Below are 72,089 nucleotides of genomic sequence, written 5' to 3' on the forward strand. Positions count from 1 at the left end.
CCACTCACTGGAGTATCTCCCTTCTTCGACTTCCCCGCTTGCAGCTTGAAAAGCAAGGGAAGCGTCTGCTTTATTTTGCCAGCGCCAGCCACAGTCTCGTCTGTACCGCGGGAGGTTTGTACGTCTTTTCCCCTGCTAAGGACTTTCCCAGGACTCGCCGACTGCATTAGAACAACGTGGTCTTTAAAATCTTCGGCGGCGCTCTAGGTGCCATTACGCCAGATGCACACCAAGATGACCAAAAGAGACCAGACCGCACAGAAGTGTATACCAGCAGAGGTATTTTATTAAATAATTCTCGCCGTGGGAGAGTCAGACGCCAGAACATAGCCTCAGAGTTGCCTGCCGCTCACTTCCTCACAGATGTAGCCTTACATGGATGGAATTGGCCAGGAGAGCTCGGAACGCCAGCTCACACACCCGAGTGACCGGCCGCCATTTTGCCTCCCGCCAGCTAACACACTGTGGGTATGCATCTCTAATAAATATTTGTATACTTACCAGAGGAATGCAAAAATAAATACATCTATAAAAAAACATAAATAAATAAAAATATTATATACATACATCTATGTAAATTGTTATCATTATATCCGCATATAAGTAGGTCCATACATCAATAATATATAAGATGATGGGTGTTTGCTTATGGGTATATTTTCCTATTATAACACATATCTGCCGCTATGTGAAAATATGATTACAACAAATGTACCTATGAGTGTTTCAATAGTAAAATATTGGGAAACAAATATACATTTAAAAAACATAATAATACATAATAATAGATAAAATACAAAATGTACAGAAAAAACATAAAAGCAGAGTTTGTAAATATTTATCCATTCATGTACATATGGAACTTTATCTTCTACAATTTTACATCTTCTGATTATTTTTCATATGCGTATCATGTTAAAATCTATATGTATGTATTCTCTTATGTGTGGTTATGTAGCTACATATTTATATATTTACCTCCCACTGCAGAGAAGAAAAGGTAACTAATCTCCCCAATTCTCATCAAACCTCGACTCTATGACTCATCCTATTCCTCTTTCAAAATATCCCCTACCTCCACTCTCTGAATTATCCCAAACCTCTTTATTGTTAACTCCCAAATAACTCTTTCCAAACTCGTCCATCCTTTATCCTATTCATCAACTAACGGACTAACGTCTACCACTCCCACCACTCCCAATTACAATATATTTTCCTCTTCGTATGGGGTTGTAAGTGCTGTATAAATAAAATAGCAATTTCAACTAATCAAATAAAGTCAGTGTGTTGAGTTGCAAGTCGCATAGTACTGATTAAATTCCATCGGATTTTATTGTTTTAAAACAGTAAGTGACAGGTCCCTGGTAAAAGCGGATGACTAATCACTGGGTTTGAAATCAAAGATTTAATGTTTGAATGTTTTTAGATATTAATGATAATAATAATAAATACGTACTTGTATAGCGCACAACTACCCGGAGGCATCTCGGCGCTTGTACGAATACCGCTGAGGAACCCTTACTGGCCTTTCCCTTTGAGGTGCCCACTCCTGGGCACCCCCAAGGTGAAGCCAGGCATCCTAGCCTTGTTGGGGCCGTTGTGGGGATTAAGCAAGCTATTGCCCAGAGTTGCAGAGTGGGACTCATGATTAGAATAGGCACCGAGGCGATAATGATCAGGTCTGAGGAAATTGAGCCCAAGACCCACCGAGGCGGGAATTGAACCCTGGTCCCGGGCCAGACTTCTGCATCAGGGTCTGCCGCTCTAACCATTGAGCCACACTTCTCCATCTTGAACCTAGAAATAATGATGGTTCACAGGTCGAAATGTCTAGTTGATCATCTCAAATTATTTTCTAGTGATTCAAGACAATTGTTTATAGCTGCTGATTGTGTCGAATATCTAGAGATATAAATATACTGGTAGAGTCTTTGATCATTAACAATTCCTCTCTCGGAATATCTGCAACACTTTAAGTAGTTTTTCTCTAGTGAATCAGGAAGATATCACTCAACAAACTTGTTAAACCAGGATATTTTTAACCCGCTTGCTAAAAGTATCATGGTAATTTGTGTCCACTGTCCACCAATAGTGGGTAACACTCAATCTAAACTGATATTGCTGAACAATTAGTTTGACTCAGGTAATCAAGTGGTAATAGATTATGGACCTGATTCAGAAAGGTAAACTTACACTTTTGTGTAAGTTTATTATTTTTTGATATTCATAAACTACAAGTTTCATTTTACTTAGAGAGATTTTACGACTGCGGAACTCAGCCCTCGTGGTGGAGACTCCACACATAAACAGATAGGCCTGCCAAACTCTAAATTAGGCCCTTGGTCATGGATACAGGTGTGCAAAATTGTGTAGTATTTCTCATGAACTTTTGTGACATTCCATAACAAATTGGTGGAATTATGCTTCCAGAGTGAAATGTGATTTTCAAGTAATTTGTGTGAATTTTTAATCATCTAAAATAAGTCTTGGGAGTTATCAACAGGAGAATGGTTAAAGAACAAAATGTTCCAGTTAAACAAATTCTAAGCAAACCCTCCTTCGGCTGGTAATGCAAAGACATTTGTACGCAGGGTGTGCACACGCTTAAAAAAATCCAAATACAGTGCATAGTGTGACATTTCACAAAATGTTATGAATTTTGTAAACTACCAATTTTTGAAAATTTAATTTTACAAATATTATCCCTGCGATTAAAATCTTGCCAAGTCCAATTTTTGATTGGCAGCTCCGGCATATCTAATTCTTTCTTTATTGACGACCGGGACTTTTCCTTTTGAATGTGACTGACTTCAGAACGTCCGCCATCACCAAGATTTGCAAAATGTGATAAAATCTACTTGAGATTTCATCCCTTCACAGAGGCCTTGGGCTCGATGTGCCTCCCTGAGGATTAGGGGTGGCTACTTCACATCCAGGTGCCGGAGGGACCGTCTTACATCCATCATAGGCAGATGACTCTACCAAAAATATAGTGGTTCACTAGGCATGTCATCTGTTGCACTTGCTAGTCTAACTGCCATGACGCTTTGTGCACAGGACCTTCTCTTCTCTCTGTAGGGCTGTTACATCCATCATCCGAGGCTCCAAGATGGGAGTAATACTCATGCTGAACCACACTTCAGTCCTTCTAATGAGCCACAGGGCAATTCGTTTCAAGAATATACTTGATCAGAGGTCAAAGTATTGAGAGGACAAAGAAGTATAGCTTAGCCACTGGGTGCCAAGTTTACACTACCAAATACCTGTCACATAGTACTGGATTCAGACTCTTCCCAGTGTCTTGAAACCACAGGCCCTTATATCAGTATTATTGGCAATAACTGCCCATGTGATGGTGATGCCGTATAAGGATCTTAGCGCATCAATAACAGAAATTAAAGAGATACTGAAAGCAGGCACAGCTACTGTGGCAGCAGCATTCACAGTTTACTCTGCGATAGGTTTTTAATCCGCAATGATAAGATGACACTCAATCCCAGAGAGAAAGTAGGCCAATTCAAGATAGTTGGCTCATCGAGCTTTTCTACATTTTGTATCCTGCATGGTGATAAGGTGTTATATGTGTTTACATTTTCTCAGGCTGCACTTTAGCTAGAACAACCCTTTATTACTAGTTTCCCTGGAAGACAGTGCCTCATAGAAACACAATATTCTCACTTCTATGTACAAGATGGCAGAAAATAAGTTATGGATGAGCAACCGGCCCCATGTGAATGAAAGGGTGTTTGCCATTGCACGGCCTTATCAGTGCAAAGCAACAGGCTGGCAAGGGCAAACCCTTAGATGCAACATGCAATGCTGCTTTTTGAGTGACAATTTTCACTATGGCCCACAATGTTGCAGTGTACCCATATCAAACCGATGCTAGTTGCAAGGCAAAAGGGGTGAGAAAGAGGCATTCCCCTTTCTGTGTGTCTTTTAAGGATATGGTCAGTAGGAACCCAGTCTCAAAATTCAAATTGTCTATGAGGAACGGTTGTATCGTGTCAGAGAGAGCTTGGGGCATGGAGAGTAGTTACGTATGCATCAGCCTCATGGACCACCCATGCTCATTCGAAGGTCTCATTCACGATATGCCGTTTTTAAAGGGACATGCAATGCCACCACCAGCGTCCGCCCATCATGAAGTCCCGTCATGAAGTAAGTCCCTATTGAAAGTTAGATGCATGTATGTTTTGTAGGAATGTACGTGTATATGCACATGCGTGATGTAAATGTAAGTGTGCATGTGTATGTGTTAGTGAATGGTGGGTGGGTGTGCGCTTGTGAATGAAAGGGTGCGTGTCAATGTGTATGTGGATGGGTGTGAGTGTGTGCTTTTTATTAAACAGTCCGGGGCATATTCTCAAGGAGCTGTCGCCGAGTTAACTGCACTTTATCGCAGCCAAAGTGGCGATTAAATTATCACCCCATTCACAAGCAGGCGCTAACAGCCGAAATCACCAGTTTACCCGCGATAGCAGCCACAAAGAACATCACCACAGACAACCCCGGCAACTATCGCTAATGAGATGCAGTGTTCCAAAAGCCGCGACAACACCACTCTGCAACATTCTCAACGACCAGCCAGATCGGCAATAAGATCACAAAACATGCGATAATGCGCCTTAGCAGCAGGAAACGAACACCTGCTCTGACCTGGTGCAAAGACGGACGACAGCCTGCACCACAAAAGGGAGGCCAGCCCAGACCCACACCTGAAGAACAACAGATGCCATGGAGCCACTGAACATGCGGGGCAGACACCCAAGAGAGCCACAACACCCACCCTAGGAACCCCCTAACCTCTGGACACCCACCGCCCCCCCCCCCGGACCAACTCTGAGGCAGCACAGACAAAGAGAGCAACCCTCAGAAAATGCACCAACCTCACAGACCCACACCAGAGAATGTCATTGCCCACTTCATGCTCAAAGGGACAACCCTCCTCCGCATCCTGACCACCATTGTCCACAGGCTGATGGTACCAAAACAGCGGACAACCAACATCCCACTTCAGACAAGGCTGCTGGCTGTGCTGCACGTGTCAACCTCTGGTACCCTCCAACCAACAACTGCCTGAGACGTAGGAGTTACACAGCCAGGCAATTCAAGTCCCTCACAATGGTAATGAATGACACCATGAGCTTGGTACACCACTATCTATACTTCCCCCACACTGCGCAGGAACAGCCGGAGAGCAAGCAAGTCAGCTACACCACAGCTGGCATCCCGCATGTGTTAGGGGCAATTGACTGCACATATGTCCTACTAGTGGCCCCTGGCAACACTGCACACAATAAGTGCAACAGAAAGTGCATGTATCCCACTATTGTCCAGGCAAATTAGGACTACTGGGGAATCTCTGCCAACGTCGTCGCCAACCACTCAGGGATTGTGCATGATTCCTACACCTTCTGACTGTCCATCATCAACCTGCGCTACCGGGATGGCACCCACGGAAATGCACTGCTCGTTGGCCAATACCAAATGAACGCACCACACACCTCAACTCCACAATCATGCAACTCACAACACAGGAAATGCACATGTCACAAGCTCACATACAACATGCACACCCACCAGACACGTTAGCACTTCTTACTGTGGGAACCTAGGCCAGCGATGTACATTAGCCATCAATGCCGCATGGCACCTCAGCCACACAATAGTAGAATGTCGGAAGAGGTGGGGACCAGGCATGTGCAAAGGAGGCAAGTGACAAATGAATGAGAATGTACACAATTGCAAGTGTGGCGTGGATGTGCTGGACAGACTGCAGTAAGGAGACCACACACATATCCATGTCAACATACACCGCTGGTGTTTGGAGTGTAGTGGACAGTGGATGCAACCATGTCACCCCAGCTAGTAGGGAAGATCATAGAAATGTTGCTTGCTGCATCCCCCCGGGAAGCGTGAGCAGAGTGGACTGGCCCAGCGTACGCCAGGCCAGCGTTGGGGTGTGAATAAAAGGCACGTAACTCTGGGTGTAGTCCTTTCCGGAATGCCCGTCTCTGCCAGAGCGGCACCTCTCACCCCGCCACAAGGCCGACGCCGTTGCTGAGAGTGGAGTTGCCTGCTATCCTGTAAGCCTGCTGCACCCCGGGACGCTGGTCCCTGAACCCATCTTGCCCGCCCCTGCACACAAAGGCCTCAATGCTCACCTCCTGACACCGGCGTGTGCCGAAGAGAGCCCACCACGTGCCGGTGCAATCTTCAATTACGAGGGCCGCGACCCTTGGCAGCCTCACCAGACCATTATGGCCTTCGTGTCACATGCCCACAGTACTCCTTTCTCGGTGACGTACTCCACCGGCAGACACATCAGACAAGTAGGTCACACATTTGGAACTGAGTCTTGATTAAACCATGACAGAGCACATCAATTATGGCAAAGTTCATGTCATTATACTCCCTTTGATGTGGTGACACCAAGTCTGTGCATAGCATCACAACCACACGTGCATGTGGGCCCACGCGGATTACTGCCCTCGGCCTAAAAGTGCCCTCAAGTTGGTCACACAGTTGGAACTGAGCATCGATTTTTCAAAGGCAGAGTACATATCATTGCATGCAAGGAGAGGCATCAGAGGATGACGCGTTGTATTTGGGAGGAAAAAAGGATAATCGTTACGAAGGGGATCGAACACTACCGACAACTGCTTTGGTGTCACTAACTTTGTGCATCCCGAGCCAATGACATGTGGCTGTGGGCCACTGCTGACCGCTGCCTCCGGCCTACACTGCGGTCCAGTACGTTACAGAGTCTTGATTTAGCAATTGGGGAGTTCATTTCAGTGTACCGGCATCATCGCAGACTGCATCCCCTTTCTGCCCAGTGCCACCAAGTCTGTTCCCTGACATTCATGGACACTCTCTGGTCGAACATTGGTGGCATCTGAGTCTATGGACTAGGGGGTAGTATTCATCGTCATGTAGCTGATACCGAATTGGTGGTGGCAAAGAGGCTGTTGCTTTCCACTCCTACATTTGCTGCTTCTGGATAGCTTCTGCCCTCTGCATCATGCCCCGGAGGACACCTTCTACTGTCCCCCGCAACCCTCAGCCACATTCACCTTCGAAGAGGAACCGCTCCGTCTGCGTGGCCCTACCTCAGTGGACTGCAAGTCACCGTCCCGTGGCAGTGTGCCTGTGCCGGCTGCTATGCATCCGGGGCCACTAACTCTGTGCAGCTCAAATCTGGGACCCTCTCTGAATGAATATTGGATAACTTCTGTGACAGTGGTCATGGGGTCATCGATGCCATGTGTATGTGGCCCTGCGCTGTCCGCTGCTTCCGGCCTCAACTGCGGACCACCAGGGCTCACACATCCAATCGAGTCCTGACCCTGTGGAATCACCTCAGGAGGCACACGTCACCATTGCCAGGGCCAACTCCAACACCATCTGCCAGAGTCGGAACAGTGGTGCTGGCAGACTAACAGGGTTGCTCACACTTGTCGTGGATGCCATCATCTGCCTGATCCCCTGCTCAGCACTCCAGGTGCCACTGACTCAGTGCACTGCAACCCATGGACCGTTACTGATTGAGTTTTGTGCTGTGGAGAGGTTGTGCAGCAATGTCACCTGAGGCAGTGTGGGAGACCTGGGACGTTGATGAGGAAGATGATGCAGGTCTGACACACCCCACTGCATCTGCATCAGGAATATCCTGAATGGACACGATCCTAGTCATTTGCATCACATGAGTGCGCTCAACTGTAGTGCCCCAACCTCAGTGCACTGCAACTCACAAACACTTCTGTTTGCATGTTGGGTGACCTCTGTACTTGCTCCGGCTCTCTCCATGTTGCTCAGCAGTTGACTCTGTTATGCAGGTGTTTTCTGTTTCCGTTGCACTGGTGCCCACTGTTCAGGTTGTTGCCAGCACCAACCACTCCGTGCAAGCTGGCTTACACTCCCCAACATACTTCCAGTACAGGCATCAATGTACATGTGGCCATGCCAATAAAGGGGCCGGGCGCACGTGCTCGTAGCTAGTTCAACATAATATCTGCGTGTGTCCCTATGGTCTTGTATGCATGAGGGCCCTGGGGCCAATGACATTACATTGTGCTGTGTACAGCGGACGCAGACATGTCACCACAGGCAGCGGGTTAGAGCTTGGACATGTAGCTTTGTCGTCACCCACTCAATTTGTAAGGGGAGTGGACTAAGCCATCGTACGCAGAGCCAACGTGGGTGTGTGACTGATATTTGCGTGCCCCTGGGTGTGGTTCAGTACTGGGAATGTGCATCTGCAAGTGTCTCTATGGCAGTGTGGGTCTCCTTTGTGGGGTGTAGGTGGTCCCTGAGGGATAATAGACACCCACGTATGTGGTCTAGTTCACCTTCCATGGGTTCGGACCCCACCCGCACCTGTTCAGCCACCTCCTTTTGGCGTTCTGACACCTGGCATTGCGGTGCCATATGTGGGTCAGTGAAGTGTGAGCCAGCCATGCTTGCCGGTGCTTCCTGCTGAGTGGTCTGTTGCAGGGTCTGTGTTCTCCCCAAGTAGCTTGGATGTCCTGTTCCTGGTGGTGGGTTGCGTGGGATGTCCATGGGCTGTTGTAGGGCGTTGGTATCAAAGGTGTGGTGGTCCTCTCCGGCATCACTGATGTGTGGTCTTTAGTGCTCTGCTGGAGGTATTGTGTCCCCCTCTGCAAGGTGAAGGGGAGATGCATGTTGACATTGTGTTGACATGTATGTTGGTGCATTGTTCTTGTTTACATGCAGACTGTATGACAATGTAGATTGTGACTGTTTGGGAGGTGCAGGATTTAGATGCAGGACCGTGTACATTTGGACTACATGACGGATGTGAGGTTGTACATGTACATTTCCATTTCACAGTTACCAGCTCTGTCAGATGTAGTAGGCCTGTTTCTGCGAGTGTGCGGACCCAGTTGTGTCCTCTGTTGTGCAGTGTTGGGTTTGCGCATTGTACCACATTGACTTCAATGTGCGTGTGCTGGAGTGTGCCACAGGGATCAGGGACATGATCCAGGGTCATTGTGAGTGTGCAGTGTGCTACACATTGTTGTGCATGGGTGCCATTGTGCCCATCTCCCCCGTCCTCCCAGTCCCTGGTTGTTACTCACCCTGTTGATGTTGTGTCAGGTCCTCCCAAGCTGTGTCCACACTCCCAACTCCTTGCACCATCTCCACACTGTTGACATTGACCTCCGTTTTCTCCAGCTCTTCCTGTGGCGCAGGACTCCCACCTCCTGTCGCCGTTGCTGCCTTCTTGCTGTTCGCAGTGGCTTTGTGCCTGGTTTAGATTTTCATATCATGCCAGCTCTTCTTGGCCTCCTCCATCAGCCTCCTCGACGCTTCGACTGCATTGCCGGTAGTCTAATTGGGGGTCAGTTGATAGTAGTGTTCTGTCACCTCCATGGTGCTGATCTGGTTTTGCTGCTGACTGCATCCTGTCTTCCTCTCCCTCTTCTCCCTGGCCTTCCCCGACACCGTTGTTCCTTGCTGGTGGTCTGTGGGGGTTGTGGGGTTTGCGTTGGCCTCTGTGCTCGGTCAGGGTGCATCTATGTTGCTACGCACTTTGAATTGTTTCTGGTGTGTTGTTTTTGTAGCTTTTATAGTGCATTTTCCCACCACACGCGTGGGATTTGCAGGCCTGCCACTGGTTTTCTCTGCTTTTTGTATCACGATTTGCCTCATCGCAGCTTTTTTTGCGTTCGTGTTTCGCATTTTTTTGCCTCGTTGTGTTGATTTTAATGCAGTCATTTGACATGTTATCTGGAGTCTATCGCATGGTACCACTGTGTTGTGAATACTTGGTTAACACTGCGTAATTTTCCTGCGATGGACTGCGATGTTGGGAGTTGCGTTAAGTAACTTTTGCGATGGTTATCACACTTTCTTGAGGATATGCCCCTCTGTGTGGGGTGGGTGTCTGTGTGTGTGAATGTGAGTGTGTATGTGAGTGTGCGCGTGCGCGCTCGCTCACCTTGCCCCTACTGCTCATTATGGGCTACCACTGGCTACCACGTTACAAAGTGGGCCATCTACTGTCCCATGCAGGCTTCTGTCTGTAGATCCGCCAATATTCGCACAATGAATTTGCCGGGGACGGTTTTCGCCCGTTTTTGTTATAGGGCCGATTTTGCAGCTATGCTGCAAAAACGGCCCTGTAACAAAAATGGCCCCCAGGGCCCAAAACCGGCCCCCACCCTTGCGGCGCACCGGGGGATTGCCCGGTGCCCGCAACGGCCAGTCCGGGCCTGCATGGGACACAATTTAACATAAGCTCCAAAAGAAACTGTATGGAAGCCCCATCCTCTCACCTTGATAAAATCTGCCATGAAACGCTATACACAATTACCCACTCACACACTCACTCGCATAAAGGATCGCCGCCATTATAGAGTTCTGGATGAGAAGCCCCTGTGCCTCGTAATGTTTTCACCACATGCTGCCTAAAGAGAGATAAAAAGCTTTCATTTGACTCCCTGCAGCAGCCCAATAGATTCAGGGTAGGCTGCAGCTGGAAGTAAAGATAATACATAATGCATTTAATTACAGTGATATAGTGAAGTAAGGACTCGCACATTCAGTGCCTGCCCCAGCTCGACCATCCGTCTTCACCAACGCAGGCACATTCAAACCTTCAGTGTGAGCGCCTACAATTCAACTTAAGGATCGTTATAGGGACAGCCTCGTGAAAGAAAGTGCATGCAATAAACTAACCTAAGAGGTCAAGAACAGTCACAAACATCATGTATTTTCTAGGAAAATGCATTAGTTGTGGTAAATTCTTTAATGAATTTTCCATTTTTACAAAAGCCTTTAAAAAAAAATATATGCTAACATCAGCAGTGCATTTCAGTAACTCTTTGCCCGCTATGAATGTAATACCACACACCCATAAACGGTTTAAATACATTTGTATGTTTGCACATGTGCACGTTAAAACATAACAGGCCTCATGTAGAAACCTATTTTGCAGTTTGCACAGCAGGCGTGTTTACGACCGCAAAATAGGTGTTTACTATGGTATGGACGAATCCCATTTTAGAAGTGGATACACTTTTACCAACTCTTTAAATGGGATTGCCAATGAATACTGATAATGGTTGCGACGGTATCCCTTCACCATTTGTGAAATATAAAAAAAGCTTGTTTTGGGAACAGGCAGTGTTCAATAGGACCGCTGCCAACTGTCAAAAATTATTAAAAAAAGAAAACTTTTTTTTTTTAAATGCAGCCCTTTTTTTCCTCTTAGGAAAACAGGCTTCTATTAAAAAAATGTTTATCCCATTGGTGGCATTCAATCATAGTAAGTCACAATTTGCGACATGCCTCATTAATATTCATGAGGGAGGTTGGATTGTGACCCATTCCAAATGGGAAATTTGCAAACTGACTTATGTACTTTTCGCAAAATTCAACACTGGTCGCAAAAATACTGGTTGCAATTTGCAACCAGTATTTTGTGCCCAGTGTATACATCAATCCCACGGGTTGTGTGGCTAGTTCACTTTGGACTGGATTGTTGCGCATTTCTGTCACGTTCCACACTCCTGGAATGGGGCTGGTTTTTACAGTAATCTACATGCCCGATTGCGATTCCCCAAAGGTTACTGTGGAAATGGCAGGGGCTTTTCAGCTGTGAGTACCTGGTTTCTATGAACAACTCTTTGACCTGTTTACTATGCATGTTCATTCAAAAACAGAATTCCTTTCCCTGTCACGCACCACACCCTCACTGCCACCTGTTTGAAGAAGGCACCCAGCAAAAGTGGGAATGTGGTGAGTAGCAATGGTGCCACAGGCCCTGGTGAAAGCAAGAAATATGAGCACCTTGTTCCCTGGCTGGGCAGTAAAACACAACCATATTTTGTGTAAAATGCAGCCTTATTTTAAGTGCACTGGGCCTCTAACATCCCTGGGCCCAGGTGCAACTGCACCTTCTGCACTCTTGATAGTTACGCCGTTGGTGGCAGTGGAAGTGGACAGAAATAATAAATGGATGATGATGTTCTGGATTATCATTAACAGGAAACCACGGCCAGGATGAGAGAAATGAACCAGCAGGTGTCTAGGTACTGACAGGATTATTTATGTGAAATCCACAGCAATGGTATGCCTTTTCATGATAATGTTTTGTCCCAGAGCTATTGTAGTTTGTAATTGTTTTCCACTTATACAGCGCTTACTAGCCCTGACGAGGTGTTGAGGCACCATCACGCAGCTCTGGAACCCTTCATTAGTATTTTTTTCAGTCATTACTTTGGTTGTAGGAATTTGTCCTGTGCTCTAAAGAAAACCATTCCATGCATTTGCTCCAGTTTTCTATCCGGTATATTAAATGGGTAGAAATTAGGTGTGATATCATTCTTCTTTAATCCTCAAACAAGCCTCTCGTTGGCTTTCCTCGGAAGTTCTCACTTATCCTCCTATTTGGTTAACTTTGGAGAAATCTTTTATTTCACCGTTTGACTTTCCGGAGACTCTTGCCTTCTCTGCTAATGCTTCTTTCTTGAAATCTCCTGTTATTGCTCATACCCGTCATCTTTTATTCCCCCTTTCACCCTCCTCTTATCCCTCTTTTGCTTCTTTGTCCCACCAACCCATCTGGCATAATAAATTACTTTGCATAAAAAACCTCTCTTTTTTCTGGAAATCTTGGAAGTCCAGGGGTTTATCTTGGATTTCCCAACTCTTGCTCAATATTGTTCCTCTACCTATTGCTGATCTTTAAACTCAATTTCTTCTCCCCACTTACTTTAGGAAACAATATGACCTTTTAATACCTGCTCTCCACCAGTATCTCCGGTCTCTTCCTTCTTTCTCTGAGATGCCCCCCTCTTATTCTACTATTTTCCCGCTCTTGGAAACCTCTCCGTCTGCTTCTCACATTTACAAATGTCTTATAACTCCTTCTAAACGACTCAAGACGAAGGTTGAATTGGCTTGGGAACAGGATTTGTCGATATCTTGGCCTGTCTCTTTATGGGATAAACTGTGGTTAAAAATCCATAAAACGTCCAGAGCTGCTAATACTACCCAAACTCTCTACTTCATATACCAACGTTTATTATTAACCCCGCAAAAACTGGCATCTTTTTCCCATGACCTTTCACCTAAGTGCTGGTCCTGTCCTTGCCAGACTGCAGATTTACCCCATATGTTGTTTCATTGTCCCAATATTGCCGCCTTTTGGCAATCAGTTTGGTCCCGTATGCACGATATATTTGGTTTCACACTGCCTTTCTCCCTCTCCAATATCCTTTTGGGTTCCTTATCGCCTGATCTGTCTCATTCCCCTTCCCATTTTAAGTTGTTTGATTTATTTTTGGCTGTAGCCTTTCACCTGATTTCCTCCAATTGGAAAGATTCCACAAAGCTCAGTTATTCGGCTTGGTGGAATGCTATTTGCTTCCATCATAGACTTGATACCAATTATGTTACCCCCGTTTCCTTGGCTGTTAAAAGGGATTTATTATGGATTCCTCTTACTACTTACCTCTCCAAGCTCTCTTCCCCACCTCCCGCGACTATTGTTTCTCACCAAAATTCATCTGATGATGTTCCTAAACCGCCATGATTTTTCCTGTTTGTCTTTTTCCTTCGATTTACTTAGATTTAAAATTATTTGATGCTTGTTGTCTATTTTATGCTAGTTATTTCTTTTTACTATTTTGCATACAATGTTCCGCTCTACAAATTTGCCAATTTTAGCTTTTTTCTTATTCCATGTTTCGGTTTCAATAAACTTGAACTTAAAAAAAAAAAAAAAATTAGGTGTGATATTTAGTGGCAGGTGTGGCATGTAAATTCATGCAAATTGCTGACAATGAGCTCCAGGAGATTAGGTATTGTTAGGTTGTGATGTTGATGTGGTTATTAGATTCTGAAATGTCTTTAGTTTGTGTGCCTCTGCAAGGGGAGTAATTATACATAAAATATACTTTAGGAACCAGGGCGGGACTGGCAGTAGCTGGCACCGGGCGTTTTCCCGAAGGGCGGGAAAGGTGGGGGCTGGTTTTTGAGCATTGGGGGCCGGTTTTGTTACTGGGGTCCGGTTTTGCAGCCCTGCAATATCGCCCCGGGTAACAAATGCGACAGCAGTGGGAAAGCGGGCTGCAGCAGTCTTCTCACTAGCACACCCACTCCTCCAAGGGCTGGTCCAGCTGTATTTGCCAGGGCTGGTTTGTGTTCCCAGTCTGGGGCCCTGGAGGGATTGGGGTAGGTTAGTTAATAAGTGCTCAACTGATTAAGGGGACCATAAAATGAAAAGGAATTCCAGTTGGTCATTTTGCTAGAAAGGGGGTGTAGTTGAACCAATAGGAAGTTGCTGCCTGCTAAATGCAAATTTGACTGGGAACAGGGTTGCACTGACAGTGCCCAATAGGCTGTACCCGACAGCCTGGTCTGACAAGCCAGTGTGTGGGCTATTTTTTAAAACTGTTTGTGGGCCTGTTTTATGGTCTGCAGGTACGGTTTTCACTGTTGGTTTCCCTGATATTAAAGCAAACATTGTCTGCAGCAAGCTTAAATCAATGCTGTCTTTCATACAGCGCTAAACACTTATGCAGCTTGTCTTTACAAGTGCAAACCTACCCCAATTTTCAAACATGGGCCTCTGTTCGATCCTGACTAGGATTGGGGGAGCTGTTTGACTGAGGAATTTGAGCTGTTTGACTGAGGAATATATGTGGATGTGGTTGTCCCACGTCGTGATTTTAGAAACTGTTGGTACTTGTTCAGTGAGTTTGAAACCACATTAACACATTATGTAAATTTAGATTTCCGGGGGGCGTTACATGAGCCAGGTACGGATGTATTCTTGAATCGCCTTTGATTTCATTTGACTACCTTGACTTAGTCTATATTAAGCCCGCCTCCCTGTAATTCTGCAACCAATGCAATTGAACATCCTATTGTATTTGTATGCCACTGAGTGGACTTACGGCCTAAGTTGATTCCACCTCCTCAATAGGGCACTATTCATTCCCCCCTGATTTTCTCTACAACTATTTTAGGCTCTTCAGGGCTGTTCAGGAGCTGGATGGAGTCTTGTCTTATGTCACTCCAGTGCATCTGATTTGAAAACAAGTGAAGAATTGTGTTATATGTATTTCAAACTTTGCCTTTAGTTGGTCAAATGTTTTAATTTGCCTGGACACCCAGACATCGCCACTCTTGGCGATGCCTGTTATATCCCTGGCAGGGAAGCTAGTCGGGTGTTAGACTCTGGACAGTCATGTGCCATGGGGATATTTCATTTGTTAATCTCCAATACCATTCAGTTCTATTTGAAAGTCAGATGCCATCATTCCAATAGTATCTTAGTGTCTGGTGCAGTGCCGAATTCATTGGCATATTAGCAAGGGCAATATCGCCGCTTTAGCAGGACTTTTTCCCGCGAAAGCGACGATATTTTTATCGCCCTATTAGGAAGCTGTTGCTAACAGCAGTTAGCGACAGCTTGTTGGCGATAGCTACAGGTTTGGGGCCCGCTTTGCATGTCAGCAATATTTATCGCTAATAACATGCAAAGTGGCCGTAGCCAACCTGTAAGCAACTGAAAGCAGTCACTAACACAGCTATCACCTATTTGCAAGGCAGGCGAAGCGATAAACAAACTCGCGCTAAGCACGATTATCGCCAAAACCTAACGCCTGCTCAGACCACTTCTTAACCTGCATATCCAATGGGAGGTGGATATTCAGGTAAAGTCCCCATTAGTGATGATGCCTGAATATCGCTGGATTTCCAGCAATATTCACGGATTGAGCCGCTATCACCAGATATTTTATCGCTTTGGAGCAAAACGTTGTTAATAGCACGTTATCTCTGCGAAAATCTCCGGCGATAAAAAAAAAATGCGGTAAGCACATTTAGCGATAACTATCGCTATTTATTGCTAATATGTCCTTCGGTTTTGTTCCATACATCTCTGCCTTCAGATTAGGGACACCTGCAGTGTCTATTTTTAGTCTCCCATTAGGCTCCACTTGAGTAAGTGTGCTTTGGGAGTGTCTCTGATTTGCATTACTACTAATGCTAGGCACATGCAGGTGTGACAGAGGGTGTTTCTTGTTAGGCGGTTTCTTTGAAATGCATGCTGTGAGCCACAAAGGAACAGAGGAGTGTGGCAGTGATGCCATAGATCATATCTCTGAACCAGTGGTTCCTTGGCAATACATGATGGGGGGCATGCAGGTAATATCGCTGTTTTTCTGAAATTTAACGCTTTGCATTAGTGATAAGTCAAACTCTGGCTAACTTGGTGAACTAAGGCCTCAGTCTCTAGCTTGTCTGTGAAGTTTCATTATACCATGTGAATAGACTCGTATTTACATGTCTGCTTCGAATAAAAATGTAATGTGTTCCATAGTGAAGGACAGTGACTTTCACAAGCTGTTCTGAGTTAAATCTATTTATTCAACGTTGAACCTGACTGTCCAAAGAGAATTGCACAATATGTCACCACTTTTGTTCCATGTACAGGTGATGACTGTGAGAAGCTCTATGATGTAGAATTATGAGAGTCTTGGGAATGTATTTTGTTGTACTTGTTTCTCTTTGCATCATTTTGATTGGTTTCAAGCTAAGTGAACCATGCAAAACTGTAGTAAATGTATGAAATCCATTGTTCATAACCCTCTAAAAGAGTGTGTTTTCTTGCTGTAACAGGAGACCCTTTCTCACTTACCTTAGGAGGTGAACCTATGTCGAATCACTCTCGCACTTTCTATACTTTGCCTTTTGATAATTTTAAGTTTATTAACTTTCTTTTTTCTGTAATCTTACTGAATTTTGCACTCTGATTTATCGACTAATTGACGTTGACTATGCTAAATTGATTCCAGTATGACTAAATATCTTAAAATAAATCCTTTAAGATTAAGACTTCCATGTCTGGCATTCTTGTAGGACCAAATGGGTTGTACATATCTGTTGAAATCTGTTGAAATTGTCATTTAGAACATTATAACTGAGACAGGTCCAGCGGAGCGCTAAAACAAATCCGTATCAGGAATACATCACTCCCGATCCATCAGAAGCGCACAGGGCAAGAACTGAGTTAGAGTGCCGTCACGGGGGAACAGAGCAGAACAGCAGAAGCTGCTGGAGGGTATGTTGTGAGTGCACACATCACAGCTGAACAGAAGTTGAAGAATATGCAGCTATAGCAAAGAAGTGTTTATATGTTGACGCCCAAAAGTCCCACGTGGAGTGGGTTTCTCTTTTTTTTACTTGCAATCTTTTTATTAAAGGTTTATCACAAGGCAAGATAGGACATGTTCTTCTAAAAAAATGCATTGTCTTATACACTCAGCTTGGTATTGCATTACATCCCCCTTTAACAAGACACAGATGCTGCAGTACAATGATAGGTGAAAGAGGTTCAAGGGTGTCGCAAACCAGAAGACACATCGCAAACCAAGAAACAGGGAGGTAACTATGTCCATCAAGTGTGTTTCTTTCAAAGCTGCAAGAGTAATATATCTTCCTGCTTGTGGGTATTGTTGCAAGATTTAATACACTTCAACTCTGAAGATCATCTTTCCCAAGCACTACATCCAAGCAGACGTTTACTCTTTGCTGTGACTGTGCATTGAGATAAGTCATTCACCTACATCTTGAGACTGTCTACTAGGCAAGTTGTTTCCCTTATGTTAGTGATAGACTTTAGGGTGCTATACAAATCCACAATGAAAACGAATTTGGATCTGCACTAGTGGATGGATATATGTCTCAAGGCAAAGCCATCCCATCATGGACGTGTGCACTGCCTGACACATAATTGTTGTAGTTACTGTCTGCAACAATGATTCATAGAGGGCAACAGGCGCACCATTTTTCTGTGAAATCTGGGGGAACTTTCTCTGAGATGCAACAATGGATGTAAGTATTTGAAGCATATCTTGATACTATAGTGGGCAATGTTTACGTTGAGAAATGATTGCTGGTGATAGAGCGTCACGATATTCTTCTATAAAACATTTGCTGAAGGCAAACTGATGCAGCTTGCTTTACCATCTTCCTTAGGAGCAGCTACGCATGGGAGAGAGAAGATTTTAATGCACTCAGCATAGCTACGCACTTGTTGGATAAAAACTAGCGTAGCACAAGAATTAAGTCAGACTTTTTTTGTAGGGGACAGATGCTCAGTTAATACATAGAGCATTATGATGCCACTTTCTGAGAATAAGATGTAACTTGTTACTACTGAAAGTTTAATGATAAAAAAGATAAGAGATCAGTTGTTTCAAAAAATTGCACTAGCACTATAGGAATCATGAGATTATATTATTGACCAAGGAACTAATTAGAAAGACTGTGAGTAGGACATACGTCCAGGTATTAACATAAAATTAGCATTGTAGAGGAGCAAAAGGCAGGGTACATGTATTCAAGATTTGTGCGAGGAATGGAAATGTGCAAGCTCTCAAAATTTGGTGTGCAAACAGAGTTATCGATGGCAGCGGCGTCAGTAGGGTTGGTGTCACCCAGTGTGGTAACTCATTGTGTCACCCCAAGACTTACCCCATGGACCTCCTCCGAGTCCGCCAGTGCCAAATAACAAGACCATACAGAATCCTTATTAACGTTTGTAAATTTAGGTCCTGGCTATATTCACAAAGGCCATAGAAGAAAAATGTAATTCAAGGTCGGAGGTAAAAGATTGTAAGAAGATAAGAACTAAGAACTACATAGAAAATATGTTACTTTTTTATTTTTATTTTTACATTACACTTAAAATTTTACTGTTACAGGTGATAAGGTTGCAACCGTTCTGTATTGGGTTTGCACAATCAGCAACTGCCAGAATAGTATGCAACAATACAAATTACACAATGTCACATTAAATCTCGACTAATCAGAACTTTCCTTTTCTGGCCTTTAAAGCTGCAAACTTGTTCATTACTTCATCGAAATCAACTCCTTTCGCCAAATTACTTTCAATTAATAATATTGCAAAATTCAGAAAGCCTTGACTGTCCCATGGTAGATTGCAAATAGTTCTTTATAAACTTCAGCTTTGAGAAACTCCTCTCACATGAAGCCACAGACACACAGATCATAAGAAATAATTGTAGGCTCACTGAGAGATATGGGAGAGATTCTAGAAAGCCCCATTCAGCTATGAATTTCAAAACGTCAAATACTAACCAGTCTTTGGCTTCTTCGAGATCAATCTCTGCTGCCTTCAGGTGCCTTCTCAGCCTTGGTATTTCTAGTAAAAGCTTTCCCTCGGATAACTCATCATAGAAAGTGGACAATTTTGGAATGGACACCAGTAACTCTTCTTCAGTGGCAGATATCAAACTCTTGGCTTGAACAGCCTCAAACATGACTGCTACTTCCTTAATGGCTCTTGATCTGATCTGGAGTTCAGAATGGAAACGATTAATATACTCAAGCATCGCCCTCTTGTTTTCTTCTTGCAGACTTAGTCCAGCATTTCTTGTCTTCTCACCTGTTATCCTCTTCTTGATCCTGGGTCTGCTCTCTACTGAAATTTCATATTGGTCTGGTTTTAGAAGCACCTGTTCAATTGCATGCTCCGCTAGATGATTTCTCTGCTCGTACAGAAAAAGTCTTAGCGTCTCTAGCTTTGTCACCACCTTGTCAAGAGTTAAGCCCTTAGTCTGAAGGTACAGCTGTGTAAGATTAACTTTGTCAAGTACATCACACCAAAAGTAGAGGTAGCACAGAAACGTGAAATTTCAGACAGCAGGCAAAAGACCTCGGGCTGTACCTCTGGTGTCTAAATTTCCATCTGGATCACAAAGAGCTTCAATTGCTGCCACACATTCATCAACATTTTTTTTCACTGCCTTTACTGCAGCATGATAAGCACTCCAGCATATTGTTGATAGTCTTTTCACTGAGTCTCCAGTGTGGTCCATTAAAACAGTCAAAGGGATTTGGAGCACCCTGGAATCTAGAAACACGTGTCTGGGGATACACTTGAAAAGAAAACTGGTACTGGCACTGGCCAACAAACTGTGAGAACTGTGTGTGAAGCGAGTAACACTGAACCACATCGACCATGATGCATGAGGTAATTCAGCTGTGACGTGTCAGCAGGGTGCTCCAAATCCCTTTGACTGTTTAAGATGGCTCCCGTGGGCCGTGAGCTGACGAGCTCTGTGAGCATCTGCGCGCTGGCAGTGGCACCTGAGAGTGGCACTAACCCTGAGGAAACTGCGGCAGCACGTCCAGCGACCTATGAACATTTTCCCCACTGATGAAAGAGGAATCTAGAAACACGTGTCTGGGGATACACTTGAAAAGAATACTGGTACTGGCACTGGCCAACAAACTGTGAGAACTGTGTGTGAAGCGAGTAACACTGAACCACATCGACCATGATTTTTTTTGTTTTCCTCATATTGCGAAGCTCTATGTGTTCGGAGTTTCAGGTGTCTGCCTCTAGTTTTTTTGTTCTTTTCCGATTCTGCCCCTTGGTCTCTCTTGTCTGGGGAGTTTATCATCTTCTCGATGATCTTTAGAGGAGTACCCTTAGGCCGTCACATAACGTAAACTCTGGTTTCGAAACAGGGGGAGCTAGCCACCTTGGCTACTCAACAAGTACCATACTTGTTCGCCAGAAGTTGTTTCGCATTAATCATAGGACCGTTGTTTTTACCCTGTATTAGGATTTAGGTGATTTTCAAAACTTTCCCAATATTTAAATCTCTTACAGTTGTTTCCCTTCTTATCTAGTTTATTAATCCTTACAGCTGAGTTCATCCACTCTCCATGTGTTGGGGGGGAGGATCCAACCCATTTAATGCAGATCTCCCTCCTTGCAAGTACAATTAACACAAAGAGTAAATCTTCATGACATTGTTTTAAACCCCCTCCATCTGCTGTATCTTCAATCCCAAAAAAAGTAAGGGTAGTACTTACAGTTATTCGTTTGTTCATGATTATGCTCAAGGTCTTACCAACTTCATTCCAAAATTCTTCTAGTAGGGGGCATTTTCTAAACATATGAATGTCATCTGCCCTTTCTTCCCCACATTTCGGGCATTTCTTTGCTCCTGCGTTTTTAAATTTGGATAACTTTTTTGGCGTCCAATAAGCTCGATGTATGGTATATAGGTGGTTTCTTTTCAGTGCCGCAGATTTAAGAGTCGACCAACATTTCCCCACTGACTTTTCCCAAATTAAGTCCAAGTCGGTTATCAGTAAGTCTTTCCCCCAGATTTGATCTTCTATACTCGTGTTTCTATCTCCAGCAGTTATTAACGCCCAGTACCACTTTGCCACTTCTTTAGGTATCGGTGTAATCCTTACCATTTCTTTTTCTAATTTCTCATTTTCTTTGGTGTGTGTGGGTATCGTTTTAGACCACCTTAAAATTTGATAGTATTTAAATTAGGAAATTGAATTTTTTGTCATTTTTTGAAGTTCTGACCATGTATTCAGAGTTGAACCGTTTAATAGCTGTCCCCAATAGTTGATGTTTGCTATTTTCAAAGGAGTGGCCAATGAGTTTTTTAGGCATTCTGGAGTTCCTGGTGAACCCCAGATGGGGGCCATTTCGCTGTAGTACGGAATGTTTAAAGTTACTCTGATTTGTAACCATATTTTTGCTGCCTCCCTTAAGATCTTCAGTTTTATTTTTTTGAAATACTTGGGATGTCCGAATTTAAATAAGAAGTGGTCAACTGATTCTGTCGTTGTTTGTAAGTGCCTTGGATAATTTTGATGACTTTTTAATAGCACTCGGATATTTTTGAAATGAAACGCTCTCTGATACTCTACCAAGTCTGGGCTAGCAAGTCCTCCATTCTGCTTCCCCCTCCTAAGTTTTCTCCATGAGATTCTTGTGCCCTTCGAGGCCCAAATAAAACTTGTGATTTCACTCTGTGGTTTTTTTAACAATGATTTTCCAAATTCCAGAGGAATTGTATTAAAAAGGAATGTGAACTTTGGTATAATTGACATCTTGATAATGTTAGATCTTCCTATCAAACTTAGTGGTAGGGTGGACCATACCTTAAGCAGCTTTCTCACCTCCCCTGCTACCTTATTTATGTTACGTTGCGGAATCTTACATAGATCATGATTGACTAAGATTCCTAGATATCTTATTTCTTTCTTAATGTTTGGACTTTTAAACTGAGTGTTCCAGGTCATAATTTCTGTTTTTGTATGATTTGCCAGATAACCAGAGACCTTCCCAAATGCCCTTATAGTTTCTTCAATCGTTTCCTTAGCTTTAGAGTAATGGTCCGCAAAAATCATTAGGTCATCCGCATATAATGCTATTTTCTTCTCCCATGTTTGATACTTAAATGGAGTGATTCCTTTTGCATTTCTTAGATTATTTGCAAGTGGTTCAATATATAGATTGAAGAGCAGAGGCGAAAGGGGACACCCCTGCCTCGTTCCTCTGCCTATCTTTACATCATCTGTGAGACTTCCATTGATTAAAATTTTAGATCTTGGTGTCTTATATATTTGTTTCACAACATGCATGAAGGGCTGGCCAATGTTGTTTCTGATCATAACTTTTTCTAAAAAGGCCCAGTTAACTCTGTCGAAAGCCTTTGCGGCATCGACAGTGAGTATGGTAAGAGGGGCTTTCTTTTGCGTGGCTATGTCTATTGCAGTCAGAAGCTCTTGTGTGACTTCATGCAGTTGTCTCCCCTTGATAAATCCTTTTTGGTCCAAGTTTATAAGTTGCGGCAATATTTTTCCCAACCGTGCTGCCATGACTTTAGTGAAGATCTTATAGTCCGAGTTTAGCAGCGATATCGGACGATATGATTCGCATCTAGCAGGGTCCTTACCAGGTTTTAGGATGATGGTGATTATCGCGTCGTTCCAGGAATCTGGTATATTGCTTTCTTGCTTGAGGATCAAGTTTGCCAGTTCCGTGATATGTGGGAGCAGGGTGTCTCTTAATTCCATGTAGAGCTCGTTTGGTAAATCATCAGGGCCTGCTGCCTTCCCTTTTTTCAAACTCTTAATAGCCTCCTCTACTTCACTTGCTAGTATCTCCTTATTTAGTTCTCTCTTGTCTTCTTCCGTTAGTGCTGAGGATGGAACATCCTCAAGATAGGTGTTGATCAGGGTTTCTTGCGGATTTGTATCTTCCGTATATAGGTTCTCAAAAAAGTTCCTGAATTCTTGCCTGATTATGTCTTCATCAGTGCTTTGAACTGTTTGACCTTCCTGGTATACACTCCTTACTTTATTTCTGGCTAGGTCTGTTTTAAGTTTCCAGGCCAGCCACTTTCCACATCCCTCTCCATATTCGTGTTTTGCTAGCTTACTTGACTCCCACTTTTTTCGCACTCTTTCTTCCAAGATGTCTTCTAGTTTTTCTTTCTTAGGTTTTCTTTCTTGCAATAGTTCTTCTTTTCTACTCGTATCTTGTTCTCTTAATATTGAGGTATCTATAGTGTTGATGTTAGTTTCCAGATCTGTAATCTCTTGCTTTAATTTCTTGTTTTTATAGGCCCCTAGACTCAGCAACTTCCCCCTTAACACAGCTTTATACGCATCCCAAGTTATCTGTTTTGTGGTGCCTGTTTTGTTAAGTTCAAAGAAGTTTGTTGTTTCGATTTCCAATTCTTTTACAATCTGCTGGTCTTGTAATATAGCCCTCTCTACTGTAAATCTCCTTATCATTCCTGTTGTTCTAACCTGTAGAGTTAGTTGTACAGCCGAGTGATCTGATATGTGGGCTGGGAGGTGGGCTACGTTTTTTATACTTTCTGATAGCTCTCGGTCTGTAAGAAAATAATCGATCCTCGACCTGTGTCCCAATTTTTTATTGTACAAAGTGAAAGATTGCTTGTTGTCTCCTTTATCCCTCCAGATGTCAACCAGCTCTAGATCTTTTTTATAGAAGCCGATCCACTCTCTCATTTTTGGCAGATTTGCTTGTCTCCCTGGTGGTAACCTGTCTAATTTGGGATCCATTACTAAATTAAAATCGCCTCCCAGTATTATAGGTGAGGTGGCTAATAATAACTGCGAATAAAGTTTCCGTAAGGGATCTGCATCATCTAAGTTTGGGCCATAATATCCTGCAATCGTGAGAGGATTATTTTCAATCGTTACTCTGGCAATCTCCCATCTCCCTTTATTGTCCACTTCTACTAAATCCATGACTGCCTTCAGTGATTTTTTTTATGATTATTGCAATTCCTTTGATATTGCATTGTTGTGTTGTGCAGACATATGTGTCTACCCAGCCTAGGGTCTTTATTATTTGAACCCATTCTTCTTTCAGGAGATGCGTTTCTTGCAAAATTATTATTTCGCTTTCTGATGTTCTAATATACTCTAAGATTTTATTCCTTCTGCTCTTCGTCCTCAGTCCATTTACATTCCAAGAGAGTATTATGATGTCTCTACTTATGCTCCCCATTCATTCTGTTTCTTCGGACACTTTCCCTCTCTGCACATAACTTATGTCATTGTTTATGAAATGAAACTCCGTTTTGTTTTTTGCTTCTATTCCAGCGTATGAGGATTTTTTATTTTATTTTTTTCCCTATTTTGCTCCCCACCCTTTCTCTTTTTTTGTGATGTTTTTGTGTTTTCTTTTTTGTGTTTGTATGTTGCCCTCCCCGGGGAAGCCTCCTTCTTCTTTTCCTTCGGTTATCTTCGTAACCTTTCGTGACTCCCTATCCCGTGATTCTTGACTTTTTACATAAAGAAAGTTATTGTTAGCCTTACACCGTAATACTTTTAGATTTCATACAATATTATGTTTGCAAAGGATTTCTTGTTAGCTCAATGGTTTCTCTGACCTCGTTTGATCTCGCATTAGTTCAATGAGGGATTTAACTTCTTCCGGATCTTTCATGTTTCTCATTTTATTCCGCCACATTATCCTAAGTGATGGCGGAAATTTCATCTGTACCATAGCACCCAACTGCTGAAGCTCTGACATTAAGTTTCCTAGTTCCCATTGCCTGGTTTGGGAGGCCTTTGACATATCAGATCTTATTTTGAAGGTCCAGTTTTCTTTATTGGAGTTACCTTTTTTCAATGCCTCTCCCAAAATGTTGTCTTTTAGCACGTAAGTTTTGAAGTTAACAAGTATCTTCCTTGGTGTTTTCCTCTCTTTGTTTTTCCCATATGGGTCTCTATGTGCTCTCTGTATGTCTTCTTCTACCAATGCCTCGTCGGCCCAAGGGAAATATTCTGCCAGTAGTGCTACCACGTACTTCTTCATGTCTGGTCCCTCTTGATTTTCCGGAACATTCAGAATTCTGATATTGTTCTTTCTTGCCTGGTTTTCCAGTGACTCCATCTTTTCATTCATTATTTTACTCTCTTGCCTCAGGGAATTTATCTCTTTCCAGTTCTTTTCCAGCCTTTTATCCCAGGCGACGACTTCACTTTCTACTGCCGTCACTCTGTCACCCAGTGCATTTAGCTTATTGTCTAACTTCTCACAGACTTCCTGAATTTTATCTTGTTTAGCCTCTGAGATTGAAAATTTTTCCCTCATTTCTGTCCATATTTTTTCTAGGAGGTCGTCTGTGTGGTTTTTTTGGGTTTCTTTTTGCCCCCTTGTATTCTTTCCTCGTCATCTGTAGTCTCATGTGATATTTCGACGGTGATCTCCTTCTCACCCCCCTCTGCCATGAGTACTTTTTGAGGCTTAACTACTTCTTCCAGCTTGCATACCTTGTTGGTCTTCCAGATGTCCTCCAAACACTTTGTTTCAATCTTGTTTTTATTCTTACTTTTGTTCCTTTTTTCTGTACTTTCTGGGGCCACTTTTTCAAGTTCCGGCAGTGTCTGCGGGCTCGCCAAAAGAGAGGGTGGTATTACTACGCTTGAGGGGAGAGTATCCCCTTCTCCCCTCAGAAGTGAGGGGCCTTCTGTGGAGGACTGTGTCTGCATATAGGCCTGATCTTTTGTATTTGAGCCCTGTTGCTGTTGAACTTTGAAGTAGGTTCTTAGTGAAGGTGTCACTTTTATATTGGCTTTCAATGAGGAAACTGTTTTTCCCTTGGAGATGGTTAACCCACCTTCAGGAACTGTCTTGGCGCTCTCCCTGGCCAGTTTTCTGTGCCTTTTTTTATCTCCCTTGGAGATATGCCCTTGGGGCATTGCTCTTGCTTCAAAAAATTCTGTTCCGCAAACTATATGATGATATAACCTGTTTCCCCTGTACTTCTGAGGATCGCCCTCCCTGGATCTTTGCTTCTGCTGACTTTTCTGCTAACTTTTCTTGAGGGGGGCTTTCCTCCAGCTCACAGCAGTCCTTTTTACCACCCTCCTTTGTTGTTCTTAATGAGTCACTCATATGCTGTTTATCTGTGTTGAGTCTCAGGCTTTTAATGTGCAAGTTTTGGGGGATACTTGTGATGTTTGTGGTAATTAAGCGTGTGGTAATTAAGCGTGTGGAATTAAACAATGCCCACTTGTCCCTCTTTGAATTACCTCCTTCAAATTCGATGTCCGACAGCCACTCCTCGAGTCCTGATATAGAAAATAGAGCTTTTATTTCATTACACTCTTCTCGTTTTGATACTCCCTCCGTGCCAGCCAAGCCCAACTCCAAACCTCCTGGCGTTCGACACAAGTTTTCACTTCCGCATTTCCCCTCGGAGCTTGGGCAGAATTTACCATTTACTCTGCTGCTCGCGCCCCGGAACTGATACCTCAGTCTCCTGCAGGCCCGGCAGCAGCACGTCCTTGCTCTCGCAGCGGCTGCCCAAAGATCCGGACAGCGTCTCCTCTCCGGAGCGTGTGACTCCACCTTCCCCTGCACGCCGCGATGTGAGCCCGGCTCTCCCCCCGAGGCTCCGCACTCCGCAGCCGATGTCGATGCTGACGCCGATGCCAGACAAGAAACCATCCCGTGTGATCAAGCACACCGACCATGATGCATGAGGTAATTCAGCTGTGACGTGTCAGAACTGTGTGTGAAGCGAATAACACTGAACCACATCGACCATGATGCTTGAGGTAATTCAGCTGTGACGTCTCAGCAGGGTGCTCCAAATCCCTTTGACTGGTCCATTAAAACATCCCATCAGTGAGTGGAAGCAGCAAAGAAGGAAAACATTGTCTCAAGAGTTCCAAAAAAAGTCACACACAAAGCATTTTCAGCAAAAGAGTGTTGGCCGCACAAGTTAAGCGAATGGTCCACACATCCATTAAAAATAGCTTTCCTGTTCTCTCTTTTCAAAATGTCTTGTACACCCCCATGGATTCCAGCCATAGTGGCAGCATTATCGTAACCTTGAGCGGGGCACATCATTATGTCGAGTCCATCACTTTCCAGATTTTTAAGAATATCAGAACTGAGGTCAACAGCTTTTTTCCCCTTTAAAGGGAAAAATCCCAGAAACATTTCTCTTACTTCAACTTTCCTATTTTGGATTTTCACATATCTGATCACTTCGGACATTTGGTCAGTGTGTGATGTGTCAGGTGTGTCATCGAACATGATCCCAAAATACCTGGCAGATTTTATATCCATGACAAGCTTCTCCTTCACATGATTTGCTAGGATATGTATAAACTCATTCTGAGTTTTTGGTGCAAGATAGATACTGATGCTTTGAATTTACATGTGCTTTGCTTTAATCTCATTAGGTGCTCTTTCAGCACTGGGTCATATTTAGAAAGTATCCCAACCATTTCAAGAAAGTTTCCTTTATTCAATGAAGATTCATCTTCATTGTGGCACCGGAATGCCAGATTCTGCTTGGCAAGAAACAATGTGATATCGAGCAACCTGTGCAAGATGTCTCTCCACTTTTTCTTCTCTATGTCCATCAAAGCAATACTTTTGGCGTCAATTGTTTTGTGCAGTCTAAGTCCTGCTGCCAATGTTTTACATTTTTCAAGGCAATGTAAGTGCTCTTCAGATGTCTCATGATTATGCACTTTTGGGCTCAGTTTCCAGCACATCTGAAACACAGTCACAAATTTGGAGGTCGTGTCTGTAGCATTAGGGGCAGAGTCGGCCGCAAAAAACAATATAATTTCTCACTGACGAGTGAGTAAACCATCCATGATCGCAACACTTTCTCACCATTTGGCATCACCTTGTAAAACCACTCTTTTGATAGCTGGCAAACATCTCCTTTTGCTTTTGGATCTTGCCTTGTCGCCATTCTGAATGGGCCATCTTTGTTCTGGAAAGAAGCACTTCCTCTTTTGATGATTACAACCCGCAAATGATCTGGAACTGGTATATTCCAAAAAGAAGCATCAACTAAAATATTCAAAATTTCTCCCTTAACCTCAATCATCATCTCATTTACAGTATCATGGTTAGAGTCACTTTCAGTATTTTCTTCTGCTTCAAATTCACCCATTTGAATTTCCATTTCCTTTGTTTGTTTTTCTGCTTTATTTTCTTCTATTTCAACTCCTTCCTCTTCTGCAGAATGCATACTAGCATTAGAATCAGCATTATCCATTGGTGGCCACGGAACTGTGTCTTTTGATGAACCCTGACCATCACCTGGTCTCTTAACATATTGAAGCATGGATCCACGTAGTATTGAGAGTGATTCATTTTTTTCTTTTTTTGCTTTTCTTTGCTGGCATCCACTTGGCCTCTTTGATTAATGTATTCCATGTGGCATGATTGATATAATATATCCTTAAACTATTATAAAAAAAACAGCGACTTAAAAACCCCAACAACAGCAACGAGCGACAAAAACAAGGCGTGTTTTTTGGCACGTGTAGTGGGCGTGGGCTGATGAAACGGCGGGTCCGGGAGCCATGTTACAGGATCTAATCTCAACTAAGATATGTCAGGCCTTGGGAAAGACTTATCACTGCACTGGGCTACAGTGGTTCGAACAATTAAAAAGAGATGTAGTGTGGTCACTGCTGATGCCAGCTATGATGTGCATGTCTCGGAACCAGTGATTATAAGAGTGGGCCATCTTAGAGGAGCAAAGATAAAACACATTTACTACTACTGCTCCTAGACCCCCAAAATACCACAACCTTTGGCACTGATTGTGCTACCAGTAAACAGTTATAAACATCAATATGTACCTAGCCTTCTACGTCTTAGCTGTGGTGAGCGAACTGATAAGCATGGATGAGTCAATGAAAACCTCAGATAAGACGGTGGGCACTAGAGCTCTTTTCGTAAATTTGGGTTGGATTTGGAACTTTTTGACTTTTTGACTCTTTCACTTTTTAAACCCTAATGATCGCGTGGGATTAGTTTCTGGGATACGCATGAGGAAGCGCCAAGAGACATTAGATGTGTACCACTTTATAAATGTCGAGCAGTGAGTGCGGGGGAGTTCGTGCGGCATGTTGCAACTATTCGAGTAACAGGAATAACATCACAGAATTCTCATGAGTGCCATTGTGCATTTTAATGAGTTTTTTCTGGAATTTTTGATTCAAACAGTTGAGCTGCATCGGTATTTTCATAGTGGTTCCAATAGATTTTGCGTTTGGATTCATCGGATCGACATTAATACACTTCCCCTGCATTTAATTTCAAATAACGGAAGTGCGGTGAGCGCTCTAGCATCTCGAAAATCAGGAAGGAATGGGCATGGTTATAGCGCATGCGCGGCTTGTAGTATACGCAGAAGACACTTTCGCCATTGAGGAAGACGCCGGAATCGCTGCAGGGCAGACCGGCAGGTACGTGCATACGCCGTTGTGAGTGGCCATAGGGGGTTTAGGGACGGCTAAGCTCTCATATTGAAACATGGTATTCTTAACATATGGCAACGACCGGAGGGAAAACACTACAAGATCAATATTACGGACCACGGGGACAACCGAGAATAATTATGTGTCAGTGTGATTACTCATTGTAGTGCATAGAAGGGATATAAGGCATAGTAACATGGACTTGTCATGTCATTTATATATAAGGAGCAACTGAAATTTTGACCCTCGTCTGCCCCGATATTTATTACGGCTTTATAAACGGAGTATGCTGCAACGTGTGAGCACCTTGCACTTGGTTCATAGTAGGGTCAATTGGGACAGCGGGAGCGTTGGTGAACAATACCCTTATGGGGCAGAGATATGTTGTAGTATGCAGACAATTAGGGGCAATCAAATTTGTATGGCGATAGTCGAAGTGAAAGCAGGCTTTCTAAGTGACGGCTGAAGGAAAATGTAGGATCGTCATTTGGGAAATGCTCGCATGTAATTGCAAAAATATGGACACCACATGTTATGCGTAAAGTTTAGTATGGCCGGAGTATGGGATAGAGTTGTGATAATGAAGTGGTACATAACGGGATAAAAATAGTTAGAGCCTGTGGAGGTGATGATGAACCCCGTGAATATTATTTATAGATCAAGATGAGGACGTGACTAATAAAGGTCATTTCTCTCCACCTTTGTTTCCCACGGGTTATTCTTCGTTGGGCAGTGACCAAGAATCCTTGGCTACAAAGAAACGGGACAATCTACAGAAACCCTAACCGGGTCGGAATTAACACCGGTTTAGTGGTAAGCAGCCTTTTAATAAGTTATACTGAAATTTTACTTGGAACTTGGAATATTAATGTAACCAGTAAGTGGGAAACCACATGGTATACCCAATGGGTAGTAATTGGGAATCTACCCTTGTTTTTTTATTGATTTAGGAAGTGAACCTTTCGCTTCTGATTGAAGGAAGGTATGTACTGGCATGCCAATACTTCGGAAATGATATTCCCATTACTCATCCACACTGCACCAAGAATTACAATGGTGTGTAGTACACAAGGGTACGGGTGGTAGCTCTTTCTTTCATATTATTCTTTCTCATCTTTTATGATCTTTTCTCTCGCACTTTTTCCCATGTCACATGGGTGGCATCTTATCGCGCACATATATTTGAATCTTTTATACAAGACATCACAAAAATGTGATGTTGTAAAAAGAAATGTAACTAACAGATAAAGAGTGTAGCTTAAGCCGATAAAATGTATAGACATCACATACTTCGTCTTTCTTGCATGTTCACTCAAGACTCTCAAGCCTTCGTGGAATCTTCTTCCTTGTGATGATGTACTATTGCATCACTAAGCATTATGTATTGTACACTATTGCATCCAGAGGGATGGTATATGTAACTGATATTCTGGCTAGAATAGTCAGTATTGTACATATTTTGTTTTATCTCCATCCCTGAAGAGTCGGACTGTAATATACTTTGACGAAACACGTGTCGGCTGGCGCTGTGTAGTACGAGTATTAAAAAAGAAATAAGAACAACAGACGTCAACTACCTTTTTTTCAGACGAAATTTACAAATGGACATAATATATGTTAAATTGGATGTGTGTGCACAGGTTATGTTCTTAGAAACAGTTATCTAGTTCTGTTGTCGCCACTTAGTCAAACCTTTCCAGTTTAAAAATAAACACCTTTTTTAAATGACTCAGCCATCTTGATCTTAACCACATCGCTGCTTAAGAGTTTCCCCTGCTGTGCTGGACAGCAACGAAAACGGGTGTGGTCATGACGAGCTCAGCTCGTCATGAGCACCTGAGAGGTATATGCCATGACGAGCTGAGCTCGTCATGAGCATGGAAGGGGTTAAAAGTAGTCAAATTCCCTCTAGCATCCACTTGTCAGACAAGCGATGTTTACGGAACAAAATCTTCCTACCTTCTTTGAACGTAAAAAGTGTGGACTGTAAGAAACGTCTCAAAGTCAATTAAATGAACCGTATCACAGGGCTTTTAACCCCTTCGATGCTCATGACGGAACGGTTCCGTCATGAGCATCGGTCGAGCTGTGCTTATGACGGAACCGTTCCATCATGACCACGCCCGTTTTCATTAGGGCTCAGCACCGGGGGGGGAATCGGGGCCGCACGGAAGAGGTTAAAAGACAAACCACGTATGAAACGTGAAGGAAGTGAGCAGGGCTTTGCGTGGTGCAGTTTTTAAGTTGTGAGAGCAGAGCGCCCCCACCCCGTACCTTTTTCATGGAAACAAAACACTGTAATCGTTACTCGTGTGACCAGGCGTCTGTCAGTAGCAACGCCGCTTACAAACGCAAACCTGTCCTCTAGAACTAGAAGAGCAGCATACAATACAAGTAATATAAGTCTATATCACTTACCAGCAAGGCACCAACCCGTGTGTCTGGCTGCAGCCCGCTAGCACCCCAGTGTTTCGAGTTCCGCCTGCCCCTTTCCTGGATCCCGGGCCGCTCGCAGAGGCGGTGTGCGTCTGTGACGTGTTTCGAACGTCAACGTCCGGACGTCGTAAGGCTAATTGGACAATAATCTTGGCCAGCGGCGGCCGGGTAACGGGTTCCTCCTGATTTATGTAGCGATTTAATGCAGAGGCTGCAGAGGGCAGAGCTATTGATAGAGAAAGTTTAGCCAGCACCCAGCCAGCAGCGTAACCAGATTATATAATAGTCTAACAGAACAGAGATATTTTTATATTTCAATAATACATTTCTGTCGCTGGGCTGAAACAATGCATAAGAATAATTTCATAGAGTGACATAGAATCATAGACAGTAATATTTTGCATTTGCATTTTGGTGTAACAGTGTCACCCCATGTGATGGTGTCACCCGGTGAGGTCTGCACCCCCCTTGTGATGCCCCTGAGCGACAGTAGCAATTGTGGGCTTAAAGGGTACATGGCTATTGACAGAGCTTTTCCTGCCATCTAACAAGAGTTTAACAAATGCAATAGGAAGGGAAATCCCTCCAGACTCCATGGAAAAGGTTGGGCCTGGGATGTGACTGAATGTGGTGGACAACAAGATCAATAAGGAGGATGAGGAGTTTGGTGAATGGAAACAACCAATGTGCATTTTCTAGTTTATTGCTGATGGGTGGAACAGTAATCATCAAGATGGCTGATTTAAGATTTGTTTTTATTCTTTTTAATCAAAATGAATACAAAATAAATAAACATCTCATACTTTATACATAATCCAAAATGGAAAGATTCAAAAATAAAAGTAAAGAAATGCAATACCACAAGCCTCTGGGGAAGTCCATTAATTCATTAATACACAACCTAAAGCTACTCATGTTTCCAGGAAACATATCTACAAATGAACTTTTTTAAGTACTCTCCAGCGCTACTTATTGTTACCAAATATAATTGGAGCCGCGTAATTTGGGCCCCACCCTTTTCTGGTTAACTAGACCACATATATGTGTATGTGTGGCCTCATGTATTTGTGTGATTTAACATTATTAACATAATACAGTGCACTTGAACAGTTACAGAAAGTGCATTTACTGTGTAATCTCAATATTAATATGAGTAAGCATATTAACATTTTCTTTACAGTAACAACAATTGCAGTTCTCACATATATCTGCATTTGTGTGGTTTGTGTAATAATGTTAACTGTTATATATTTGTGTACTCATTTGAATAACACTTTGCATTTATTTTATATCTGAAAATGTATCCAGTTGATTGGTACTCTCCATCTAGATCTGTAACCATATATGTATATGTAGTTGTAATCATGCAGTTATACATGTACTGAAATGCTTGCCGCACTAACTTGACCAAAGGCCTTAAGCATTTGGATTTCTTAATGTTTAACCTTCAACGTGAACATTTGCTTTGGATGCAATGTTTTTCTCCTCCCCGCAGGTGCAGTCGTGTGATCTAATGAATAGAGAAAGTACATTTTGTGAAAGAGATAGTGAGGTTCAGGAGGCATACTTTTGGCACGATGAGAAGCCTTCATGAACAAAGGGAGGACTACTGTTTGTATTCAAGGATGTTCTAATGTGTGGACCAAATTAAAGAAATCTTGAGTGTAGTTGCCAAGTTTTATTGTTTGAAGATGGAAAATAATGAGACATGTGGCATGAGATCCTCAAAGGTTCTTTTGTGGGTATAATTGGTGAGCAGACTTCAGCTTTATTCAGATTCCCATTAGACTTTGAGAGATACAGACCTCTTTGCAACATCTCTGTTACGTGGCTTTATGCTACACAATATTTGTCCCTTTAGAGAACTTCTGCAGAAGTTGTTCTATACTTACAACTTTCTTGCTTCTCTTACTTAAATAGCATTACCATGATCCCCAGTTTAGAATAGGGTTTTATAGATGTCCTAGACAATCTCATGTATAGGCAGGAGGATCAAAACTTTCAATCTATTCACCAGACTTTGTTTCTCATTCTCTGTATTGCAGCTATGGAATTCCTCATTTGCTTCCAGTTATTGAGGTTACATTTTGTCTGATGTTTTGGATATCCATTAGTGATTCTATATTTTTATATTATGCTTTTGAGACTGATTTATATTAGCTTGACTTCGAATTAGTAATAAATCCATACTTAATACCTTCTTCCGCCTCAGAATTGTACTGTGTGGCCAAATTGGTTACACTAAAAGTATGAATTTCTATTTGATCCTAACTCCTTTTATTTCTCAGGCATCTACAAACTTCCATTGAAGGAGGCAAGAAGAAGGAGCCTAAATTCTATGTGTTAGCGGATGGTAGCAGAGGACAGTTAGGCCCTGAGATAGGGAGTCAGGTTACTTTATATGAGAATAGTTAAGATTCTCCAGAGCCCATGCTTCGATTTGGAGGCTCAGCAGAGTTCCAGTGCGTATTAATACGGTTGTGTGTGTACAGCATATGCTTAGCTTGCAGTGTCATCACAGTTGTGTGATGTGTGGCGCAGGTATTTTGAATGTTGTGTTAATGTGGGTTTTAATGTGAAGTTGAAGTTGTTAACGGGTCTGACGTGGCTTGAGATCACGGGATGAGATTCAAAAGTGTAGAAGACACCGCATTGTAATTGTCTGCTGAGGTTTTGTGGTGTTGTTGGCAGCCCAATTGAGATAACAACATTTATCTTTATGTGTGAAAGTGAAGTATGATTAGTATGATGGATTTTATGTGCAGAGGGAAACTGTACTGATCAGGGTTATAGCCCGCAGGTCGAGGTTTCATTCGAATGTGTGTTAGAGTAGATAAGAAATCGTTGTTCTGAATTATTTCTTGTGAGATTGAATTCTGTTGATTTCTTTAGTAAAGCAGGCAAATTGTTTGTTGACATTGCATTGCATTTGTTTGCATGCGTATTACTGAAGAGATTGTGTGCATGAAAATTGTAAAGGAGGGTGAACCACTGGAAGGAGGGAGATTGGCATCACAGTGTGCCACGCTGGCATTGGTAGGTTGGTGTAAAGCCGCAATGTTATAGGTTGTCACATGTGTATATGTTGCTGATAGTAAACACCTATTGTGTAAAGATTTTTATTTCCAGTTTTGAAACGAGCAATTCCAATTGTGAGTATTGACATTTTACCTGAAAAATAAAATGTTTTGCGGTTATACGAGATTTAATAAGGGGAGCTGTGACAATACCTGTTAGGAAGGGAGAAGAAGCACCAACCGAAGCTACCGAAGGTCATTATATGGCAATAAATGCAGGGCTTCACACTTGTATTTGGCTTAAACAATGTCACAAGATCACTGAGAAAGAAGGTGCACTGGTGTTTCAATTCTACGGTACATTTACTGTGAGAATCATGGAAAATTTGAGGAGGATTCTATATGAGATGAGACCATATCCTAGACCTACAGTTTGAAGTGCTCAATTCCAAGGAGTGTGCAGTTCATGTTAGAAAAAAGGAAAGGTGTCCGGGGAGAGCTAGAAAGGCAGTGTGTACATATGTTGAAGCAAGGTGAAAAATAGAAGAAAAGAAGTGCAGGACAGACATGATAGAGGGAGCTAAATTGTAGCTGGAGTTGACAGTTGATGAATTTGAGAAAGGCAGACAAGTGAAGAAAAAGAGAGAGCGAGGAAATGAGGCAAGGGAATCGACTGAGAAAGGTGAAACCTGTAACAGTGACACTAGTGATAGTCTTTTAGATGTGTTGTTGTCGGAACATCTGGCTCCATACAATGAGACTCAGACAAGGGTAGGGGGAAGAGTTAATGGTAGTGGAAATTCTGGAATTGCTATGGCACAAGTGAATGTGATTTCTTATGCAATGGGGGGCCAGCGCTGTGAATATGAATCAAAGTCAGATTTATAATCCCAGCTCCATAGGGAGTGTTACCCATAATTTGGCTTTTACACCTGAGCCGAGAGCCCCAAAGAAAGTTCCGATGAGCTCCATTGTGAGGTTTATTCCCTTGGTTACAATGAATGTGAGTTTGAGTGCAGATCCATCGCTGAATCAAACCGCATTTGGTTCTTTGAGGTCATTGCAACAGTTACCAGAGATGGATTCACTCACCTAGGAGCCACCCCTGAAAGTGCCTAGTAGCACTTCCCGAGAAGGACTCCTGAGGCGCTGCATAGACTTGATGCTCAGAAGCGAGATGAACGGCTGAAGGTTCTCAATGCCACCTCAAATGAAAGTGGAGGCACAGAAATAAGTCATGGAATGATCAAGTCATCATTGAGAATGAACTTGGTGGATGTAGCTAAATCAAAACTTTAATTAGACGAGATGATAAGTGGAAGTCTTCAATTGGCTCAAATAGATACTTATCAATAAAATGAGCTTCTGTTTATGAGCAAGGATGTTACCAGGAGGGCAAAAAAGCTCATGATAAATTATCTGAAATAGCTCAGACATATGAAGCAGATTTGGAGCAGAGAAAGACTTTACAGAGGAGCCACTGGCTCTGCTTTTGAGATCAGGATTTAGAAAATGTGATACCAGGGCTAAAATGCAAATTCTGGAATTAATTTACAGCATCCGGATTCACAGTGCGTTGGATAAGTGGGAAGTCAAATGGTCAAAAAGGAAAAGTCCCAAAAGATCAATGGGGAAACCGCCTCCTTCTAGAGAAAGAGAGGTGGGAATTACACGTTTTCCTTTACAAGAGGTACTCAGTGGAGGTTATGTTCATGTACTTTGGAGCAGGAGTGATTGTGCGTTAAGAGTTAAGAGACAACCCTGTCGAATGGTACAAACAAGTTGAGCAGTTTGTAAAATTGTTGAAAGTTTTTTGGACTCATTTGAATACTCTTTGATATCGCGGTTCCAGATAATTTGTGGACAGCATGTAAGATAGCTACATAGTGGACTGAGAGTGAACCTGCAAAGGATCCTTCGACTAATGGACTGTCACCCATAGTAATGAGAAAGTACAGTCAGGTGATGGCGTGGATGAAGTCTAACATGTTTCCCAAAAGATATCGATTGGGTCAAGATTGACCGTACGACCCAGGAACACAAAGAGACAATTTATGCATATAATAAAAGATTGTTACAGCCATTTAAACAATACAGTGGAATCTAAACATTGGAGCCTAAGGGCATGGGACATTTTGCGTCTAGGTTTGTGACAGGATTGAAGCCTGAGATTTGCATGATGATTCAACAGCATTTGATTTGTTGACAGAATAAGTTGGTTGATGGGATCTTGCAATAGACTAAGTATTGCAATGATGAAATTGACATGAGGCAGAAGAAAATGAACGAGCAACTCATGGTAGCACATATGAAGGCTGCTCAGAAGTGAGGTTAAGATCCGCCCTTTGTTAAGAATGCACCCCCTGTGAAGGGAGTGTACCTGCAGGGAGCTCCTGCCATGCAAGGTGGAGGTGTTTTTCAGTCAAAAAGTAGGGGGTCGGGTATCCCTATTGCTCCAAGTACCAGAATTGATGTAACCACATTGAAAACGTCTAACCTGTGCCACTATTGTAATAGGATGGGACATTGGAAGCAAGAATGTCGTCTTAATTCTGCAAATCAAGGTCAGAATCCATGGTTTACAGAGCAGTAATGCTATACAGCTACAGAATGTGCCCAGACCAAGCTCTCAACATTTTAATGTGCCACAAGCCCCAATGATACAAGTACCACAACCCCCGATGCCACAACAATCTGCCATTGGTCCCAGATATATTTTATATCAAGGTCAGAATGTGAACCAGAATTCCTTTCAGGGTAACGTTTCTTACACCATTGAGAATTTTGGCTCGATCAGTCCTCCTGATGGTGCCTGAGACGGGAAGATTGAAAGCTTGGTGCAGTCATGGTGATAGGCCAGAGTGACCCATATGTAGCTGGTGAGAAAAATGACCACACTGTATCATTTTTGGTTGATACAGGTGCTACCCGTTCTACTGTGAAAAATGTGGAAATTCTAAATCTACCCCTTTCTGGAAGAAGTATCCAAGTTATTGGAGTTGCTAATCAACAAATAAGTAATCCTAGTACTAAAGATGTGCCTGTAAGAATAGGACATTTTGAGGGCAGTCATCAGTTTGTGGTTTGTGATTCAAGCCATGTGCGTTTGTCAGGATGTGACTTGCTGTGCAAGCTGAATTGCGCCATTTATTGCACACAGAGAAGTGTGGAGTTTCAGACCCACAGTGAGGATGTTGCCTTTAAAATGGTTCATCAAAATCCTGTTGTTGCACTGTACCCTATGATGTCAAGTGAATAATTACCCTGGATCTTAGAGATATTGTGAGTTTAGAGGTTTGGGATTTGCCAGGAAAGGACATTGAACTCATTAAAGGAGTTGAGCCTGTCTGTATGCAGATAACGCCAAATGCAAAATATACCAGAACATTACAGTATAATTTGACCCTTGAAACGATTGCTGGAATAACTCCAATAATAGAGAAAATGATCCAACAAGGTAGTTTTAAAGACATTATGGGGAGTTCATGTACTCATCTATAATGGGCCTGTGGAAGCCTATGGTACTGAATCCTGCTGTGATTTTGTTTCAGATTCCATGTGAGGCTGATTGGTTTTCTGTTATCTATTTGTGACAAGCTTTCTTTGTCATACCCTTGCAAGAGGAAAGTCAGTTCCTTTTTATATTTAGGCTCAGCAGTCATGTTTTGGCTTGGTGCCGAGTCCCACAAGGGTATAGGGAAAGCCCCCTTCCTTTTTAACCAGATTCTTAAAAAGTATTTGAAGTCTTTGGTAATGCCCTATATCTCTGTCCTTGTACAGTATATTCATGACCTGCTGGTTGAGCCAAATACTTAGGAAGCTTGCAAAACTGACATTATTGCACTGGCTGAGAATGCACATAAAGTGTCCCCCAGTGAGCTGCAGTACTGTTTGAAAAAAGTATTGTATGTTGGTCATCATATTGAGAAAGGAGTCAGAAAGGTGTCGCTGGGGAGAATATTGGCAATTTTGCAAATGAAACTGCCAACCCAGAAAAGGTCAGGAGGTTCTTGGAAACAGTGGGCTACTGTTGCCGTTGGATACCCATTTTTGCCATAGTGGCCTAACCTTTACAGAGGCTGACACAATGATGTGTCCGATCCGGTAAACTGGGACAATGATTGTTTGGTTACCTTTCTAGAGGTAAAAGAAAGTGTCTGCTGTGCCCCATCGCTTGGAATACCTGATTACAATAAAGCGTTGAATCATTTTTACAGTGAGAGGAAGAGCTGCGCTCTTTCAGTGCTTACACAAACACATGTAAGTTCCCGTGAACCTGTGGCTTACTTTTCAGCTACCTTAGATCCAGTTGTGGCGGCTTTGCCCAGATGCCTTCAATCTGTGGCTGCCATAGGTATCAGCATAGAGAGATGTGAAGTATCGTCATGGGTCATACTTTTAACGGTGTGCGTGCCTCACTATGTGGAAATACTGTTAACTCGTACACAGCATTTGACAGTCAGCCGCCGGACCCGGTATAAGCTGAACAAATTGGCCGACTGAGTAACCTAAAATGATGTTCTATTTTTGACCCTGCCACCCTGTTGCCTCTTCCTGAAATTGACAATGATGAAAATGAAGTGGAGCATGACTGTCTCAATGTCACTGGATTTTCCAAGACCAAATATACAAGATGAGCCTCTGCCTGGATAGTATTCTGCGTTGTTTGTGGATGGCTCATGTTTGGGAGCTCATGAAGAAAGTTTACAAGCTGCTTGTGCAGTCTGTGCAGTTTCAGGAGTAGTAAAAGCTTTGTGGTTCCAGGGCGTGCTTTCAGCACAAGTGGCTGAATTGATTGCTCTTACTAGCGCAAGCTACGCCTCAGAGCAGCAGAGATTACCATTTTCACTGATAGCCAGCATAACTTCAGTGTCAGCCATGATTTCGGACAGTTATGGTCCCAAAGAGGCTTTATGACCTCCCCGGGCTCGCCCATTCAGAATAGGGGGCAAATCTGAAAATTCCTTGAAGCCTTGCAGATGCCTGCACATATTGTTGTTGTTAAGTGTCTTGCACATTGTAAGGGGGGTGATTATGTGACCTTTGGAAACAGATATTCCGACAAAGTTACCAGATACTGTGCTTACAATTTTTTCACCTTTAATGGAGAGTATGTAAATGAGGAAATAGACAAGGCCAATTACAAGCTTTTGTGAACTACAGCTGATACTTGTGAACTACAGCTGATACTTGGGGGAAGTCAAGAGGTTTCAGGAAGAAGTGTCAGAGGCAAAATAGCAGATTTGGGTCAAAGCAGGTTGTGTCAAGAGAGATGAAGATGAGATTTGGGCTTCAGGAGATGGGAGACCAGTGTTTCCTAACTGTCTATTACCCCCGATGGCCAGGCATTGTCATGGCTCCTCTCATGTGGGAAGGGACGCTGTGGTCCGGCTGATTAGGCAGACTTAGTTCAATCCAAGGTTCAGGTTGATGGCTGAACCATTATGCCATAGGTGTATTGTGTAACAACAAAATAATGTGTGGAAAAGGACTGCAGTAACATTGAGTTACAAAGGGAGGTCAAGTGGTCCTTTCAACGGGATGTGGTTGGATTTCATTGAGATGCCTATGTGCAACAGTTTGAGGTACGTGTTGGCTGTTGTGTGTATCTTCTCATGATGGGTTGAAGCATACCCCACAAGAAGAAATGACAGTCTCAAAGAAGCAAAGATGTTGTTGAAGGAGTTAATACCCAGGTTTGGCTTCCTGACTTCTTTGGAATCTGACATAGGTACGCATTCCAACAGTTAAATCCTGAGGATGCTGTGAACTGCTTAACAAGTTTAACAGAGAGTGCATTGTAGCTACAGATCAGAGGCCTTGGATCTGGTGGAGCAGGTGGGTATTTGAGATCCAGACTTGCAAAGGTGTATGCTTCTACATCTCTGAGATGGCTTGATGCTTTGTGTTTGTGTTGATGAGTCTCTGCATCATACCTGATCGTAAGACAGAATTGTTTCCCCATGAGATCATCATGGGCAGGACAATGAGATTGGCAGCTGTGCCTGCAAATGCACTTGTGAATATTACTGATGATCTGATAATTGATTACTGCAAATGACTGGCTGTTTTGCTACATCCCGTGTCTCATCAAGTTGAAGCTGCCACAGCCCCATCTCACCAGGAGCAGTGCCATGACCTCAGCCCCGGTTACTAGTCCTGGTAAAAAAAACATCTGAAAGAATTGTCTGGCGCCTCGCTGGCATGGACCGTATCTGGGGATCCTTGCCACCTCGACTGATGTGAAGTGTGGAGGACTCACCATCTGGGTGCGTGCTGCCACACTCGCCTTGTTCCATGTCCCCTTTGTGATATAAAAGCACCTCTCCCAGAAGTACAAGTGTTGGTTGAGAGACCACAGGTGCAGGTTAGTCAAGCTGTAAGGGACCAGCAAAAACGTGAAACAGTGCTTGTTTGGCCTGAGGGGGCTCCTGGAGAGTCGGTTGTTGAAGCTGAAGAAGAAGAGGCTAGTACTGTGGTTGTGACTGAACCATACTCAGACCGCAACGAAGGGCCTAGTGCTGTTGAACCACAGGTGGCCACAGTAGATTATTGGCCGAGAAGGCAGAAGAGGGGGGAGACTGGTCCCACAGGGAGAAGATGACTGCCCAGTCATCCCTAAGGATACTGGTCTGAGTGATAGAGAAGGAGAGCGGTCAAAGTGAGCAAGAGTACCCTATTGGAGGTACTCTACCCCTGAATTGACTTACTTCCTTACAAATGACAGGGTGAACAAGTTCTCAGAATTCTGGGATCACTGTGAGAGTTCAATTGAAACTGTGAAAACTTGATCTTCAGTTCGATCTTACTTTTGAACTACCTTTGTTAATAAAATTGAGTGCCTTCAGACATCTTACTTCGGATATGGCTGGATTTCCTTTCCTGGATGTGAATGACTTCCCTGTGATAGTCAATTAAGTGAAACATTTAATTCTGGAACAGATTGCTAATTAACTTGAATGTTTATTATTAAAGACATTTAAACAGACTTCGTAGAGAGGAAAGAAGAATACCAAGGCCAGAGGCAGCCGAAGGAGCCTAAGGTTGTCTTTAGAAAAACTACACTCAGAAGGTTAAATTGAGCAAGAGTGCCCGGTTGGAGGTACTCATCCGCTGAATTGACTTACTTCCTTACAAATGACAGGGTGAACAAGTTCTCAGAATTCTGGGATCACTGTGAGAGTTCAATTGAAACTGTTGGGACTTGATCTTCAGTTCAATCTTACTTTTGAACTACCTTTGTTAATGAAATTGAGTGCCTTCAGACATCTTACTCTGGGTGTGGCTGGATTTCCTTTCCTGGATGTGAATGACTTCCCTGTGCTAGTCAATGAAGTGAAACATTTAATTCTGGAACATATTGCTAATTAACTTGAACAGTTTATTATTAAAGACATTTAAACAAACTTTGTAGAGAGGAAAGAAGAGTACCAAGGCCAGAGGCAGAAGAAGGAGCCTAAGGTTGTCTTTAGAAGAACATGGAGTAGGGCTAAGAAAAACTCAGAAAGTCCTGGGTACATATTCTTACTGCATATCGTTTGAACTTTGGTTTTGCTGCTTGCACAGATGGAAGCCCACAGAGAAAACTGCAGCTGCTATGTTCCACCAAATGATTTGGATACCAACGAAGAAAACAAAGTCAATTCTAATACTAACAGGTGCAGATGCATCATAACAGACACACTAATATTTGTAGTTATAGTACCAATAGTATTGCTTAAAGGGTTATATTAGCTACATATACGTCAGAAGAGATCAAGTCAACTGTTGCCCCAACCATACCACATCCTGCGAGGGGATTAAGCAATTGCACACAGATCTATCTAGGGAAGATATTTCATCAAGCGCTTATTTTAGAATGTTTTTTTTAATACATTGACACAATGACCGTGAGAGATTGCTACGTTTGTACCGAGTTACCTGCCCCTGTTGCTGAGTGTATGCCCCACCATCAGATCCCTTTGACATATGACATTTCTTGTAGTCATTTACTAAGCCTTTTCTATAGAAAGTTAGTTTCCAATATTATTTTTTTGAATTATGATTTAGACCTTTCATAAGTTCCTCTCATCAGACATTCGAATAAGAATCGTTTAAAGGTTCCAAGATTGCAGGCAAACACTTTGAACCTCTTAAGTCACTAGACACTGCATATGCATACAGATATAATTTGTTCAATGTCAGATGTGGAAAATAAAATCTTGAATTTAGTGGAAGACAGAAGGAGAGATCTAGAGTCCAAATCAGAAACTGATAAAGATCTTAAGAAACACCACAGGTGGAGTAATGAAGAAATTGAACATCAGGTGAAGGGAAATTTGCCCAACTTGACATTAGATTGGAAAAATAAGGGAAAGCTGTGTGTACACAATGAACTGGGTTATATAGATCATTTTCTTTAGGGCAGATCGAATGTGAGATTTTTTTCACGGTGAGGGGGTGTAAATGACCTTTTCATGGAAGGACAGGATCGATCCTGTGATTCTTGGAATGTATTTTCTTTGTGGGCAGTATGCATATTTGAAATTGCCCTGTGGATGCCATGGTGCATGTTATATTGGTATAGTTTTCCTGAAGATTTACCATGTGGAACATTTTAATGGTAAACTAAACATAGAACTAGATGAGGTATTAGTGCAGCAGAAGTACTAGCAGATATACTTCATGCCGTAATCCCATCTGTATGGGTAATCCTGAGTTATCAGAAAATTAGAAAGCTGTCTACAATAGTGGATAAATTGGCAACTTGTACTGCAAATTCTTTATTGCTTTTAAAAACTTAGATGGTTACGATAAGGTGTATGGTTTTGCAAAACAGACTTGTGCTAGACCTTTTACTCGCAAAAGAGGGCGGAGGTTGCAGTATGTTAAAAGTTCAGCAATGCTCTAGTTACATCCCAGATGAAAGTAAGTACCTGGAGAAATATATTTGGAATATATCTGGGTTGACAAAAGATTTGAATGATGTAGAAGTAGCAGGTGCTTGCGAAGCCATTGGTAATGGGTTTTCTGCTGTAGGAAATTGGTTTTGGAAGTTTGGGAAGTGGAATGCTGGGCGTCATCTTGAAACCCCTTTTGATAATTGCTCTTTGTGCAATATTCCTATTCATGTTCTTTAAGGTATACAAATATGCACAAGTTAGATGGGGAGTGAATAGGAAAAGAGCAGATGTAGAGTTAGAGGAGAGTCAGAATAAATATTATGACAACATGAAATATCTAGCACAGATGCACATGGACCTAATATCAATTGATAGCTGTCACAATTGTGTGTGCTGCTTGGGCAGTGGATCCTACGCTGTCTATCTCTGTGGGTCCCTGTTCTGTGTATAAAAATGGTGGACGAGTAATTAAACGGCACCAGCATTTCCCGGGCTAACAACAGTAGCTGGGGACATATCCGCTACAGTGACAAAAAGGAGAAAGGAGGTCACAGGTATGCTCAGACTGAGCACCGAAGCGGAATACATTCATCTGTGAAAGGAAAGCAGAGTGGTGCTACTGACCCATGCCCTGAAGAAATTTCCTTTAAATCAATAGGCAATTAAACATGTTGGCTCTCTATGATGAAAAGAGGCAGCAGAATGTCCTTTTAATGTGAGCAAACCCATAGCACAGAATAAAGGTGATTAGCTAGTGTTGGTTTTAGCTCGTTTTTTAAAACATAAAGGGATCCCTACATGCCAGGATCTACTTTATGGGGTCAGTTTTTTAGTACTTAGAGCAACAATTAAGTACACGCAACCAGTAAATTCACGACTGGCTTCATTGCACACTTAATACAAGTGCACTTCACCATCACTATTATTCATTTGTATTTACTTTTTCCTTTAAGGTACGGGTGTGCTGGTGATGAGAACCTGAGTCCACAGGTGAGAACCATCCAGTGGACTCCCATGGTGTTACTTCCGTGAGGCACCCCATACCCTTTCACATTTTTGTACGTTTGTCACTTTATAGGTACTGACTTGCATCATTAGCATTTATCACATTTAGCCCTGGGTTACACTATCCGGGGACATTTTTATACACAGAACAGGGACCCACAGAGATAGACAGTGTAGGATCCACTGTCCAAGCAGTACACAAAATTGTGGCAGCTATCAACTGATAATAGGTCCACGTGCATCTGTTCTAGCCTTTAGGCCAGGTCTCCATTGTGTTTTGCTTCAGTGACCTGGCCTATATAGTACCCCTCAGGCTCCTTAGTGAATTTAACATGAAATATCTACCAGATTCTAGATGAAAGATGCTCAAGCCTACAAAGTTAGTAATCTGTGATGGCTTGATTTGCTATCAGAGGGGGGGTGGGGCCTAGAGCAGCGTTAAGGGTAACAGACCCACCTTGATACAGTTGTTACGACAAGCAAAATTACACCAATACACCAAGCCCACCCGCGGCCCAGAGTCTTAGAAAATTGCTCTTGGGAGAAACATCACTGCTGGGCATAAATTGTCTCCCACAGATGTGATTTTACTATCCTTTAAGGAGACAAGAACCTCTCTCGAGAGGATCATGAGTGAGGGCTATCAGGATATGTCCCTGCTTCACCAGGATCTTTGAAATATGGTAGATTGTTTCTCTGCGGCAAAGTGTTGTGTCAGATCTCAGTGACAGAAGACATGCTCCAAACTCTCCAGACCACAGTCTCTTGACGGACTCAGACTGTCTAACAGAAGACAGAGTTGAAGGGCCAAGTCCTAAAACATTTCTCACCACATGGTTCAAAACATGGATGCCTCCTGAGGACAGTTCAGTATGTTTTGCTATTGAAAGTGTACTCTGAGTGTTTTTGCTGCATCAAATCCATCATGGCGATGCTATAAACTCCTCTCTAGCAATTCAGGTAATAATAATAATAATCCACATTTGTAAAGCGCACAATCACCCGTAAGGGTCTCTAGGCGCTGGGGGCCGTCGGGAAGATTAAGCAAGCTATTGCCCAGAGTCACATGGTGCTGGGCTAACCTGCCGCCGGAGCCGGGGATCGAACCCTGATCCCCAGATTCCAGCGTCAGTCGCCCTGGCCGCGGCGCCACACCTCTCCCATGTGCTTGTTTCTAGCAATTAGACACAAGCATCACACATAGCTAGACTAAACAGTGATGTATTTTTTCAAGACTGAAAATCAACTTTAGGTGGGGGGGGGTTCATTGAAACCCCAGAGGCTGCCTTGTACTGCACGGAAGAGAGAAATAGCTCCCCCCCCCCCCATCCATTTCATTAGGGAGATCAGAGGTCACCCCCTGTGTGCAAAAGCACACCCTGAAAGTGCCCTCAAAGAGAGAAGCCACAGCTGTCTGCCTCTTGGAATAGTATTGCAAATTATCAAAGTAGCCTGAGAGAACCCTAATGGTGGGTAGCACCCTTGGAGTGCAAGCGACCTGCTGCCACTGAAAAAGTGACTTGAATGCTTTGGGGCTGTTTTCCTCTTCTCAAATGTTGGTCACACTTGCCACTCTTGTCTCTCTGCAACCCATTTTCTCACACAATGGTATTTCTATTGAGAAGCCTGAATGGTCCTGACCCATGTCTACCCATCATAGGACCTTCTCTGGTCCTTGTAATGAGATGGCCATCCCATTGACCATCTAGTATTGATAAGAATTGCCTTTTTTTCTTTCTCTTTCTTTTTTCCATGAGGCTAGTGGGGTAAAGGGGATGGCATAGGTCTGCTTCACGTATGTTTTTCCTAGTGTTTATTTATTTCAATGCTTTTCTGGGGTGGCCGTGTAGGGAGGGGGAATACTGGGGATACAGAGATGTGCAGGACTCAATATGTGCAGTTTAATAGTCTACTCTAAGCATGCCCCCATGTGAACATGTGCATCCCGCTATCTCCCACTAATACTTAACTCCAGCTGATGCTCGGACTCACACCACTCAGAACAGAATGCTTCACATTCGACCCTGAAGTGGCAGCAGACTCAAGAATAGGACCAAACGATAAGCAGTGACGCAGTTTGCCAGGAGACACTTGCAACTGCATGATGAAAATGTAATGTGCACTAATTAACTCTTTCTGAGGACGTATGGGTATACCAGGTGGTCTAGAGGGCAGAAATCTTGTTCCATAAGTGCTTTCAACTGAATGTCCCAGGTACACACAGGCCGTTTGAGACATTAAGTCCTGGTACAGGCAGCCTGATCATTAATGGGTATTTATGCCCCCTCCCCTCGTCCTAAGGACACATAAATAGCGTTAACAATCTAACGACAAATTCACTACAAAGCCTAGAGTAAGTAATAGATGAATTTCAATGTGGTTATGCATGAGGCACTTCATGTTTGCCATTCCTGTCCCTCCAGAATGTCCAAGAATATAATGCTTCCTGGAAGCCTTGTTAAGCAACCCGTCTTGCCCCCCTTAACGTTGGATGGTCAGACATCCAGAATAGAGGGCGTTTACCTTCTACTCAGCCACCCATCTATTACTTTCCTAAATGATTACTTTTTTTGGTCCTGACCACCAACTTTCGTGGTTCAGGGACTTGCATATCCTCCATCAGGGCCTTTCCCATCACTTCCCAGAAACAACTGATTTCGACATATGATCTGTTCCCTGTATGAGGGTAGAACTACCCATCACACCAGAGTTAATCAAACTTCGTAGGCTGCACTCTTTCCCTTGCCCCAGACAAGTTTTTTGTGTACAGCCTGCTATCACTATCTATCTATGTTTTTCAATGGTACATACTTATGACGATTTCATTTTACAGCTGGCACTGAAACATCGTGATATCCTGCTCATTTAACTGATATTGTATTTCTGGGTCGTTGGTCTAAATGTTTTTTAATTGTCTGCATTGATTTTAATTAACCGAGCAATAATAAACTTAGAGCCAGATGCATCAACCAAAATAGCGATCGCAATAGGTGCGAATTAGCAATTGCGATCGCAAAAGAAAGAAAAGTCATTCATGAAGCGAAAACATCCCAAAAAGCGAATTAGCAAAATCAAATTTGCGAATTCGCAAAATGAATCGCAGAATCCCCTTAGCGAATCGCAATTAGCGAGAAAACAAGGATACTGCGAAATATCTTGCGAATTCGCTAAATCAATATTGCGAAATCGCAATAAAATCGCTAATCCGATGCATGAAAACTCGCTAATTGTGATTATATCCTAAAATCGCTATTTAGCGATAGCAGTTTGAAGGGAATCACAATCAGGTGGTAAAAAAATATATATATTTCCACTCACCTGCTTTACATCAGAGGTCTATTTAAACAGACCCATGAGGCCATAGTGGCCTCCCACAATGGCAGGACTCTACATTTTTGTGAGGAGGAGGAGGATAATTGCAGCAGGCCAGGCCAGAAGGAGAATCCAGGAGAGAATATTCCGGCTGCGCATCACTTTGTTGGGACAGACTCGTGAGCAAATTTATGACAAGTACAGGATAAATGCAGCAATGATACTATACTTAATAGATGAATTGGACCCACTATTGCAGCGCCAAACACGTAGGACCCAGGCAATCCCAACTCATGTCCAGGTGCTATGTAGCCTGCACCTGCTTGCGTCAGGTAGCTTCCAGGATATAGTGGCAGAAGCCGGAGGGGTATCACAGAGCTCCCTCTCGCGGTTCTTTAAATCCTTCCTGGCCGCCATGATCTTTGATCAACAACCACATCACCTTCCCCACAACCCAACAGGAATTGAGCCAAACAAACAGAACTTCTACCAAGTTGCACAGTTCCCACACGTGATCGGATGCATAGATTGCACCCACGTAGCAATATGTCCCCCTGCCGTAAATGAGTATATCTTTCGCAACCGGAAAGCATATCACTCAATAAATGTCCAAGCAGTGTGCAATGCTAAAAACATCATCACCGACCTCGTAGCACAATACCCTGGGAGCACTCACGATTCCTACATCTTCCGCCATAGTGGCTTGCACACACGTCTGCTCAGGGGTGATTTTGGCGATGGACACCTGCTAGGTAAGTTGAATACAATACTCATCACTGAATTCGGTAATAGTAATGCAAACCTGACACTAACATATTGTTTGGAACTCTGTAGGTGACAGTGCATACGCAGTGAGGCATTACATCTTGACTCCATACCTGAACCCAGCCAGCCCTCAACAACAGAGGTACAATGCAGCCCACATCAGGACACGTAATGTAATAGAACGGACATTTGGATTGCTCAAGAGTCGCTTCCCCATCCTGCATAAAACTGGAGGAGCAATGCTGCACCAACCGGAAACATGCTGCAGGATAATTGCGGCATGTGCAATGTTGCACAACATAGCAACAAGGAGAGGTATCCCCATTGAGGAATCCGACACAGAGGGCAACCAGCCCCCAGCACACCCACGCCGGGCACATCTTGGGAGTTCAGTGGAGGGCCAAAAGAAACGTACAGACATCACCCAACATTATTTCTAAGGTATGTAACAATGACACACAACACTCAATTGCATTTGAAGGTGAACTATTTATTACCACGTCAGGCGGTAGGGGTGTTAAAATGAACAGAGCTGGTGTCCATTAGCACATTAACTGCATGCACTGAAGGACACAAGAGACACACAAAGGACTTGTAATGCAGTCACAAAGAATGTCTTGGACATGGTTACGTCACCATGATGAATGAGACCCTTCTGATTATGTTTAGCGTCTCCTCCCTCTCACACCCAAATGTCTTTCTCCTGCATCTGCATCTGCATTCCCGGATGCAGCGGGAGGTGTTTGTCTACAGCTACTGCTCCTCCTGACAGTGGTGAGTGGCACAGTGATGCTGCTTAGGCTGGATGCCTCACTACCCTCTTCCCCTGTAACATTGCCCTGACCACCAGTGCTAGACTGCATCAGTTCAACGGCAGTGGTAATTTGGCAAAGTGCCTTGGACACATCCCCACAACAATGGCCCATATCTATCTGCATTTCCACAGACCGACGTGACAGCTGTGCCATGCTGGCGCATATCTTGTTGTTGGACCTGGTATAGCCGCTCATGCAGGTCACTAACTGGTGATGCCTCCTCCTCTGTGTGGTGTGTCCCTCCTGCATCACATGCGCCACCTCCAGCAGGGTGTTGTTGGATTCTCTGTGTGCCTCCACTAGTGCAGTAGTGAGCTCCCTCACACTCTCAGCCATGACAGATATGTTTTTGTTCATTTTCGTCATCTGCAGGTTGATGGCTCCCATGTGCCTCGCTTGCACGCGCTGCACCCGCACCATCTGTGATTCCACGCCACCCCACTCATTGGGAGTTCCTGACTCCTGTGCCCAAGTATGGGTCCTTGGCCTGCGTCTTGTACCTGGACGGACATGTGCCTGCAGTGTAGTTGTGTGGCTCGCACTTGGACGGCTTGTACTAGGAGCAGGAACTGGTTCCTGTTCTGACTCCATTGGCTGCAGTGGTGTAACTGTGGCCCTGCGTTTTGCTGGTGCCTTGGATTTGGGTGGTGGTGTCACATGTTTTGACACGGCAGCCTCTTGGATGACCTGTGTGCTGTCTCCAATATCACTGTCATCAGTGTTTACTTCTGCTGCATCTGTGATGTGAAACAGTGCAATGTTATTTTATGTTGTTGCATTAGTTGAGCAACATTAATAAATCTATACATTTATGCTCTCACTGTCTCTCATCAATGACTGTACTGCATTTTGGTAGCATATGGCCTTACTATGTTGGATTCTTACAGGCAATTGGGTTCTAACGACTACAAGTCCCATGATGCATTATTGTCCCTATGTAAAATGTGTGCGTGAATATTTCTACTGTGATTTTGCCGGTTGATTTAAATTTGGGCACTATCAGTATGTACATTGATCTGTTGATTGTCATGCATCTTACCTTGTGTGCTACTGGCAGCTCCGGATGTGTCCAGCTGCCTTACTCCCACCACTGCTTCTGCCTAAATTGTGGCCTCAACCATGTGCTCCTGGGCTGTGTTGTCTGGGACTGTTGGGCATCCTCCTCCCATCCCCTTCGCCTCCTTCAGCCTTTCCGCTACCCGCTCCTTGGCACGACTGCGCAGGTCGTACCAGCGTTTCTTCAAGTCATCTATGTTGCGATGTGTGACCCCCACAGCATTCACCTTGTTAGTAATCCGGGTCCATATCCTTCTTTTTTCTGCCTCTGGCACTTTAAGGGAGAGCTTCCCAAATAGCTTCTCATGGTTTTTGTGAAATGGTTCCTGTGCACACGTACAAACGTTAGAGGGTCCGACTGTGCGGCCTTTATTGCCCACTCGTGTGAAGTGAGCATTAACAAAAGATGAGGCGTAAAAACATTCGTGTTTCTTGTAAAAAGTTTTTATAGGTTGCAAAGTGGACAGTACAGTGAGGGAGTAGCCAGCCGACACGTGTTTCGTCACACTGTGAAGGAGATGTGACTCATCAGGGCTGTAGGGCTACAAGGTGAGGGTATCGGTAGAATGGAGGGTAGAGGAGTAAGGAGTGGTCCGTCTGAATTGCTCGAGTGGAGCATACACGTGGAAAGTTGCCAAGAGCAATATTTCAAAGGGCCAAAGGCGTCCTAAGAGTTGGGTTTCTGAAGGTTGAACGGGCTGAGCACAGGGTCCGTGCGTCTCGCCGGTGTCCGGGTAATGGAACTTTACACGTGTATGCTCCACTCGAGCAATTCAGACGGACCACTCCTTACTCCTCTACCCTCCATTCTACCGCCCTACAGCCCTGATGAGTCACATCTCCTTCACGGTGTGACGAAACACGTGTCGGCTGGCTACTCCCTCACTGTACTGTCCACTTTGCAACCTATAAAAACTTTTTACAAGAAACACGAATGTTTTTACGCCTCATCTTTTGTTAATGCTCACTTCACACGAGTAGGCAATAAAGGCCGCACAGTCGGACCCTCTAACGTTTGTACGTGTGCACAGGAACCATTTCACAAAAACAATTGATCTGGAATTCTCTAGATCACACTCAGGGGCTTCTTTCCGAAGGGTTGTGTTCCCCTCTCCTGTCGCACCGTGTGCGGACTGCACGCATCTCTCTACTACAGCATCATACCACGCAGAGCGCCACTTCTTCCTACTCCCCAACGCAAACCCTGTCTTGTCGGAATCTAGCTTCTCATGGTTGTTTGCAACCTCCTCAATGAGGAGGTCAAGTTCACTCTCACTGAACTTGATTTTTCGCTTCCTGCCCACTGCACCCTCCTCTGTAGCTGTTTGGGACATGGCTGTCTCCACCTGTGAGCAAACTACAGTTTGTGTTCTTCTGCTCTCTCTCCCTGCACTCTGCTTCTGCCTCTGTGTTCCTCTGTGCACAGGTGGCAGCATGGGCTGATTGACTTCCTGGTTGTGATGTCATCAGCCTGCTCCCAATGCGACTCTGTAGTTTTCACGATCCCGCTATTTGGGATATCGCAATTTGCGGGATCGCAAAATGCGAGTTTGGAGTTTTATCAAAATAGCGATTCCTTAACATGGAATTGCTATTGTGTTTTGCGATTTATAGCGATTCCTTATTTATTCGCTATCCGCATCATGCATAGCCAACAGCGAATCCTTATTTGCGATTCCTTAATAATCGCAAATAAGGAATCGCTATTTCTTTGCATGATGCATCTGGCCCATAAATACCCACTGCGTCGTGACATTAATCACTTGCTGTGATTGTTTGTTCAATGACATTAATCTCACGCTCGTTATTTTTGTTTAATGACATTAATCTTGCGCTGTGTTGGTTTCCAGGAGTTTAAGCCTTGAGAACTTTGAGTGTTTTACATCAGCTGTGACTGAGATTGCAGACGCTGTTTGCAGAGTCCACAGTTACCACCAGTGCGGTTTGTGCTCTCACTGCTGGTCTGTTAAAGGGAGGGCTGGAGGCCGCTTGTAGCATTAGATACCAGAAGGGACTTCTGGCCCTCTGTCCCCGCCTCCCACCTACCCACATAAACAGACTTGGTGTGCTATTCAGGCAGCCCGGCGGTCTGTTTCAGAATACTTTTGCTTTAAAAATCACCATTTGCCAATCCTTTTCCAATATTCTTTTGAGAGGAGGACCCAACCTGTACCCACTTTTATTAGCTTTGCTTGCTCACTTTGCTTGCTGTCATGCCCAACTTTTACGCCCCACTGTTTTCAAATGTCACCAGCCGCCACTGGCTATTGCTGCAGACCAGAGCCCCGTGGGGATAGGCCATTGACGGGCACTGCGGGCTTTGAGTAGTAGTCATCCCGCAGTGGACGCAGCACCGGGCAGGACTGCCCCAGGGTAGAGGCATTGTGCGGAGTGAGATTACTGTGCGACCCGACAGAGAGGACAACTGCGTGCCCAGGCTGGGGAGGCTCAATAGTGGGAGCCAGCTATAAATTAATATCCCCGGTCTCTCTGGGTGAACAGCCTAGGACACAGCAACGGGCATCTGAGCTAAAGCTGTGCCAGGACTTTGAGGGCAGCGCGGGTCACCTGGGGCAGTGAGCCCTTCTCGGGGAGCTCAAGGTATCAGAGTGCGGCTCTATTTACCCCCTCCCCTTGGCAGAGCTGGAGCATCACAGGGAGGGAGCGATCTGAGTGGGGGAAGGAAGAGTGGCTGCCCCTTGATCGCAGGTCCGCAACAAACAGATGGAGGCCCAGTTCTTGGGGCCAGACGGGCCGCACGTCCACAGAGAGAGGCACTGAGGGGAAGTCATCGGTCCCCCAGTGAGGTAGAGGGTGCTGATGTAGACAAGCTGCAAGGGATAAGAGACGATCCAGGTGAGGAAGTTGGCACCTGGACTGGCACGGAGAGACCGGAGGTGCCCAACAGAGCAAGTTGGGTGAACCCGGAGTCTTTGAAATCGCAGGAAGGCCTCCATCGGCTAATATATCCCACACAGCTTCAGAGTGCGGCTGACACTGCCTTCCAGACCCGCTTGCAGTGCTCGGTGACTCTTCCCGATTTCTCTCGCACAGCCTTGATCGACGCCAGGAGGGGGTCCCTGGCAGCAGCTCTTTCCCACAGTCGGCACCGGGATGGTCGCCTTCGCCACACAGTTAGCCTGTACTACCTACAAGACTAGACAAGATTGGATTCTAAGAGGCCTAGATCCGATTGTGGCATCCTACGCACCGGCAGCACTTTGAGGAGCTGTGAAAAGGAACATTGACCAGGGCACACTGCTTAGGCCGCCTTTGCCATCTTCCACCCTTCCTTCAGCAGACACCCTCCACTGCTCCAATGGCTTCTGCCAGGAATAAGAAAAATCTGTTAAAGATATGCTGCTGAAGTAACCTAACGCAGCTTCCACCTTGAGCGCAAGAGTGGGAGCTGAGGAACTGAAGGGTGATTTGGAAGCTCAGGACGCTCCTGCAACCCTGGCCTTCATGTCTAAGCTTTTCTCGTCCCTCCGTGAGGACCTGCTCACCATGTAAAATCAGCATTCTACAGACTTGAAAGATGTTAGAAAGGAACTGGACGAAGTGGGAGACCACATCGCATCCCTGGAGGAGTGAGAAACCAGCAGGAACGAAGAGCTGGAAATGATGCAGCAAGAGATACTGCGTCTACGCAAGCAGCACATCAAGTTGCAAGCAGCAGCGGAGGATTTGGAGAAACGCTCGCGCTGCAGCAATGTGCACATCAGAGGGGCGACGTCCCAAGCAGAAGGGGATAACATCCGTGAATACATTCTGGCTCTTTTCAAACAAGTACCGGACGATAAAGGCCCTTCGGATATTCAGATGGACAGAGTACACCGTGTGGGTCTGCCCAAAGGATCAAAAGCCCCCTCACCAGATATCCTTGTGTGTGTACACGATTTCCAACTTAAAGAAACCATCCTCCTTCAAGACTGAAAGGCCCATCTGGTCCAGTTCAGGGGCCACACGTTGACTTTTTTCCAGGACTTCTCCCTGATCACAGAAGTCGCTGAAAGAAGCCATCGAAGTGCTGGGACTCCCAGAGGATCCTCCCCAGGTGCAAACTTCCAGGTGTAGGAAGACCATGAATGCTCCTGACTCACGGTGGCGACAGGTGGGGGATCCTCCCGCCAGCCACAAACCTGACTCAGAAACGATAGCCAGTGAACAAAGGGCACTGATTAGTGCCCTAGCCAACTTGCCTGAATGCACTGTTTCCCCTTGAAATACCTTTTGGGCATCGGACAGCTTGATCGCAGATGGCGCTGGGAAACTCCCAACCAACGGACCCTTCCTTTGTGAGTGCCAGTCAAGGGATTTTTCCAATTCCACAACTGAAGATCCACTTGGAGCGACCGACCAACGCTTCCCATGTTTTTCTTCTGACAAATTGTTGTCTCCTGTTGAGATGAGATTGATTTTTCTTTGCTCTTATGGGGAGGTTTTTTTTGGGGTTAAGTTCGGGGTTTCATTATTGCTTTTGTTTATCCTGACTTTGCTTCCCCCCTCCTCACCGATACCTGACAAAGACGCTGTTCTAGAGTCTATGGATGGGACACCCTCGGTGGGCCTGTGGTCACACACACATAGACAAGCCCCCCTACACCCCTACAGATGATGAGTACATTTCTAAAAATTGTTAGCCTAAATGTCCGGGCTTGAACCATCCAGTGAAAAGAACAGCAATTCTGTCCCTTCTTGAAAGCTCCAGAGGGGATATATGTCTCCTGCAGGAAATTCACCTTTTACAGCGCCACACACACCGCAAGCGCTCCAGGTGCTTCCCCCTCCAAGTCAGGTGGTCCAATACGGGACAAAAGACCAAATTTATTTTAGTGCAAAGTTTAATGGCAAGTTGCTGGCCACCATTGTAGAAATAAAGGGGAGACTTTTGGCTGTTAGGATTCAGTGGGGGACCTTGCAGTTTAAGCTCGCCATTATTTATACCCCGAACACACAACAAGAACAATTCATTCGCAAAGCTCTGGGTGAGGTCCTGGTATTCCCAGATGCAGACAAAATAGTAGGTGGGGATCTTAGTCTAGTAATGGACTCAAATCTGGATCGGTCAGGGCAACGCTACACACAGAAGGGCCCCCTGTCGGACAAGGGTTTGCGCAGGATGGGAGAACATGGGTTTCTAGACATATGGCGTACTCATCGCCTGGGCGTCAGGGACTACACATATTACTCAGTAGCACACAAAACCTATGCACGCATAGACCCCTTCCTGGCCTCCCCGGCATTGGCCTCGACCATATCAGACCCCACCATCGAACCCCGCTCTTTGTCGGACCACGCCATGATCACATTTACTCTCAAGCTGAAAACATATTCTCCACACCTGGGGGGATGGAGACTGGGGGGCATCCTACTGCAATACACACCGGTGGTAGAGGCGGTCCACGCCCGTAACACAGAGTATTTGCAGACTAATGACACTGGGAATACATCCCTAACGGTGGTGTGGGAGGCACTGAAACTGGTAGTAAGGGGAAAGTGTATAGCGAACTCTGCTGGAGAGAATAGAGCACGCAGGGAGAAAAGGCAGTGCATAGAGCAGGAAGTGAGTGAGTTGGAGGTGATCCATAAAAGGACAGTGGCACCGAGAGTATGGAGGGAGTTGGAAAGAAAGAGGTTCCTGTTGTCCAGTCTACACCTTGATACAGCAGAATATGCACTTTTATGTCTTCCACATAAGTTTTTTATTAGCAGTGATAAGTGCAGCAAAATGCTAGTGCAAGGCCTCAGGGCCAAGACCATGACGACCACGATACGCTCCATCAGAACGGCATCCAGGATTCAGTACAAATAGATGGAGACAGGGAAAAAGAATTTCAAACCTTCTATCCCTCACTGTACGCAGAGGATGACGCTCCCTGAGTGTTCCCTCTCATTTTTTGTGGGACGTTCAGGTCACTAGGCTGACGGATACCATGGCGGAACAGTTAGACCAACCTATCCGTACAGACGAGGTGATTGCGTCCATCACACATCTTCAAAGGAAAAAGGCACCTGGGCCGGCGGGGTTTACAACCCAATTTTATTAATTATTTTGTCCTGAACTGGCTCCCCTGCTGATACGAGTCTTTAACTCTTTCCAGGAAACTGGATATCTGTTGGATTCGATGCTGGAAGCTTCGATATCCATTATCCTGAAACCAATGAAAAACCCAGCTGATTGTGCCTCCTATCGCCCGATTTTATTATTAAACATCGACGCAAAAATATTTGCCGGCATACTAGCGGCTCGGCTCAACCCGCTGATGGTAGGGTTGATTGACCCGGACCAATCAGCATTCATACCCACCCAGCAGAACGGAGACAACATGAAAAGGTTATTGCACTTTACAGACGTTATCCACAGATCAGGCAGGGAGGCGGCACTCCTCGCTATTGATGCTGAAAAAGCATTCGACCAAGTGAGGTGTTCCTATCTGTTCGATACTCTACGTCACTTCGGCTTCCCGGAGGGCTTTATCAAATGGGTCTCCTGTATCTATAGCGCTCCCAGAGGTTTTGTGAGGGTAAATGGGGAGTCATCATCCCGGTTCCCCATAGCCAGGGGCACTGGACAGGGCTGTCCCTTGTTCCCACTTCTTTTCGCGCTCTATATGGAGCCTTTCGCGCAGAAGGTGTTGGACAACCCTCAGATTTGCGGTATTAAATTCGGAGCAGATACGCACACCATCAACTTTTGTGCTGATGATGTGATCCTTTCGCTGACGCAGCTACAGACCTCCTTGCCGGCTCTGCTGTCAGAGATGGACCACTTTGGGGAGGAATTGGGATTCAAAGTTAACCTGGGCAGATCCCAGATCTTGAACCTCTCAGTGGCCCTACCCCAGAGAGACTTACTCCAGAGATTGTTCCCGCTCTTCTGGACAGATGTCTATTACCTACCTTGGCATCTCACTTGCCACCACCATTCCTAAGACCTCGACAATGAACTACACAGCTCTTGCAAGGCAAACGTCGCAGGCTCTGAACAACTGAAGCTGGATGAGCCTCTCCTGGTTTGGTAGGGGGGCTGCGGTTAAGATGACAATACTGCCTACATTCTGTATATCTGTCAGACCATCCCGGCTGCCCCCCTAAAAATATCTGCTTGCTGCAGCTAGCCATCAACCATTTTGTGTGGGGCGGTAAGAAAGCGCATCTATCCAGTGCTCAACTGACACAACACAAGTGGGAAGGCGGAGTGGATCTCCCCATGATCCATAGATACATTCAAGTATCACACCTCAGGTACATACTCAAATGGAACCGTCCCCTATCTGAAAAGTATTGGACATTTATGGACCAAACGGTAACAGGGGTCAACATCTGGAGGGAAATCTGGCTTCCCCAAAAGCATAGAACATGAGGGCTTTACTCCTCCCCAGTGACATCCCACACAATGAAAGTTTGGGACAGTGTAGCAAGTGCCAAATCCCTGACCGCATTTCCCACACCAATGACCCCAATCATGGGGAACCCTGATTTTCCGCCGGGACGCGGCTTTGAGATTTTTGATAAGTGGCGAGAGCAGGGCTTTAAACGGTCAGTTCACTTTTTGATCTAGATGGCATAATCCCCTTTGACCAATTGAAACAATACTATGGTCTTTCCCAGACAGATGCTTTCTCGTACCGCCAGTTGCGTCACTGGGTCTCAGGGCCGTTTACAGGGAGGCAGCGTCGCAGAATGTGATGACCTTTGTGAAATGGGTAGTATGTAAATCAGACAATAAACACCTTATCTCTGAGCTCTATTCGACGCTAACAATCTGGGCAGGAGGGGGACATACTAAAGGCCAGCAGAGGTGGGAGGAAGAACTGGGATGGGCTCTCTCAGACAAGGAAGCAACGAGGAAGTGGCATCCAGTCCCTGAGCGTTGTCTAATTGTTGTATCCTATCCCGTAGATCTTGTCAGAATCCGAATGCCGGTGGCGCACTAACTACCCTCATCGCACTCACTTAGCCCCGGAACACCCATTGCCAAACTACAATTCCTGGCGTTCAACGCGAGTCCCACATCACGTAACTCGAATGCGACACTAGGTACAGGGTTAAAGGCGTCGTTTATTCGATTATTTGACTCGCGATTCCAGAGTCGGACTTCTTCCACGTTCAGCTCATCGTTTTGGGTGGTAAGAGTGCTTAGGCACAACTCCTCTGAACCGCCATCACAGCACTTGCTACGGAGATGAGTTCACCGTTATTCAGTGACTCCTTTGTTGGCTGGGATCCGCCTGCTAGTGGTCTCATTCATAGGATCTTAGGCGCCTTCAGTGGTGCTTGGGTCTGCCATCTCCCTGTTGGAGAAACCGAAGGATTACCGGTTTCATGCAGAGAGATATGAGGCGCCCGCGATTGTAGAAATCCTAATACCTGTGGCAAACATTGTTTATTTGAACTCTTGGATAAGGTATTATATTGTACTGAAATATTAAGAACCTTGATGCAAACCACTATTTGGTGGTAGTTCCATTGTTCAGTTTGAAGGAAATAATGAGTGCGAACATTGAGTCACTGCAGGGGTATTGTGCTCTTTAACAATCCTTTGCCTTTTATCACGTATGATTTAAGAAAAGACCGTCATTTGTTTTCAGAGCTTAAAAGACACTCATTCATGCTTTGATGGTCTTCCTCTTCTTATATTTAAATCTCAGGAGAGAGATCATAAAGAGGGGTATTGAAGACACAGTCTGGCTGACATAATGTGCGATGCAAGCCTCCTTGGTATGTGTTTTATGATGGCCAACAAAGCATTGAGGAGGTGTCTAGGGTTGTAGGAATTCTTCTCTCATATGTTTTCTCTTGGTTTGCTTTTTATTGATAGTAGCATCATGAACATGCCTCCACCCTCTTCTCACTTCTTAAGCTAGCTAGCCATCTTTATTGTTTCAGGTAGGGGTTATTATACGGAGGGGGATAATTACAAACGTGAAGGTAAAGGAAAATAGACAATAGACAGTTCCTACCCTTTCCTTCCCCCGCTCAATCACCTCAACAATCTGTGGGTATTCATAATTCAGACTTGGGGTGGTTCAGAGGTGGGCCCCTGTTGAGCATCAGCACGACCCTGGGGAACTGGAATTGAAGAGCCTGACAGATCTTATAGTGCTTGTAGGATTTTCCTCTGTGCTCCAATTGACTGATCTAGGCAATGCACCCTCAACACTACCTTAAATGCTTCCCACTCCACAATTGTGGTGGACGCTGTATGACATTGGCAGAGAAAAAAGCAAAAATAAGGGTACTCAGTGACGCCCTGAATGGGGCATCCTCCAACATCAGCGGGTTAAGCCTCCATAAGGGGAACGGGGGATGCCCACCCAGCGACTGATGGATCATCAATAATGGACTATGGTCAGAAAAGGTCCGCCCCAGATGCGTAATTAGTGTATCGGGGAGAAGTAAGAGTATTCTCTATCTGCTACGTGCTGAACCCTCCAAATATCCTCCAGTCCCCAGTGGTTTATCCAGCCCCAGGACCCTGATCCTATGCGGTGGGCCAGCGCACCTGGAAGTGGGGGTTAGAGGGGTCCGCTGCTGTGTCCGCTACACAGTTAAGTCTCCGCCTAGCACTACGTACCCCCTCATGTACTCGACCATCTGAGTGTAGTAAGGAAAGCGACTTGGTTTAGTTTAGGTGGGTACATACTACCGAACATTACCTACCCACCTGGCAGCTTCCCTGCAATAAGGACATATCTACCTCCACTATTTATTATGGGGTGTGTAGGGTCAAAAGGGACAACAGGCCTTATGAGAAAGTAGTTGCAAATATCTGCCTTCTCCACCGTCTGTGCAATTGTTCGACTTTGTCTCTGATTCGGTGGGTCTCCTGGAGGAGGGCTACATGCACATCTCTCCGCCTTAAGTAGGTGTCCACATTATGACATTTAGTCATAGACCCCATCCTTCTTATATTCCACGATATGAACTTTAATGCATGGTGTGCAGGCGGCATAGTTATAGAGTGCATCTTACCGACTGCTCTCCGCGGCCCTCCCACCTTTCTAGCTACCCAGCTGTACATACCCATCCTCTCCTGAAAACCGAATAAACTAAACTGTTAAAAGAACCCCCATGTTGAACACCTCCCCGATCCCAGAGTCGTCTGGTAATGGCCAGCCGCCCAAACCTTATGCAGAACATCGGCTACTAGGTGAGTCCCAAACCCACAGAGGTAAGGACCATAGGGGGGTGTGGCGGATTTGAGGGTATAACCAAGTCCGAGAAAATGGCATGAGGCGCACTGGCCCAAATCTGACAGATCCAGGCCGGTTCCCCAACAGCCAGCGTGCAACCCCCCCAAGCAAGCCCACAAATATCAGTGACAGACTCCAATGCCATATAATCTTGTCTGCCGTCTTTGGGTGCATTGAGTCTGCTTTGGTGGGAATTACGGAGGCCCTCCGGGAGATGTTAGCTGCTGGGGGCAGGACAGTTCTGGTCCTATTGGACCTATCTACTGCTTTCAACACTATCCCCCACGCTCTTCTCCTGGCTCGATTACAGAGGCTAGATATCGTTGGTGCCGCATGGGAATGGTTAAAGTACTTCCTCGACGGTAGAACCCAGCAAGTTTGGATCCCCCCTTTTGCATCTACTACCCAAGCTGTGCAAACTGGCGTCCCTCAGGGATCCATACTGAGCCCTTTGCTTTTCAACTTGTATATGACCCCTCTAATCCAGCTAGCTGAGGATCTTGGCGCTAAAGTGGAAGCTTACGCTGATGATACTCAGCTTTTATTCACCTGGAAAAAGCAGGAGACTTCTACTTCTCATGTCAGAACCTGCCTGTCTGCTTTGTTCAACTGGTTTACGCCTGCCCAGTTGAAATGCAATGAAGATAAAACAGAGATACTGTTCTTTATACTGTTCTTTGGGGAAGTCCATTAGTTGTTTTGGCATGCCTGCTGGCCTGCTGATGCCCATCGACCATCCCCTTCGGGTCTTCCAGTGAAAAACTTTGGGATCTGGTTTGACGAAAAACTCAGCTTTGTCAACAAGATCTTTAAACGGACAGGCACCTGCTACGGTATTTTGAAGCTTCTTAGAAAATTCTTGCCACTGCTGCCGCTCCCCACCAAAGAAACGGTAGTCCGGGCCTTAGTCACTTCCCATCTCGATTATGCTAATGCATTGTATGTGGGTCTAACGGGCTACCTAATGGATGAGTTGCAGGTTGTGCAGAATGCCGCTGTGCGGCTGCTTCTGCACTTACCCACACACATTAGTGTGAGGCAACATCTACCCAACTTGCATTGGCTGGTGATAAAAGCTAGGGTCATGTTCAAGGCTTTAGTTACGGCCCTTGCAGCGCTCTTCGAGTATGGCCCGGCGTATCTGAGGAAATGTTTCTCATTTTATGTCTCGGGCAGACTCTTACGCTCATCGAACATGTGCCTGGCCTCCATACCCAGAATTTGTCTGTAAAGAAAGGGGACAGCTCCCTGTCCTATCTGGCTGCTAAGTCTTGGAACTCTCTTTCCCCGGAGCTCCCAAGCCTTCAAAACCCTACTCAGTTTAGGAAAAAAACTTAAAACTTTCCTATTCAATTAAACTGGTTTCCTTCTGCCTCCATCTCTGTACTCTGTTCATGTTCTCTCCGGGCTCGCGCCGGATCACTCATCCGAGTAGCTGACCGCGTTATAAATCGCCACTAACATAACTTTGGAATGAGTCTGATTCTGATCCCTTGGTCCCTCTCAGTGAGGGGGATCTCGCCTCTCATGGAGGTTTTCTGTCCTGCATGATCGCCGCCACTGCCTGCAGCACCTCAGCCCTCTCCTTTTCTGTTTGTGAGGAACTCGGCTTCTTTGGTGCGCCGCACCCTGGCTGCCTCCTGAGTCATTTCCTGGGTTCTTTGTCTTGTGGCGGCGCTGCGATCTTCCAAGCTGCTTGTGGTCCCTTGGTTATATAGGCTTCAATCCATTCCCATGCCATTCTAGGCTCTTCACCGAAGTGAGCCTTCCCATCTAGGAGTATACAGAGTCGGGCTGGGAGTGTCAGGGAAAATTGGAGCCTCTCTTCTCTCAGTGCTTTATTGGCTTCAAGGAAAGAGGCACACCATCTTTGGACCTCCAGTGTGTAGTCGGGGAAAATGGAGACCCTATTATTGTCCACCACATAAGGGCCATTAGCAGCAGGGTGTATCTATCTTTGAAATGAAGGAGCCTGGCCACCACCGGGCGTGGGTCGAGCCATGCCCAGCGGCCTGGCTGGGACACAATGCACTCTTTCCAGGGTGTTAAATGCTGACAGGCCCTCCGGCGCAACCACCATTCAGAGCCAATGATCCAGGAAGGCAATCATGTCACTACCTTCCACTCCCTCTAGCAGACCCAGGACCCTGATGTTATTCCTCCTGTTCCGACCTTCTGCATTCTTAGCTCTCCACTCCTACCCAGTCCTACTGACACCATACTTATGTCCTGGTGCAGTGTTGCTTTGGTGTCAGTTATGGCCTCCAGTATTAGGGTCAATTGTTGCTTCACTGGGTCCTCCAGGGGGGCTCTCCAAGGGTCCTTCTGCACCAGCTCATGAGAGTTCTCCTGATCTTGGGTGACCCCTGTCTGCCTCACTCTAGGCTTGCCCATCTTACAGGGGATGCTCCAAAACAGATGTTGTTGCAGTAAAGGAATACAATCAACCAATCTAGCCCACCATCCAACACAGTGGTGCATAGCCAATCAGTCGCCCACAAAGCAACCGCCCAACACTGGTAATCTTCCATGCAGTGCCAGGCCCTGTAGTCAGCGGTTGCTTCCCGAGTAGATTTTGTGTCCCTGGGACCTTCCCTGCACCTGATTTTCTACTGGCCCTGGGAACTCCATCCCGGTCAGACAGTTCTCGCTTCCAGCAGTGTGTCGTTTGGTGTGAGTGTGCTCACCACCCAGCAAGGTCCGCTCCAATCAACTATCTTCTGCACGGTCCAACCCCAGGCCTTCTGTTGTCCAGGCCCAAATACTCCAGTTCTCCTGTGGCCCTTGTCTTTCAGGGCCCTAGTCCTCAGGGAGCAACCGCAATGTCCATGCCTCTCTCGCAGATTGATTCCCTGCGCTAGGCCCCCACCCAATGAGGGACCCCATTCGCTCTGGCACCACTGAGGCAGCTGTGTCTGCCGGCAGCACTCCCTCCTCCCTTTATCGCCAACGGGCCCCAATCCAGGCCCAGAGAAGCCACAGCTGCTCCTTACCGCACCTCGTCATCAAGGCTGCAGCTGGCCGCCCCGGGCTCCGATCGCACCTCGGCAGTCCGGATCCCGCAGATCTCTCCACTCCACCAGGAGGTCACCTCTGGAGTTCCTTCTCGCCATCAGGCCGTCTTGTTTGGGCTTCTCAATCTCAGGCCGTCCCGGTCACCTACATCTCACCACAAACCTATGCTGCTATTTTGGAGGAGTGCGGCCCGCGATCCCTCTCCCGGGTCTCGATCACCCGGACTCCCTTGGGCAGCAAGCGGCTCCAAACCTTTTTCGTAGCCCCCGCGTGTACGGGGCTCCCTCCGCCGAGCGCCTGGGTCCCAGCCTTCACCGATGTACCAGGATAACTGGCAGGCCAGTGTGGAGCTACAGGCTCTCGCATCCGCCATCTTAGGCTACCAAGCCACGCCCCTACATATCCATATTCTTAACTCAGTTTGTTTGAAAGGTGGAGCAGATTTTGAATTAATTATATTTTATTTTAATGAAATGAGTTTTCATTAACTAAGGTAAAGACCAACAGACGATCTGGTTTTTACAAGGACCATGTAGACCTGTCCAAACATTGTCTATTATGTGGGCCCCTTTTGTTAAATGTTTGCAATACTGTCCTAAGAGCTCTGATCTCCCTCTTAACATATAGAAGTCCTTTTGTACCTATTTGGAGAAATATTAGGTTGGATCACCAATCGGAACGAATCTCTTTATTGCATTAAACAGTAAAACTATTCATCAAAACTGTGTGCTCTTGACTATAACTGCAGACAAGTGTAGTTGCCGACCTGTCACTTATACAATTGGGACTCACCTTGGGCGTTGTCACAATGAACAGTGTTACTACTTAACTTAAGTGCAGCACAATATGTAATGGTAAAGCCAGGCACTCTGCTTGATCATTATGGATCTACATAGTACCTCCTAAAGGGCAGATTTTCATAATTGTGGTAACAATTGTTGTTGGGAGATTGCTCCTAATCATTACAATAAGTATTCACTGTAGGCTTTCTGTGGCCTATAGATACAACACCTATGGCGAGAAGACCTTAGATTTTTTTTTTATTTGCAACAAAATCTAAATGTTCATGTGCCCTCTTCATGTGCTTTTTCTCAGCAGGTTTTCAGATAACCTGACAGTCTTCTGGGAAGTCATCTGAAAACAGATCCTAGTCAATTTTTTTAACTCTTTCTAGATTAACAGGTATTCACACATCATTACACGTTATTCAGTGGTAATATTTTTAGGGTTGTGGCCGTAATTGGTCGAGCATATTACTACTGAGGCAAAGCTGTGTCAATGAACATACAGTTTTGCTTATCAAGGTTTAAAATATACGTAGGAAATGAGGTGAGAGGCACGCATTAACAAAAACTAAGGATTCAGTTGTTAAGCATTGGGCTTTTTTCTGACAAAGTTCATTGCCCACATCTGAACAATTTATAAGGCAAAATTTGGGGTCTGACCAATCCCCATGCAGAAGGAGGCGGTGTGTCAAAATATACCTGAGGCCTCCAGGGATGTGTTTCTGAAGCTCAATTATAAAGATATTGCAAGCCACCAAGGGGTTTTGTGACTGTAAGTAGGAATGAGGCCATGTTATCATTCTTAACTCATCATTATAAATATAATGCTATGGAGCGACCTTCAAGGAATACACTTAAATGTTGTAGGAACTGCAATGAAGAGGAAGTGAATGATAGGCAAGGAGGAACATTGTGAAGTATGCTGGGGGAGGGAAAAAGGTGCGATCCATTTGCAATGCCATTAAGATTATAGAAAGGGCTTTTTCTTTTCTGAAATTTATAGGATTTGGAGATATTCAAAATGTTGCCTCCAGTCCTACAAAAGTGTCTCACAAGAGGCATCTGATGAGTGACCCTCAGAGACTCCCATGCCCGCTGCTCCTCATGGGCTGGACTAGGAGGTTAGAACTGCTGTTCCTGAGGACTTGGTGAAAGGGGTTGGAGCAGATCACTATTGACCAACGATGGCTCTGTGTTTGTGCTCCTAGCACTGTGCAGTTCTCGGAGATTTCTGAACTTCATGGAATCCTGAACTCCATAAAATCACTCCCAGGTCTAGTTGTGGGGCACTGTGGACCATGTTCTAATGTGCAGCTCGCTAAATGAAGACACCATTTTTTTGTTTTAATTCTCCGATCTCAGCCCTGCGTACAAGTTGGATAGTGGCTACTACAGGTACCAGGGCTCAGAGGTGGCTTGCAGACATCTCTTCCATTATTACAGACCCAGGGTGCTCCTCCTGTGCATTTTCAAGGGTTGGTGAGCGATAAATGTAAGTTTGTCTATCGCAGTCAGCGTCACTGAATATAGTGACTATTATTAAAAACAAGTACTATTGTCTATTTCCTCTGGAATAAAATTCAATTAATCAACTTCATCTGTACCTGTATCATCGCAAAGTACAACCTACTTAGTTTTCACAACCCTGAGCCTTTTTGCCCTGTAGACTTATTAGTGGCAACATCCAGTAACTTCTCTGGCTTTTCTGAATATGAAGGTTAGTATGTTGCAGCCACAGTATTTCAAAATCTCCCTTCACTAGATCATGTCTCATGTGATTTTGAAGTATTCATTATTTAGCTTTACCAGACTGCTGAAGAGCAGTTTGTCTTGGTAAGTGAGACCAGCCCTGTGCCCATCTGTAAGGCACGCCTTACTACAATGAAGATGGTTGAATAAATGCAAAATGCTAATTTGTCCTCAGAAATACAACATAGTTCTAATAAAATAAGAATTAGGAAATTCTTTTAGCTTCATTTTATCATCAACTATGCTTTTTGCCGCATCCGTTGTTTCAAGCAAGCACATCGTGTACTTCCTGTCCCTCACCACTTGTCCACCCCTCAAAACTGTTGCCAGTTACATAGAAGACAAGCTGTACCCATGATTTCATTATAAGAGTTATTTGTGATCAGTGTACATATCTCCAAGAGACAGTGGGCTAGACTACTTGCTATAATGTGGAGTTTGGATTACTGCAATGGCCTATGTCTTATGTCCAAAAACAGCATACGAATAGACTTCAACTAGTCCAAAATGCAGCGGCCAGATTGCTGTCTGGAACGCCGAAATTTGTTTCCATGAAAGAAGAGCTTAAGAAATTGTACTGGCTTCCTATAAAACAAATAACTTGTTTCAAGGCATTATGTACCATTTTTAAGGCCATCAATGGAACTGGTCCACAGTTTCTTAGGCGTACATTCCAATGGTATGTCCCCAGTCGAATGCTATTGTCTACGAGTGCCAAACAAGTGCAAGTCTCCACTTTAAAAAAAGTTAATTGGGGAAGTAGGAGTTTCATTATCTGTGCCTCTAGAGCTTGGAACGAGCTTCCATTTCATCTTAGGAATGCCCTGGATCTCCTCTCCTTTCGAAAGGGCTTGAAGACATGGCTCTTCTCTCAGTAGCATATACTAATCTCCCCGGTAACCAGTACTTAGCGCCAGGACACCCCAGGGTAACCACGCGCTCTGCAAGTGCAAATAACATAGCATCTATCATCTGTTGTATTTATATCACAGGTTTTTATTAAGTTGGCCTTGATCTATACCCATTGACCTGTTTGTTACCTCAGTGTATTGCTTTTATTCTCATGCAAATGATATTGCAGATATATCTGTGTATTTACATGATGAAGGATTTTGTCACAGTGTCAGAGAGGCTCTGAATATGAATGACCCGAAAAGAGGTTAAGGTCTTCACTGCACTTAGTAAATCCTGGAAAGGCTGCATGCAGAATTTACTGCTGAAACAAAGCCTCCTAATCTGAGTTTTCCTGTTTTTTACGCCTGATGAAAGGTTTAAGTTCACTATTGCAGACTTTTCAATCTCAAAATAATGCATTAAAAAAATTATATTTTGAACTTGTAAACTCAAATAGAATGCATCAGCCAATTGGAATCTGGGATGTTTGTTGTGGGTGCTGTTTTGGTGGCTGAAGTATGTGGAAATTTGACTACAAGGGGTAAGTGCTGGACAATTACTATATTCATGTTTTTCGACTATTTTGATAGTGCAAAAATACTTTAATATTTTTTATTATCAGAACCCATGTCACATTGAACTACGTCTGTGGACCAGGAGTTAACATTCATAGGGTTATACTGAGTGCAACAAGAAATGGGCTGCAAATAAAATGTTATTTTCTTTTATCAAGGTTTTGGTATGATATGATAATAATAATCACTCTACCTTGCAATAAATAACCATAAACTAATTGCACAAAGGAGATGTAAATACATTTTGTATTGATGTCAGGAACAACACTGTGTGCCCTACTTTTGGTCAGAGCAGGAGAGGATGTTTCACAAGGGCCAATCGACGTAGATGGACTTAGGCGTTAGGGCCTTTTATGGGTTCTTACAGTTAGCCATTCAGAACATTATATCGTGAGACTGATTTTACATATTTCATATCAAATACATATTTAAGTGATATTTTATTCTTCTAAAATCTTGGAAAACAGGGTGGGTAGACTGAGCACCATCGAAGTCCTCACATTCTCACAGTGGAACTCTGAGTCTAACAGATTGAGAAACCAATGTTAACTCATTGCCTGGGTGTCATGGATCCCAATGTTTACCCCTTACGTGATATGGGTGTGATGGATCCCAATGCTTACCCCCTTGAGTGAAATGGGGTTAGCTACCAGTAGCCTAGGAAACAATATGACTTAAGCTTTAACAGAAAATCAAACTATATGTCAGCATATATCAGACATTTTTTACCAATTCCATATATTAGAAGCAGTAAAGATTCCTCTACCAAAGGAAGAAGTTAGTTTGTCCAATTCATCTTTGTCAAATTCTGAGACCTCGACCTCCATACCGAATAATTTATTTCAAGTTTCTCATATGAACACCAGAGTTACATCAACAGTGTCATAATCAGAGGCAAGATGGCGGCGGTGTACTTGTTGCCGGAGTGTAACGCCCGGGTAATTTCTAGCCTTTCCTTAGACTAAAAGTGACTATAATCTACTATCATTTCAGTCTTAGCAACCTTTTCGTTCATTAATAGGGCTGAACTATGCGCTTTGACAGGGTTTAGTGCCTTTTTACCGTTAGTTAGGCCTGTAGGCCCAAAACCATAGAGCAGCCATTTTGGATGGCTGTCTCATCCATTTTAGATAGCTGCCTCGTCCGTGCGAGGTGCTTGCAGAGCAAAGGTGATGTTTAGAGTTAACTTATTATTCGCTAGTAAGAAACCGGTCGAGACCGGCCCTTATCGAAGGAATGTATTTTGTTCACTGGTGGTAGACGCAATATGCAGGTGGCCCCTGCAGACGGCGTGAGACGCCAGGGACTGGTACAGGGATTTGGTGGGAGTCGGCCTACGATTGGAAATTTCCATAGAGAAAGGGAGAGATATATTATCAGAGAGCAAGTAGCAGACAGAGAGAGAGCAACGTGTGGAGCAGACCGATGAAGTTGGTCCGAGAGCTGGTGATTAATTACTAGCTTTTACTGAAGAGGAGGAAGAGATCAAGAATCCTGTAAGGTCAACATGCAGGAGTGGTAGAAACAGAACAAGTCCAGAAGAGGGTTCGAGTTTCGGAACCAAGGCAGCATAGACGAGGCGTAGCGGTGCAGACGTATATTCGTGAGCCATAGTGGGAGAGCAGAGTCCCGAGCGAGTGAAGACCCGAGAGAGAGAGAGGGATCAGCTCCGCTGCTGAGATGGAAAGACGCACGTTTAAGGTGAGGCGTTCTGAGCTGGTGTAGAATACATATATCTAATAATCCATTTTTCCTCCCTTCTTAGGTTGTAGATGGTGGCTAATTGCAACTATGATTAACTTGCTAATGATATGTCTAATTGTATAATAAATTATATGATATCCAATACATATGTTTGAGTGTTGTTTCCAAGACAGGACTAACCTTTCTTTTTAACCAGATACTGGCAGGTTAGCAGGTGATTGGACCCTTCTAGCAGGTAACTGAGAAATGAGAGATTGTGTAGCCCATGGCTGGAAGGAACTCCCAAATGTTCTAATCAGATAAGTCTTCTAAATTAAGAATAGTAAATATCGTCGGTGTACCTTAGGTGTACCGCCGACCCCTATAGAACACACCATTGGGGAATAACAGGTTCACCAGTGGGAAGTATAGATGATATTGGTCCTAAGAGTTAGGGAACCGTCTGGCGACGTTAAATCAAAAGTCTGGCGACTATAAATCAGAAAAGTCTGGCGACTCTAAATCAGAAAAGTCTGGCGACTATAAATCAGAAAAGTCTGGCGACTCTAAATCAGAAAAGTCTGGCGACTCTAAATCAGAAAAGTCTGGCTACTCTAAATCAGAAAAGTATGGCGACTATAAAGACTGCCCTCCGACGCAAGAGGGGGTAGGTTGGCCCAGGTCAGATTGCCGTGGGGCTATAAAGTAAAGATCATAGGATATAAGACATGGATTTCCTTAAATGTTAGCTATATCTCTAATTATACAGGCTTATAAATAGCTTCTTTTCACCTTCTCAGGTGAGTCTTCTATATGTCTTGTAAATAGTGGCCTGAGAAGAGTGTGTTTACGTGACGATTGGGTTAGCTACGGTTGGTAGTCTGTTTGGTCTAAGAATCCGGTCGTTACATTTGGCGTCACGAACCGTTTTCGATCGATAAGTGCGGGAATGCCTTCGTGATTTCTTGAGAGGATCCGTGGGTTCTCGCCGTGTATGATTTTGTATATATCTGATTTGTTGTATTGTTTTTTGTTCGATTCTATTTGCTGTATATATTTGTCGAAATGTTTTCGAAGAAAGTTAAACCTCCTTTCGTTTTGCCTATTGGCATACCTGGTTGGGATTCTACCGCTTATGAAGCGCTTGCACATGAATGGGCTAATTCTACTGGGCTGAGTGAGAACTGGAGTTCATGCTTGGGTGACGCTGGGCCAGCTCAGGTGGTTGAGTGCTTGCAAAAAGTCCCGATCGTGAAGGGCAATGAGCTTCCCATTTTGGGACGGAGAGGTTGGATGTTGTTGAATGCGTACAGGCTTGTGCATGACAATGTGCTTCGATTACAATGCGAAAATAAAACTTTGGAGGAACAGTTCGTTCAAGTTCAGAATGACGTTACTCTTTTGCGATGTCAAAATAAACTGCTCGCTGACAAACTTGAGACATATCAGGCTGTAGCCGAAAGGGCTGCTGTCCGTATTGCGAAATACAAATATAGACACCGACGTGGAAGGGTTAACACCAGAAAAGTACGTATGGCCGTTGCGAAGGCAGGGCTTGATTGGAATCCCGATGAATGGGATGGTGATATTTGGAATTCTTCTGATGCGTTTTGTTCATCTGAGGAGAATGTTGCGCGTGCGCCGTCTCCCGTTAGGTGTCGTAATTCTTCTAAAGATCGTACTGACGTTTCTGCTCATCCGATATATCGACGTAAATTGCAAGGCAATCCTAATGCTCCCCAGGGTATTGCGCTTGACAGCTTGGAGGATTACACACAACAGGAATTGAATGACATTTTGGATCGCTTCTGACAAAAGTCGGGTGAATCCTTACTGACTTGGATGGTCCGTCTTTTTGACACAGGTGCTTCTGGTATCTCGTTAGATCATGGTGATGCGGTGAAATTTTGTACCTTGAGTTCTGATCCTACTGTTCAGGAAAGTTTCCGCCATTTTAATGGTAATAACCAAACTAATCTTTTGCAGCTGGCAGTGGACGGTTGTAATCGGAAATACCCGACAGAGGCTGATTGGCCTCTGAATGACAAGCAATGGTATACTTTAAGAGACGCTTCTCAGCGATTGAAAGAGGAATGCATGAAGACCGCTATCTTTTTGGGTACGGCGCATGTGTTGATGGACTGCGTGCTTAATACATCTGTGAGGAATAGGTTGATTCGTACCTCCCCTCCTGCTTACAAACAAGTTATGATGACTTTGTTGATTAATCAGACTGGTAATCCTTTATCAGCTGTGATTGAAGCTGTGCGTGAACTCAGTGACTTGGG

General features: G+C 44.4%; 1 pseudogene; it reads right to left on the reverse strand.

Annotated features, from left to right (window-relative positions):
- Positions 1–27,001: 27,001 nt before the first annotated feature.
- LOC144752543 (zinc finger MYM-type protein 1-like) lies at positions 27,002–28,400 on the reverse strand (annotated as a pseudogene).
- Between the last annotated feature and the right edge of the window lie 43,689 nt (positions 28,401–72,089).

Source organism: Lissotriton helveticus, chromosome 5_1 (genome assembly GCF_964261635.1).
Source record: "Lissotriton helveticus chromosome 5_1, aLisHel1.1, whole genome shotgun sequence".
NCBI lineage: Eukaryota > Metazoa > Chordata > Amphibia > Caudata > Salamandridae > Lissotriton > Lissotriton helveticus.